Genomic DNA, 60,948 nt, shown 5'->3' on the forward strand with positions numbered 1-60,948 from the left:
TTTTCTTTATTTAGGAATTATTATTTATTTATTTTTTTACACATCTGAATATATATTTTTTTTACACTATAACATTGCCCCAGGGGGGGACATCATGTTATAGGGTCAGATCGCTGATCTGACACTTTGCAGAGCACTGTGTCAGATCAGCGATCTGACAGGCAGGGCTGCAGGCTTACCAGCGCTTGCTCTGAGCAGGCGCTTGTAAGCCACCTCCCTGCAGGACCCGGATGCAGCCCCGTGGCCATTTTGGATCCGGGGCCTGCAGGGAGGAGGTAGGAGACCCTCAGAGCAACGTGAGCACATCGCGTTGCTCAGAGGGTCTCAGGAAAGCACGCAGGGAGCCCCCTCCCCGTGCGATGCTTCCCTATACCACCGGAACACTGCGATCATGTTTGATCGCGGTGTTCCTGGGGTTAATGTGCCAGGGGCGGTCCATGACCGCTCCTGGCACATAGTGCTGGATGTCAGCTGCGATAGTCAGCTGACACCCGGCCGCGCTCCCCCCGTGAGCGCGGCCGATCGCATATGACGTACTATCCCGTCGGTGGTCATAGGGGCCCACCCCACCTCGATGGGATAGTACGTCATATGTCAGAAAGGGGTTAAAGGGAATGTGCCACCAGTTTTCTTGTACTTTGTTTTTTGTGAAATTAAGCTTAAATAATAATTACAATGTAGTAGTGCAATGATTGCACTGTTTGCAAACATTTCTATTTGAAAAATGTTTTTTTTTTTGTTTTTTTTTACTTATATATTTACCACTAGGGGGAGCATTTTCCGTTTTAGACCTCAAGCAGCTATTGTAAGATTTACCAGCTTTAGGCTATGTGCACACGTTCAGGATTTCTACAAGAAATCCGCATGCGTTTCTACCGCATTTTTTTTGCGTATTTTTCCGGAGGTTCCCAATGCAATAATATAGTGGGAAATCCGCAAAATTAATGAAAATGCTGCGTTTTTTACCGCGATCATGTGCACAAAAATTGCAGAATGCATTCTAAATGATGGGATGCATAATGTATGCGTTTTTATAGCGAAAAAACGCGAACAAAATGTGAATACTGTTAGTTGGAAAATTGGGGCAGTAACTGCTAACATCACCATTTCCCTCCCCTTTTGGGTGGTCTAGTATCCCTGGGGAAGAATAAAGAGTAGCATCACAGGGCAGCACCATTTGGTGGGTGACTGCCCTGTGATCTGCTATCACCAGCAGTTACTGTCTCACCCAGATTACATGATTCTCTCACCTCCCTCCACAATGGCCTGGCCCTTCACTACAGACCCTCAGTTCCTTATCTTACTGAGGGATGAATCACAACTCCTGCTCAGATAATGCTAATGGTACACTGTTCTCCATTGATGTCTTTGTAATCTCTGATACTCTGCCAGTGCCCCCACCTTTTCTCCTGCATTTTACTCAATCTAGGATCTGTTCTGCTGGAAGCAGTACTGCTTATGTTAGCAGATCCCAGGGCTCCATGAATATAGCAGCAGAACACTCCCACTACTGTGCATTGTGAAGCCCACAGAGGCGTGCCCAGTTCACAGCAGTGACAGTTCTATTACAATAGATAGGAGATAAGACTGACACCGACCCTATGACCATGGGCTGCCGTATTATGACACTGAAAGTGTCGTGCTGCTACTGTCAAAGCAAGATGTCAGCCTCCAGTGCCTTCTTTAAACTCCTATAACACACAAAATATGTTTTAAATGCATTCAAAACTTGGCTATAACAGCATGTTATGCTACATTACATTAATTTAATAATGATCTACAAACGCGGTACCTTCCCTTTAAAAAAAAACAAAAAAACCATTTTTTTAAATTAGCTCTTAAGAGCTTTTACCTAGAGTAAAAATTGTGCAAACTTTAATTCTAAAAAGGTTGAAAAAAGAATGAGGATTCAGGTCAATTTTTCTTGCACATGGACCCTATGTGCCTGTCTCTGATAGGGGCCACATATGTAGTGCAAAGATTGGGATCGCATTCAGTCAGGACAAAAGGTAGTTTTCCCAACAATAAGGGTATGTGTCCACGGTCAGGATTTTTCATCAGTATTTGTAAGCCAAAACCAGGAGTGGAACAATTAGAGGAAAAGTATAATAAAAACATATGCTCCACTTTTGCATTTATCACCCACTCCTGGTTTTGGCTTACAAATACTGATGAAAAATCCTGACCAAATCCTGATGCAATCCTGAACGTGGACACATACCCTAATAATTTGGAAGTTTTGTTCCTTTGTCCCCATCCCAATTTTGGCAGGCAAGTCACAGGGTGTCAACATGAGATCACATGATTTAACGGAAAAGAAGGAATGTGGAAATATTCACATAGGAACAACTAGATTCGGGAATACCAGCAGAGCTATATACAAGATGTGAGTAACTATAGAAAAGAAAAAAAAAAAAAACATTCTTGTGCTACTTTAAAGAAAAAAAAAATAATACAAAAATCTAAACACCAGGAGACATACTGTACTCAAGAAAACACGCCACACACCTAGAACAGAAGCCATCATGTATTCGGAGTCCATACCATTTGCTGTGAATCTTGACCTTTCAATTTGCTCGTGGCATTAAACCCTAAGGCCCTAAAACAACTAATGCTTCTAAACTCCAGGCAATGGTTCTTGATTTTGGTTTCAGGAGAACATGAGGTGGGCTTCTGCTCCCGCGGTATCAGCTGCAGTTTACAGACCCTTTTCTGTAAACGTCTGCCATACTTATGGCTCAGCTTGGGCAACCAAATAAAAGGATTCCTACCTTAACAGGAACCTGTCAGTAGGATCACCCCTGCTAGGCCGCCTATATGGGCATGTAGGTCATAGGAACAGGAATACAGTGATCTCTTGATATCTGTGATCAAATGTCTTATTCCAGATAAATCCACACTGATGTGATGCGTTACCAGTGTGAAACATGCCCCCTTTCACATAAAATAAGCTCTGGAGGCAGATTGTCATGAAGATGTATGTCCAGCCCATAGATCTTAACAGGTAATTTACACAAGAAAAACGTGGCTTTCTCTGGAGTAAGACATAGATAGGATTACAGATCTCAAGATATCAGTTTATTCAGCTTGCTATGACCTACATGCCCATATAGACGGCTTAGGTGGGTCGAGTCTGACAGGTTCCCTTCAACATTACCATGCACTCAATGGTGCACATTTATTAGTATTGAACTTTAATACTTTAATTATTAAAGCTTGTACAGCTAATTGTAAATTTGTCACAGACAAAAGAAATTGCGCATATGATGCCAAAATAACTGTATGTTGGAGTATGTCCCTGGTGGCAGATGTCAGGGAAATGACGTCTTGGCCATGTTGGATTTCAACTTGCCCGATTCTGTTTGCAGAAGCGTTTTGTGTTTTGTCTAGTAAATCAGTCAGTTACTCCCTTCGCCCTAATGAAAACGCATGTATGCTTGGCATATTCATGGGGCGCTCACAAGGAATTGCTGTTGGCTGTGCGAGCTTTCAATAGACTGCCATCTAAATGTATGGCTAACTCTGGATCCACAACACAAAGTAAAGATCATGTCAAATAAAAGGATTTATTACCACTACTTAGCAGAAAACCAGTAACATTTATTCACATGATGACCTATATTGCAACAATTTACAAACGTTTTATAGAGAATTCGTTCTCTTTCCATACAGGAGAGGAATATGGTTTTATCTCCGCAGGATGACAGTATGTAGCAAGATCCTATATTTCCAAGAGAACCACCAATATCTGCCTGGAAAACCAACATGTAGCTTAGAAATGAGGGCAACCTGACCGATACTGCTGGTGGTCATATTTACGGAATTCATCGGATGCGTTGTATTTGTGTTACACACAAGAAACTGGGAAAAAAAACCTGCGTTCAATGGGAAGAATACAAGAGAATCCCATGAACACAAGCGCCATGACCTGTATACAGATTAAATGACAAAGATTAATTGTAACTTTTCCACACCACACAAAAGAAAAGAGTTTTGTTGGTAACAGATGCACTAATACATGTAACAGGGTGTCCATAATAAGGGTTACATTACAAACTGCCTGGGTGTAATTCTGTATAAGGGAGGGAGAAACTTGTGAGGCCCTGGTACAGCAAAAGGGGTTAAAAATGATAGAAAAAGCAGTTGGAAGTTGCAGGAAGAGCCAGTGTTCTTACGGGGGTTGTGACAATGGGCTACATTCACAGAATACAGACTACTGCAAACAGCATCTGTGTTCCTCAAGGTAGAGAGCTAGAGCTTGCTAAGCTGTAGAAGAAAGTTAAGAGAATAATAATAAACGGAGGGACTCATATCATTACATGAGGAAATTACTTATAATTCTGTTAAAGAAGTCTCAACAATTTTTCTATTCCCCAATTCATCCTATTCAAGGTAGTTTCCATGTAATAACACTTACCCATCGCCATCTTCCCTGATTTCCAGCACAGCTCCAGTTCTCTGCTGGCCTAACTGACCTGAAACCAGACTAGTCAGATCCACAAGGGTTAATGTGTGGACCAGATGCCACCTGCTCCTATTAAAAATTGTATTGCATTCGTACTAATTTAATCCTATACTTATGTTCTCAGTGGTGTTCTTTTTTCCCTGTGCCGATCGCCATTGGACAGGAAAAAAAAAAAAAAGAGCATGCTGCGATTGCATGCCAAACTCAGATCGCATGCACCCATATAAGTCTATAGGTGCTTGGGAAACAGCAGCGGGTGTCATACGCTAGTGTGACTCCGACCTTCCACTGGAAAAGCTCCAACCACTAGACGATGAGGGAGCCGGCAACGCAGCAGAGTAGTCACCAGGAACCAGGGCGGAGCTGGAAATCCAGGAAGACTACATAGGTAGGAAGGCTTAGGGAATACTTTTTTACCAAGACAACTTCTTTCATAAAATTGTCTCTAAACTGGAGGATGACTAAGGACTGGCATGTTTTCTGAGTGGCTGACGAGATGGGTGATGTTTACTTGGAAGCTTAAAGACTATTTCACCACTGAATAAGATTTTGTAGGTTTTTCTTTATAATTTGAGTTCTGTGCTGAATAATTGCTGGTCATACCTTTCTAGTGGTTGGAGCTACAGTATAATATAGAGGCTGCTGCCGGTGATCCAGTCCAATGGCAGAGCCACTGAGTTCAGTGATTGGCTGCAGCTGTGATGTCATGATATCAACGCTGCAGCCAGTGGACAAAGACCAGAGTAACGACAGAGGCAGCGCTGGATCGGAGGAGGGTGAATAAAGCGCGTTTAGTGTTTTAAACATGTGAAAGCCTTTGGGTGAGGAAAAAGTGTATTCTTGGCCAACACCTTCAAGCTGACCATACCCATTATATTAATGCCTCCCAAACATTGTCCAGCCATCTAATGTGCATGTGGTCGCCCAACAACCGATGTCAGGGGAGCAAAAATTCAGTATGCCACTACCAGAAATATCGGACAGCGGCTTACCGCCTGTATATGCTTGCGGTCAGCAGGGATAGATGTCAAGCTCACAAGCCTCTGCAGCACACAAATGGGAGCACATACGTGGTCAATCTTTACAATAAGCAAAACATCACACCATTGGGTGATCAAGTTGTCTTGCCCTGTGTACTGTACAAATAGGGCCAGTACCCAAGGGCCAGCAGTTGCCCACCACTGTATGAGGTGCTTATTAGTTCCTTCACAGGTCATGCGCCAAATCAATATTCTTAGGGAGATAAAACAATCCATGTACTACTAGTTTGGTGTAGGTACCATGTGAAGAGCTAAGTTATAGAATTGTAAGTCATTTGTCTTGGGAGCTTGAATGTGGTCAAGCAATGGATAGAGAGGTTCGCCACCGCTTCAGCTGAGCCACAAAAGACACAGTGCATTACTGGAGAGGAGAACTCTTCAATGGGATCATAATTCTGGATTCCATCTCCTGTATAAGAGGGACTGAAACAAAAAAACGACTAGTGTTACATTTTATTGTGACACAAAACTTTGAAAAAAAAAAAATGAGAATTACAAATATGAGTATAAACTTAATACAAGACCTGCTTCTACACAACCCTAAATAAAAAATTATATATAGGCCAGATGAAGTACAAGATGCAAAAGACCGTTCCTTGCTGCACCTCCTGCCCTATGTCACATTCTTGAAGAATAAAGATATAGGATATGGGCAAGTGCCATGCCTCCTTCTTGATAGAGACAGAACAGATCTGTTTGTGGTCGCTCACCTGTATAATAGACACATTCATCCCAGCCATCTTTCTGCCAGGCTGAATTCCTGATGTCATCTCTGGTCTGGAGATCGGTGTAAGCTGGAATGACATGACAGTGATAATTACCAACACCATAATGTAGTACCCGATTTTGCATTAATTACTGTAACTAACGAGGGTTTACTGCCTGTAATACATGCAACTTCATGGATTCTGAAAGAACATGCATCATTTTCATTCCATCAGATGACAGCTGTCCATGGGAGCCAGCCCCAACTGATTTTGAGAACAATGATGTCACTGTGGTCCAGACAGGACAGCTTTCTATTATGTCCATAAATGAGTGATCAAAAAAAACAGCTTCTAATGACAATTTCTGACCATTGCTAAACAGATTTATTAGCTGTACCACCCGATATGGCCAACTTGTTCTGATGATCATAGTCTCAAGCTCAGAGACCTCCCACAAATGTTGTATTTGATCAGGTCCAAGCAACACGTCAGACAATAATGCAGGCCATACACTATTAAGGAAATACAATACTCAATATTTCCCATATCTCTATACACATACTAATAAATGCATAACTGTAAAGCCAACCACATCTGAGTAAGCATGTGCTCTGAATGGGGAGAGAGAGAAGCAAGTTGCTACCAGACACCTCTGGTGGAAATTTATCACCCAGAGAAACAAAATGATCAGATGTTAAAGTTCTATACTTTCTGCTGACATTATTCATTAGTGTGGGATCGATTATCAGCTACTTTGTACAACATTAAGGGGGTCAGCACATAAAGACTATCCAAACCAAGCATAGGTGCTTGGTGCACCCTTGACGAGGCCAAGCAATTCACTGCACCTTCCCATCTACCGTATTTGTTTTCTATCTCTGTGCTCACACCACTCCTCACGCTCTTTCTTGACTGACAGCACAATCTGTAGCCAGCAGAAAAAGTAGGTGGGAAGGTGGACTAAACTGGTTAGCCACACTAAGGGTGCACTAAGTGCCTGTGCTTCATATGAAAGTCATTTTGAGAGATTTCATTTTAAGGATCACTTTATAAAGTTATCACCCACAGAATAGGTCATAACTTGCTGACCACCATCGACTACAACCCATTCTGAGAACAGCTCTGTAAGTGGCCCTCATCAGATGAGTGGTAGACTAGTCTACTAATAGTCTATGTGACTACTCAAGATAGGGGAATACTGAGCTTGGCTTTCTCTAGGAGTTTACGGCTTAATTCATATGGGGCACCCGAATTGGTGGGGTCTCCGTGATCAGCAAGTTATTACCTAAAGGCGCTTCTCACAAAATGAGATCATCATCAAAAAGTTAACTTCAGTTCTTCAATACAAAAAGTGAAACTCATATTATATAGAGTCATTACAAACAGTGATCTATTTCAAGTGTTTATTTCAGTTAATGTTGAGGATTATGGCTTACAGCCAATGAAAACACAAAAGTCATTATCTCAGTAAATTAGAATACTTTATAATACCAGCTTGAAAAAGGATTGTAAAATCCGAAATGTTGGCCTACTGAAATGTATGTGCAGTAAATGTGCTCAATACTTGGTCAGGGCTCCTTTTGCATCAATTACTGCATCAATACGGCGTGGTGTTATGGAAGCCCAGGTTGTTTGATAGCAGACTTCAGCTCGTCTGCATTGTTGGGTCTGGTGTCTCATCTTCCTCTTGACAATACCCCATATATTCTCTATGGAATTAAGGTCAGGAGAGTTTGCTGGCCAATCAAGCATAGTGATGTTTTTTAGGTATTGGTACTCTTGGTAGTGTTGACAGGTGCCAAGTCCTGCTAGCAGTGGCGTACTGCCAATGGCGGCAGGCCACGCGACTGCTATGGGGCCCCGAGGGGTGAGGGGGGGAGCCTGCTGGAGTCTGACTGCAACAGCTGTGCCAGGGGCGGACATACCGACCAGGCTCAGAGGCTCTGGGGGGGACCCTGCAGGGCAGCTAATAATGAGGGCAATCTGGCCTGTCTATTCGGCCCCGAGGAGCCCCTGGCCAGATTGCCCTCATGTGCGGCAGGCAGGGAGAAATCCCTGCAGCACCGCTGCCTACAAGAGAAAATGGCAGAGGAACTGCAACGATCCATCCTGCTTCCTGCCCGTGCTTCCTGTCTCACACAGCAGTGCCGCTGGATGACATCATTATTCAGCGCCGTGGCCACTGTGCCAGTGAGAGGAAGCTACCGGCGACAGTGATGCTATGGCTGCTGGAGAGTGTGCGGAGAGGTGCTGTCTGTTGTGTGTGTATAGTGATGAGTGGTGGTGTGTGTGTGCATGCGTAGTTCTGTGGGGGAACGTGCAGAGAGGTTAATGGTGCTGTGTGTGTGTAGGTGGAGGAGAGGGCAGTGATGGGGGAGAAGGCAATGATGGGGGGTGATAGAAAGGGCAATAATGGGGGGTGGGGGAGGAGGAAATGATGGAGGTGGTGGAATGGGCAATGATGAAGTGGTGGGGGAAAAGGCAATGATTGTGGTAGTGGAAAGGACAATGTTGGTGGAAAGGGCAATGATGGGGGTGGTGGGGGAGAAGGCAATGATGGGGTGGTGGGGAGAAAGCAATGATGGGGTGGGGGAGAGGACAATAATGGGATGCAGGGGAGGAGGACAATGAGGGGTGTGGGGGATTGGGAAGGGGGATTTATAAAGGATTTAGGCACAGGGGGAGGTGGAGGAAGATGTTATTATCGCTTATTATGTTTAACAAAGTCCCTTAGTATATAGTGTACTCCATTAGAAAAGAAGCTTTCCCATGCTCCATCAGCCATCATTGCATTATATATATATATATATATATATATATATATTTTTTTTTTTTTTTTTTTTTTTTCAGATTATAAGATGCACTTTTTCCCAAAAAATTTTTTGGGAAAAATGGGGGTGTGCGTCTTATAATGCGGGTATACCTTATCGGAGTGCTGCTGCAGGCGTCCCGGTGGCGGTGCTGCGCTGTATCCCTGTGACGATGCTGCGCTGTTTCCACAGTGGCGGGGCGGTGCTGCGCTGTGTCCCCGATGCTGCAGGGGGCTCTGCCGACATTTTGTGAAAGGCCAGAGCCCCCCGGCAGGTTCTTCCATGGTTTCCTGACTCCTATGCGGCGGTGGACTCCAGGAGGAGGCGCATACGCAGATCGAATCTCGACACAGATCTTGGGAGACGAGATCTCAGCTCCCGAGATCTCAGAGCAGAGATCTCGACCTGCGCATGCGCCGCCTACCGGCGGCCAATTTCCTGGAGTCCTCCACCGCACAGGAGTCAGGAAACTATGGAAGAACTTGAGGGGGGCTCTGGCCTTTCACAAAATGTCGGCAGAGCCCCCCGCAACACCGGGGACACAGCACAGCACCGCCACCGTGGACACAGAGCAGCACCGCCACTGGGACACCTGCAGCGGCGTGCCGCACTTTGGAACACCCACTCATCCCAGCCTGCGGCAATGCTCCACTCTTGATTCCTCCACCAGCGACCCTGGGATGCCCGCTTCACCGCAGCCACCACCCCCGGTAAGTAATACGACGCATGGATTATAAGAAGCACCACCATTTTATTTTTTAAAAGTTTTTTTGTCTTTTTCTCCTCAAAAGTTGGGGTGCGTCTTATAATCCGGAGCATCTTATACAGCGAAAAATATGGTATCTATTCCTATATTACATCTAGGAATATGCTCTTGTACCAATAACTATTATTGCCTGTCAGTGCTGTCACAAAGTTTGTGTTATCACAACTGTATTGAAAGCCGTTTACTGTAATTTACAATTATGTCTATGGATACACCTTTTTAATAAAATATATATTTTATATGAATTACAATATTTTTTGCACTATAAGATGCACTTTTTTTCCTCCAAAAATGTGATGGAAAATGGGCGGTGAGTTTTATAGTCCGGAGGTACCTGCGCTAGCTGTGGTGGGGGAGATTCAGCGGCGGAGCACAGGAGCCGGCGGCTGCGCCTAACTCCAGTGTCCTCTGCTAAAAAGAAATGAATATTGACTGCATTCCACGCCCATGGGCGTGGAATGCAGAGAATATTCATTCCCTTTAGTAGCAACACACGTGAAAGCCTGGCAGCTGCAGGAGGATGGCGGCTGCTGCTAACACAGTGTTTGCTATTAAAGAGAAATGAAAATTCACTGCTCTCCACGCACATAATCCCGGGGTAGGGAGCAGTGAGTATTCCGGCATCTGTCCTTGGCTTATATGCAGCGTATGACATCCCTGCCATGCGAGCTTACAAGCATAAATCAGCTGCTGGCATCGGATCAGGACGCTGTGAGGGCAAAAAGGGAAGACAAGTATAATGTTTGGTTTTTTTTCTGATGGGGGCCATGCATGCCAGGATGGGGATGGGGACCAATCATACCAGGATAAGGATGGGGCCATGCATACTAGGACAGATATGGGGTCCCTGCATACCAGGATAGGGATTGGGGCCATGCATATCAGGATGGAGATGGGAGCCCTGCATACCAGGATAGGGATGGGGACCAATCATACCAGGATAAGAATGGCGTCATGCATACCAGGACAGAGATAGGGTTCCGGGCATGCCAGGATGGGGATGAGGGAATCAGGCATGCTAAGACGGGGATGAGAGAATTGGGCATGCAAGGACGGGGATGAGGGGGCCGGGCATCCCAGGATGGGGATGAGGGGGCCGGGCATGCCAGGACGGGGATGAGGGGGCCATGTATACCAGGATGGGGAATATGAAGTGCAGAATTGACCACATTTATTTTTTTTCAAATTTTCCCCTCTAAAACCTAGGTGCGTCTTATTGTCCAGTGCGCGTCTTATAGTCTGAAAAATAAGTCAGTAGCTCTGTCATGTTCATGTAGCATAGAACACAGTCAACTGTACTGGACTAGGTAAAATACTGGATATTTTGGTACCAATGAAAAAAAAAAAATATATACACATCACTGTACCCCATAAATGATGGACCATGTACAGCTGTCCAATCTGCGAGAAAAATCCAGCTACAGCTTCACCACTGTCTTGCCGATACCGAATTGCACGAGCCCTGAGACACAGAAACAAACAGCAAAGGTCATTTTTAGAATATCCACTGATATATATATATATAGTCATATTTAGAGCATGTTGCCAAGAAGTGAAAGCACAGAAACTGCTCTTTTACTCAATGTAATAAAGGTCAAAATAACTTAAAAGCCGGATGTAATGACATTTTTTAAACTTTTTTCTCCTTTTTATTGTTTTTAGGCTGGCACTACCAAATGATATTAAACTAAGCTTTAAAGCGTTATGCCCACCTTTATGATTTGTACAGAAGATATGCCATAAATGTATAGTATATGCAGGTCCCACCATTGAGAACTGAATCTATCTGGAAAACAGGGCCCTGACATGTGCTGCTGTCATTGGAGAGGTAGTCCGAACTACATATTTGTAAGGGCATTCCAACCACCTCTACTGACAGCAGCAAATGTAAGGGCTCCCGTTCTGGAGATAGATGCAGGTCCTACATCAACTATACATTTATGGTACATTCAAAGGACATGCCATAAATATAAGGGATGGAAATACCTCTATCTTCAAAAGTTATTTTGTTTTTATTGTAAATCCTTTTTAAAAGGAATCTGTCAGGTTTTTTTGCCACCTAATCTGAGATTAGAATAATGTAGAGACAGACGCTGAACTGCTTGCTGTGGTTTTGGTAAAAGTGATTTATCAGAAGGAGATAATCATTGGAGGACTAGTAAACCTTCTGCCATATTGTTCTCATTAGTCATACGCTCTGTATAACCCCACATCCACCACTGATTGACACCTTTTTGCCTGTGCACAGTGTACACAGAAAGCTGTCAATCAGTGGTATGGGAGAGGTTGATTCTACAAAGCTCAGCATTCAGAGAAATGGTAAATCTGCAGCAGATAAAACTGATTTTATCAAAACTGCAGCATGCAGCAAGTGACACACCGCTTTAATCAGGGTCTATGTCCTTACATCATGCTGATCTCATTGCAGCAAACAGGTGATAGATCCCCTTTAAGTGAACTATTTTACAAAGTCTTGAATAGGAATTTTTAGTCTAATCTGTTGTGTCCTTACCAGTGGTTCCCCCATTCAATCATGGTTCCGGGCTGGAAAAGAAAAAAAGCATGTCCCATGTAGCAAAATGGAAAGTTTTAGGAGGGAAGCACTAATAATAATATATTCAACAAAAAGTGGAGGTAGTAAACACAAAATGCAGCAGCAGGTATACATGGCATCACATGCTTAATCAGAATAGGATTATAGGGGACATTAATCACAGTATACCATACTCAGCGATGGCCTCACAACACAGAAAGCTCCATTGTGCACTGCTGTAATCTACAGAATCCAGACAAACAGACCATTCACAAGAAAATACACTGCTCAAAAAAATGAAGGGAACACTAAAATACCACATCCTAGATATTCCTGAATGAAATATTGCAGTTGCAATTCTTTATTTATTGCATAGTGGAATGTGTTGAGAACAATAAAACATAAAAACGATCAATGTAAATCAAAATTAATATCCCATGGAGGTCTGGATTTGGAATGATACTTAAAATCAAAGTGGAAAATCAAATTTAGGGCTGATCCAACTTCAGTGGAAATGCCTCAAGACAAGGAAATGATGCTCAGTAGTGTGTGTGGCCTCCACGTGCCTGTACGACCTCTCTACAACGCCTGAGCATGCTCCTAATGAGGCGGCGGATGGTCTCCTGAGGGATCTCCTCCCAGACATGGACTAAAGCTTCCGCCAACTCCTGGGCAGTCTGTAGTGCAACGTGGTGTTGGTGGATGGAACAAGACATGGCCCAGATGTGCTTGATACAGGTCTGGGGAATGAGAAGGCCAGTCCACAGCATAAAGGCCTTCCTCATGCAGGAACTGCTAACACACTAGAGCCACATGAGGCCTAGCATTGTCATTCATCAGAAGGAACACAGGGCCTACTGCACCTGCATATGGCTTCACAATGGGTCTGAATTTCTCATCCCAGTACCTAATGGCAGTCAGGCTACCTAATGGCAGTCAGGTTACCTATAGCTAGCACATGGAGGGCTGTGTGGCCCTCCAAAGAAATGCCCCCACACACCATTACTGACCCACTGCCAAACAGGTCATGCTGGAAGATTTTGCAGGCAGCAGATCGCTCTCCATGGCGTCTCCAGACACTGCCACATGTGCTCAGTGTGAACCTGCTCTCATCCGTGAAGAGAACAGGGTGCCAAGGTCGAATCTGCCAATCTTGATGTTCTTTGGCAAATGCCAGTTGCCCTGCACAGTGTTGGGCCAACTTGTGGAAGTCCGAACCTTTTACAACCCTCATGGAACAGACACATGGATGTTAGTGGCCTGCTGGAGATCATTTTGAAGGGCTCTGGCACTGTTCCTCCTTGCACAATGGAGGAGGTAGCAGTCCCAGTGCTAGGTTGTCGCCCTCCTACAGCCCCCTCCATGTATCTGGACACTGTGCTGACAAACACAGCTACCCTTCTTGTCACAACTCGCATTAATGTACCATCCTGGATGAGCTGCACTACCTGAGCAACTACTGTGGGTTGTACTGTAGACACTGCCTCATGCTAATTTACCTCAAGGGGTGACAGCAATGATAAAATGCAAAAGTGATCAAAACACCAGTCAAAAAGGATGAGAACAGAGAAATGGTCTGTGGTCACCCCCTGCAGAACCACTCCTTTATAGGGGTTGTCTTGCTAATTGCCTGTCATTTCTACCTGCTTGTCTGCTCCATTTGCACAACAGCAGGAGAAATTGATTCACAATCAGGGTTGCTTCTTAACTGGACAGGTTGATTTCACAGAATTGTGATTGACTTGGAGATAAACAACACAATGTAAGTGTTCGCTTTATTTTTTAAGCAGTGTAGTTTTAACATGCACATACAGTATACCTGTTAAGTGCACATATATCACACAAAGCCTTAATAAACTCTGCATGTATAGTGTAAGTGAAGCTAAAGTACATACAGAACACTGGGTATGAGAAGCATATGACATACCAGATGATAAAACATACATCAGGATAAAAAATAGAATGAGCAGGAGCCAAAGTAGGGTGGATAAACAACAACAGGTAAATGAGAGGATGCACTGTGCTTAGATTGAACAGCCATGTTGTGTTGATTGACTCCCTTTGTGTGTTCATGGCTTGTGTCTAGCCTTGGCACCATATGACTATAACTGCAAGGTATTGCAATATGTAAACTGTATTTTCAATACTAGCAGCAATAGATCATAGAAGCTAGAATTTGATCAGAAGTATACATTATAAAAAAGTGTAGATACCCCTACACAGGGACCATTTAGGAGGGCACATGTTGACAGCTTATGTGCAAAGCCAATAAATATACCCAGAATTGTATTAAAAGAAATAGAAGATATTAGTATTCATGGTTTGTAATTCATAAGTAGAAATTCTGTATGTGCTTCAGAAATCTCCAGAATTGGCTTCATGTATTAAAATGTTTCTAACTATTCTTTCTGAGAAAGCAGAAACTCTTTAATATCAAATAGGAATTTATATTGTGCGAGTCTGGCATTATCAGATAGATACAGATAGCAAAAACTAATGCGATGCATGTAATATAAGACGGTTAGTACTGTCCTCCATGCCACCACTATACAATTCAGTAACACACATTGACATATACAGTTGTGCGGAATCAATACTCACCCTAAGTTGGTAAGATCTCAGCTCATAAATATTGGGTCCTTGTCTAGGGACAGGCTCATTCCAGAAGCTGAATTCAAGTAGTAGCTGATTTTTACGAGACAGCAACATATTGCCCCGTTCTTTGCGAAACTCTGTGAATTCCTATCCACAAATAAAGATAAAATATAAAGAGAACTTATATGGAAATCTATTAATTGCTACAAACATTCCGGTCACGATTCATTTAGGCTTCTATGCCCAAAAAGTGACATAACATTTTTGAAACGCTCAGAGTTGCACCAAAATTTGGCAACTTTTGCATTTTCATGTGAGTTTCTCCAAGCTCCACCAAAATGGGCGGTTTAGGGGTGCATCTAATCCATGGCACGCTGTGGTGTTCCCCAAGCCAGAAACCTCACTCCAGTCCCTGACTAGTAAGAGGTCATACAGAGGTGCACACCACGCATCAGAAGCTCCAGATTCATGAAAGAGGAATGCACCTCTGACTCCACCACACGCCCTCATCAAGACTGGTGAAAAAATGGCAGGTCTTCACATATTGGGGCCATAGTGATGCTAGCAATCTGCAACAATTACAGTAATATCTCCTCATCATCTGCTCACATCTGTGCGGTTGCCTCCATCACAGATGGATGGACATAGCTGGTATCCGAAGTGTGACAGATCTACTCCTGCGTTGTGATTTCAATTATAAATGGAGATCATGATGAAAGTGTGAAGATGACAACCACTGTCCAGATGTTGGGACATATGAACCTTATACGGTTATCCACACAATCGCATTACTTTTCACAATGCACAGTAAATGCATACTTATTGTGAATACGCAGACTAAGCCTAACAACATTTCTTCCTTGTATCTTTGTGTCTTTTTCATCTGTCTACTCCTTTGTGCATCCAGCTTCGCAAGGCTACACTGCGAAAACGACATTTCCCAGGAGCACTTTGCTCCTCAGTGCTGCAGACCCCTACCTCTCCTGTGTCAGTGACTAGCTCCAGCTCTCTGAGTTAACAACTCAGCTGCATGCCCCACCGACACTTGCCATATTATCAAGCTAATCCAAGTATAGAATTCACTACATTCTTCTGGGCATTCTGAGTCTGCACACAACTCTGCAAGGCCAAATTTATTTTTTGCCATATGCATCGTTATAGTTGCCTGTGTATTTTTACATCATTCCTATGTTAGCCGGTTTTCAGCAGATGTCAACTGCCCTGCACTCCTCCACAATGAAGCCTTGTATTAATGTTGACAGTGCAGAGCTGAGATAGAAGCAGTGCTGAGCTGTGTTTGATGCCTACAGCAGACCGCTCAGGAATGTGAAAATGCTGTGCTGTTTATGCATATAGCCGAGGATGATTTTCTGCATCAACATATGGCAGGAGCACACAATGTACAGAGGCAGAGCCAGAGGTGTAGGCAGAGCAAAGCTATGCTGCGCATGAGCAACTAGAGGTGCACTACAGCACAACAGATCCATTGGAAACTTGAGGGTAAGTAAAGCCTTTGGGTGTGATGTATGTGCAAAACAGGGAAGACTTAAAAACAAGTTATATCGGTTCAAGAGGATATATATTGGAAATTTGTCCATTACTATAAGAACAAATGGTATTTTAGGAACTTCTAATTAATAGGGGGTGGGGGTTCCTTTTAAAAGCCACAACCTCTCAGAAGCTTTTGAATGGCAGGCCATGTAAATGCTTCTTAGCAAGTAGCTATAACAGCTGATCACTGGGCACGTCTGACGGGAATGAGTTATTACTAGTGATGAGAGGGTGTACTTGTTGCTCGGGTTTTCCTGATCACGCTCGGGTGGTCTCCGAGTATTTGTTAGTGCTCGGAGATTTAGTTTTCGTTGACGCAGCTGCATGATTTACAGCTAGTAGCCAGATTGAATACATGTGGCGGTTGCCTGGTTGCTAGGGAATCCCCACATGTATTCATGCTGTCTATCAGATGTAAATCATGCAGCTGAGGCAAAGAAAACAATCTCAGAGCACTAACAAATACTCAGAGACCACCCGAGCGTGATCAGGAAAACCCGAGCAACAAGTACACTCGCTCATCACTGATGATTACCCCACATCCAGATAAAGTGATTTTGGTGCAGGTGACTAGTCAACAGACCACTAGATGTGCTTGTCTCTGCGCTATGACTGTTTTTTTGATATCTCATTTTAGACATTTTAAGGAAATCACAAGAGGAGCGTAAAAACTCTACCTGATAGGACAACAATTTCGAAAGTGGCACAAAAAAATAAGAAAAGAGAAAGGAGCTCCCCCAGAGATATCACTTGTATCACATAATAAACTATAGGACCGTAGTAGACTTACAACAATTTTCTTCAAGGGTTATTCCCACAATCACATTATTTTTCACAACACACACTAAATGCATACTTATTGTTAGAATATACACTAAGCCCAACATAATGTTTCTTTATTGTACCTTTGTGTCGCTTTCATCTCTGCCTCTCTGTGCATCCAATTTCACATAGCTGAAAAGGGATCCTGTGTTCTTAGGCTGGTTTTACACTTGCCATGCTTTTTTCGGTCCGTTTTTGCGGCCCCGATGCTTTTCTATGGGGCCGCAAAAATTTGTAGGAGCGCCGTACTGTATTTATGGCCATGAAAAGATATCGAGCAAGCTCAATATATTTCACGGCATACAGACACGGGCCCCATTGAAAATCAATGGGGCCGCAAAAACAATGGAAGCTTGTTTTTGCGGTGCACCGTGAATCGACATTTTTTTTTTTGGTCTTTACTTTTTCCCTACTATTCTAATCCAGAAAAACGTCAATCCGCAAGATTTTTGCGGCCCGTTTTTGCGGCAGACCGGGAAAATTACGGTGATACGGGCCGCTAAAATCATGGTAAGTGTAAAAGAAGCCTCTGGTAAAACTTCATTTTTCAGCAGCACCTTGTTTCTCCTAAAGAGAAAAATGCCCTCTCCTGTGTACTCCTGACTAACCCCACCTTTCTGAATTATTATCAACCTAATGTAAGTGTAGAATTCACCTAATGCTTTTGTTCCCTACCTGAGAGAGGTTATCTTCTGCCATCTACATCAGTATACCTGTGTGGTTTTAAATGATTGTTAGCTCAAAAACTCTCCTCCACAAGGGAGATTGTACTAAATAGCAGAGCGGAGCGGTGTTTGATACCTGCTGCTGAGAGATCAGTATGTGAAACTACAAATGCTGCTCTTTTGATGCATATGGAAGAGAATTATCTACTGTCATATGTATCAACAAACCAGCAATGCAATAGCAGTTTCACTGATTTGTCAGGAGAAGGTAACAAACAGCTCAGCTCTGCCTAGTTATTACAGAATTAACCTCTGCTAGAAACCAGGTAACAATGATGAAAAACATGGACGCAGCTATACTTATATAGATGATCAGCCAGGAGCATTATAACTACAAATGGATGATTCCAATTGCAGCTTAAGATTAAATAGACAGACACTGGTGGGACATCTTTTAAGGGGTTGAAATGAGCAAAACGGGGTGGATTTAAAAATTAGTCATATCGGCACAAATAAATACCGGTGTGACAACACAGCATTTCTCCTTAATTATGCCAGACGTAAACTGTTTAGGCCCAGACTCTTAAACTGTTGTCTTAAGTAGTGATTCTTCAGGATCTCAGCTTAGGGGACTATGGCCCCGGCTGGAAGAACACAGGACTGCTTCATTGACCATCACTAAAACCCCAGAGACGTCTTAAAGAATCCAGGTTGGGACAATCGGATCCCATGGCCACATACCTCACTGCTCTCGGTTAGCTTCCTAAGCTTGTTGTTACCTCCTCGCTGTGGGGGCCCGCTAAACGTGGGGAGCCAATGGTGGGTATATGCGACCCTGGAAGCGACTAACCCCGGCGAGTCAGCAGAAGGGTGAGACTCTGTAATTTGGTCCATCTTGGGTATTTACTGGGACTGGTCTGTATGCTATTGTGTGTTGTGGTTCAATAAAGTATTGCCACACAGTTTTACCCTCACTCTGTGTTGTCTGAGTAGTGTTCTGCCCACGGGGAAGAGAGAGCGCGGGCATTCAGTGGTGTGAACTCTGGTCCATGCAGTCTTTCCAAAGACAGCCGAGCCAGCACACGAGCGCACCCACTGACCCCCGTGTCGCCACAACCGGTATGTGTAAATTATTATAAGACCTCATTGTGATTTTTTAACATTATTGTTTTTTACCTATAAACGGTGCTGGTATTTTTTTGTTATGGCTGTTAGAGTATTTGTTCTGTTTAGTTTGTTTTTCTTTCTCCATTTGATTGATTGTTTATATACTATGTTTTGAGAGCTGGAATAACATGCAACTAATTTGCAAACTTTCGCTGACTGTTTGAACCCCAAGCTGCTCATTTTTGCAGATTTGACTGACCTAAATAAATTTATGTTAATCTAAAATGTCTTGCTGTAATATGGGAAAGAACTGAAACTGTTTATCACCCATGGTAATTCTGCTTCATGTCACCTGGCTTATCCATGGTTTTTTTCCCCTCTCCCTTTTTTTTCTATACTATGTTGTGCATAAATATGTGATTCTTCAGAATTTGTTTTAGTCTTTGCCTGATGAAGAGACGTATGTAGTCTCGAAAGCTTGCAATTTGTTACCATCTTTTCAGTTAGCCATTAAAAGGTATCAACCACTGAGGACTCTCAATTCTAAATATTTTGCTGTAATATGTGAATTTATGGAATTTGTTGTGAGGACTTACCTTGTTTTTCCTAAGTTTACTCATCACCTCTGTGAGTGCTGGATATCCTCCTTCATAACGCCACAAGTGAACTGTAAAAAGATCCATATCATTACATGATCTTTAGGAACATGTTACAGTGGCATTTAAAAGTTTTGGGCCCCTGGTCAAAATTACTGTTATTGCAAACAGTTAAGCAAGTTGCAGCTGAAATGATCTCTAAAAGGGCTCAAGTTAAAGATGACACATTTCGTTTGCATGTTAGTAATTTTTTTTTTTTACATTTTTTACATTTTAAAAATTGCAAAAAGGAAAATAGGGCTAATGCAAAAGTTTGCACACTCTGGGGATTTGTGTGCTCCGATAACTTTGACTAAGGTTTCAGACCTTAATTAGCCTGTTAGAATTATGGCTTGTTCACCATCATCGCTAGGAAAGGCCAGGTGATGCAAATTTACTTTAATATAAAAACCTGGCCCCCTCTAGCCTTGTGCCAAAAAACTGCAGCCATGGGTTCTTCTAAGCAGCTGCTGAGCACTCTGAAAATGAAAATGGTGGCGGCCCACAAAGCAAGAGAAGGCTATAAGAAGACAGCATATCGATTTCAAGTTTCCCTTTCCTCAGTTCGAAATGTAATTAAGAAATGGCAGCTAACAGGAACAATGGAGGGCAAGATAAGGTCTGGAATACCAAGCAAAATTTCAATGACAGCTGCCCGTAGGATTGCTTGAGAGGCAAATCAGAACCCCTGCTTGACTGCAAAGGACCTTCAGAAAGATTTAGCGGATTCTGGAGTTGCGGTGCATTGTTGCATTGATCAGAGACACCTGCACAAATACGGCCTTCATGGAAGAGTCAACAGAAAAAAAACCTCTCCTGCGTCCTCCCCATAAAATTCAGCAACAGAAGTATGCAAAAGAACATCTAAACAAGCCTGATGCATTTTGGCAATAAGTCCTCTGGACCAATGAGGCCAAAATAGAATTATTTGGCCACAATGATCAAAGGTAAACGTGGAGAAAGAACCAACCATTAAGCATGGGGGAGGATCAACCATCCTTTGGGGTTGAGTTGCAGCCAATGGCATGGGGAACATTTCACAGGAGGAGGGAAGAGAATCTGTGGCTAGACCTCAAAATAACAGTGCATCCAAGATGACCCAGGAATCTCATAGAACGGGAAGAATTTTCCAAGGAAGAATGATTGAAAATCCTTCAAACAAGTATTGAAAGACTCTTGGCTGGCTACAAAAAGCGTTTACAAGCTGTGATACTTTCAAAATGGGGTGCTACTAGGTACTAACCATGCAGGGTGCCCAAACTTTTGCATCAGCCCATTTTCTGTTTTGGAATTTTCAAGATGTTAAAAAATGACTTTTTTGCCTAAAATATACAGGAAATGTGTCATCTCTAACTTTAAGCCTCTCAGAGATCAATTCATCTTCAACTTGCTGAACTGTTCACAATAACAGTAATTTTGACCAGGGTGCCTAAACTTTTACATGCCACAGTACTTGCAGATTTTCTGAGATGAAAATGCACACACCTGCCTGATCCTGTTCTCCATACCATGTATTCCAAGTTCCCACCAACGTACATGGGTATTCTTCTCCCGCATGAACCTTTGGCAGTACCTCCTCACTTTAAAACAGGAATGTAATAGAGCATTTAGGAAACTTTTCACAAAATGTAATATCGAGCCTAACTCTTATTCCAATCATAGGATTAGACAAACTACAATATTTATGCATTTAATGTATTAAATCTAGGAGTTTTTACAAAAATGAATGAAAGCGCTGTTTTGATACAGGAAAGATATATCTTTGTACTGTGTTAGCCAGTAGATAGAAAAATGTTAAAGATTTGAGAGTTCTCGGTGGTTGGGAACATCTTTTCAGTTAGCCATTAAAAGGTAAATTGCAAGCTTTCAAGACTAGTCAGGTCTCAATATCAGGCAAAGAATAACACAAAATATGAAGCGTCACATATTTATACACAACAGGACACAAGAATAATACAATAGGTAACACAAGTGATGTGAAGCAGAACTATCATTATGGGGGAGAGAGAGACAGTTTTGGCCATAAATATTGGAGCAGTTCAAAGATAAGGAGTGTGAAAGTTTTATTGTCCTGTGATTTAGAAAGACATAAATCCATGTGACACATTCATTCCTGAGTGTGTCAAAGGCTATCATAAGTTTATATTCCCAGACTCTTCTGTATCTCTGAGATTTTAAGTTACCTTTTAATACTAGTAATTTAATGTCCATGGTGATGTGATCTGGGATACAAAAATGTTTGGCTACAGATAGATCTATTCTTTTTTCTTTTATTGTGTGGCAATGAGAATTCATCCTTCTTCTAAGTTCTGTAAAATTCCATGTACTTTCAGCTGCATCACATCTAATGATGTGTACTTAAAGGGAACCGGTCACCCCCAAAATCGAAGATGAGCTAAGCCCACCAGCATCAGGGGCTTATCTACAGCATTCTGGAATGCCGTAGATAAGCCCCCGATGTAACCTGAAAGATGAGAAAAAGAGGTTAGATTATACTCACCCAGGGGCGGTTCCGGTACGATGGGCATCGCGGTGCGTTCGAGCTCCTCCCATCTTCTTACGATGACGTCCTCTTCTTGTCTTCACGCTGCGGCTCTGGCGAAGGCGTACTTTGTCTGCCCTATTGAGGGCAGAGCAAAGTACTACAGTGCGCAGGCGCCGGGAAAGGTCAGAGAGGCCCAGCACCTGCGCACTGCAGTACTTTGCTCTGCTCTCAACAGGACAGACAAAGTACACCTGTAACAGAGCATGAAGACAAGAAGAGGACGGCATCGTATGAAGATAGGAGGCCCCGGACCGGACCATAACGCCCATCGTATCGGACCGCACACCCAGGTGAGTGTAATCTAACTTGTTTTTGTCATCTTTCAGGATACATCGGGGGCTTATCTACAGCATTACAGAATGCTGTAGATAAGCCCCTGATGCTGGTGGGCTTAGCCATCCTTCGATTTTGGGGGTGACAGGTTCCCTTTAATGTACTAAATGTCCAACTGGCGGTTTGTATGTAGGGGAGATAGGGCTAAAGCTTAGAATAAAGATGAATTCTCATCACCACACAATAAAAGAATAGATCTACCTGTGGCCAAACATTTTTGTATTCCTGATCACAGCATTATGGACATGAAACTACTTGTATTAAAAGGTAACTTCAAATCTCAAAGACACACAAGAGTCTGGGAATATAAATTTAAGACAACCTTTGACACACTCAGGAATGAATGTATCACATGAATTGATGACTTTCTACAACTAAGGAATGTGCTCCTCAGACCATTTAGGGGCATCAGGTCCATGGACCAGACCTCAATCACAGGACAATAAAACTTTCACACTTCTTATCTATGAATTGTTCCAGTATTTACTGCCACGACTGCTTCTCCCTCTTCTATAATGATAGTGCTGCTTCATGTCACTTGTCTTATCTATTGCATTATTTCTGTGCTGTGTTGTGTATAAATATGTGATTCTTCAGATTTTGTATTAAGGCCCCGTCACACATAGCGAGATCGCTGCTGAGTCACAAGTTTTGTGACGCAACAGCGACCTCAGTAGCGATCTCGCTATGTGTGACACGTACCAGCGACCCGGCCCCTGCTGTGAGATCGCTGGTCGTGTCGGAATGGCCTGGGCCGTTTTTTGGTCGTTGAGGTCCCGCTGACATCGCTGAATTGGTGTGTGTGACACCGATCCAGCGATGTCTTCACTGGTAACCAGGGTAAACATCAAGTTACTAAGCGCAGGGCCGCGCTTAGTAACCCGATGTTTACCCTGGTTACCAGCGTAAATGTAAAAAAAAACAAACAGTACATACTCACCATCTGATGTCCGTCAGGTCCCTTGCCGTCTGCTTCCCACACTGACTGAGCGCCGCAAAGTGAAAGTGAAAGTACAGCACAGCGGTGACGTCACCGCTGCGCTCTGCTCTCACTGTACGGCGGCACTCAGTCAGAGCAGGAAGCAGACGGCAAGGGACCTGACGGACATCAGATGGTGAGTATGTACGGTTTGGTTTTTTTGGTAACCAGGGTAAACATCGGGTTACTAAGCGCGGCCCTGCGCTTAGTAACCCGATGTTTACCCTGGTTACCCGGGTGCTGCAGGGGGACTTCGGCATCGTTGAAGACAGTTTCAACGATGCCGAAGTCGTTCCCCTGATCGTTGGTCGCTGGAGAGAGCTGTCTGTGTGACAGCTCCCCAGCGACCACACAGCGACTTACCAACGATCACGGCCAGGTCGTATCGCTGGTCGTGATCGTTGGTAAATCGCTATGTGTGACGGGGCCTTTAGTCTTTGCCTGATGAAGAGACCTGAGTAGTCTTGAAAGCTTGCAATTTCTTACCATCTTTTCAGTTAGCCATTAAAAGGTATCAACCATTGAGGATTCTCAAATCTTTCATTTTTCTAAAAGTGCTGTGAAGTGAGTAAAATAAATTAACAGCATTCTATGCCTCTTAACTTCCATTCATGAGAGTCGGTGCTTATACCGTATATAGTCTGCTATTTTCTTATAGGACACTCTGGGTGCCTGGAACAGAACCATTATGATTATTTTTGTACACAAGTCATGAAACACACAGAAAACTAGGCAGAACCAATTTTCTGCCTCTCAGTGGAAAAATATCCAGGTAAAGCAGTCAGAATAAATCTTTGGATCAACACTCCATAGCCAAAAATCTAGTAACTGGAATTTAGGTTGCCTTTTTTCTGTGCAACTTAAAAAAAAAAATCATGAACATCTATAATTTTTTTTAGGGAAAAATTGGAAAATCATAATGACAAAAATTGTAATACATGCCCATGGCTTAACATTAGTGATGGGGCAAGTACTCAATACTCGAGTCTGCCTAGGGTGCTCGGGTATGCACAAAGTATCGCGGGTGGCCGTGTGACATGTTCGAGTCCCCGCGGCCACATGGTTCACGGCTGTTAGCCACAAAACTTGTGGGGATTTCCTGTGTTTATCAGGCAACCCCCCCCATGGTTTGGCTAATAGCTGTGAAATACGTGGCCGCGGGGACTCAAACATGTCACACGAGCACCCGCGATACTCTGTGCATACCCGAGCACCCTAAGCAGACTCGAGTAACGGGCACTTGTGATCCTCAATACTTAACATGTATACGTGCTCACTACTGGCATTTACTGTGAGCTTTAGAACAATAATTATAATCACAACAAGGCAGATTTACTATTGCAGCAGAATTCCAGGGTTAGTCGTGTCAAAGGTCAGAGGCAAATCATTTAGGACTCCTTGCTAGAAATTTTGTAAAGGTACCGTCACATTAAGCGACGCTGCAGCGATAGCGACAACGATGTCGATCGCTGCAGCGTCGCTGTTTGATCGCTGGAGAGCTGTCACACAGACCGCTCTCCAGCGACCAACGATGCCGAGGTCCCCGGGTAACCAGGGTAAACATCGGGTTGCTAAGCGCAGGGCCGCGCTTAGTAACCCGATGTTTACCCTGGTTACCAGCTTAAAAGTAAAAAAAACAAACAGTACATGCTCACCTGCGCGTCTCCCAGCGTCTGCTTCCTGACACTGACTGAGCTCCGGCCCTAACAGCACAGCGGTGACGTCACCGCTGTGCTTTCACTTTCTCTTTAGGGCCGGATCTCAGTCAGAGCAGGAAGCAGACGCTGGGAGACGCGCAGGTGAGCATGTACTGTTTGTTTTTTTTACTTTTACGCTGGTAACCAGGGTAAACATCGGGTTACTAAGCGCGGCCCTGCGCTTAGTAACCCGATGTTTACCCTGGTTACCAGTGTAAAACATCGCTGGTATCGTTGCTTTTGGTGTCAAACACAACGATACACGGCGATCGGACGACCAAATAAAGTTCTGGACTTTATTCAGCGACCAGCGACATCACAGCAGGATCCTGATCGCTGCTGCGTGTCAAACTAAACGATATCGCTAGCGAGGACGCTGCAACGTCACGGATCGCTAGCGATATCGTTTAGTGTGACGGTACCTTAAGAGTCTAGGAAAAAGCCCACAACTTTGTTAAAGCGTTTGCCACAAAAGATTGTTATTGTTTATTATGGTGCCAACACCGAAAGAACATGTGGAAAAAAAGCAGCAGAAACAAATGCATTTACACTGTGAACATGGTCTTAAGAGGGACTGTTATCTTTCATCATTTCTTTTTTAATTAAAAGCATTTACTTGTGGCTTCAAAATTTTCCAATTGGGTTTCATAAAAAAAAAAAAAAAGGCAGTTTGTCTTCTCTAGTCCCAATTGCTGGCTGTACAGTTATCTGAGTACCCATCAATGAGCTTGTTCTGACAAGCTGACGAGAGTTTGTTCCCCTTACATTTCTCTTTCTTACTGATGAGCGACAGGTCTCAGATACCAGAGACTGGTCTAAAGTATACCACCCGATCTTTTTGCCACGTGCATGTCCTGGGTATCAATAGACAGATCTCTGCCTTGACCTTTGCTATATACAGGCGCTTCTCACAAAATTAGAATATCATCGAAAAGTTAATTTCAGTTCTTCAATACAAAAAGTGATACTCATTATATAGAGTAATTACAAACAGAGTGATCTATTTCAAGTGTTTTATTTCTGTTAATGTTGAGGATTATGGCTTACAGCCAATGAAAACCCAAAAGTCATATCAGTAAATTAGAATAATTAACAAAAAACACCTGCAAAGGCTTCCCAAGTGTTCAGAAAGGTCCCTTATTCTGTTTCAGTAGTCTCCACAATCATGGGGAAGACTGCTGACTTGGCAGATGTCCAGAAGGCAGACATTGGTATACTCCACAAGGAGGATAAGCCACACAAGGTCATTGCTAAAGAAGCTGGCTGTTCACAGAGTGCTGTATCCAAGCATATTAATGGAAAGTTGAGTGGAAGGAAAAAGTGTAGAAAAAGGTGCACAATCACCTGGGATAACCGCAGCCTTGAAAGAATTGTTAAGAAAAGGCCATTCAAAAATTTGTGGGAGATTCACAAGGAGTGGACTGCTGCTGGACTCATTGCTTCCAGAGCCACCACACACACATGTATCCAGGACATAGGTTACAAGTGTTGCATTCCTTGTGTCTAGCCACTCATGACCAACAGACAGCGCCAGAAGTGTCTTACCTGGGTCAAGGAGAAAAAGAACTGGACTGTTGTCAGTAGTCCAAGGTGTTGTTTTCAGATGAAAGTAAATTTTGCATTTCATTTGGAAATCAAGGTCCCAGAGTCTGGAGGAAGAGTGGAGAGGCTCACAACCCAAGCTGCTTGATGTCTAGTGTGAATTTTCCACAATCAGTGATGGTTTTGGGGGGTCATGTGTAGGTCCACTGTGTTTTATCAAGACCAAAGTCAGCGCAGCCGTCTACAAGGAAATTTTAGAGCACTTCATGCTTCCCTCTGCTAACAAGCTTTTTGGAGATAGAAATTTAATTCTCCAGCAGGACTTGGCACCTGTCCTCACTGCCAAAAGTACCAATACCCGGTTTAAAAACAACAGTATCACAGTGCTTGATTGGCCAGAAAACTCACCTGACCTTTGGGGTAAGTTCAAGAGAAAGATGAGAGACACCAGACCCAACAATGCAGACGAGCTGAAGGCTGCTATCATAACACCTCAGCAGTGCCACACGCTGATCGCCTCCATGCCACACCGCAAAAAAAGCAGTAATTGGTACAAAAGGAGCCCCGACCAAGTATTGAGTGCATTTACTGAATATACATTTCAGTAGGCCAACATTTCGGATTTTAAAATCATTTTTCAAGCTGGTGTTATAAAGTATTCTAAATTACTGAGATAATGACTTTTGGGTTTTTATTGGCTGTAAGCCATAATCATCAACATTAAGAGAAATAAACAGTTGAAATAGATCACTATATTTGTAATGACTAATATACGAGTTTCACTTTTTGTGTTGAAGAACTGAAATAAATTACCTTTTTGATTATATTCTAATTTTGTGGAAAGCACCTGTATATAGCAATTAGGCCACCACTAAGCTGCCTTTTCCCAAGCAGTATTATCTACAATACAGTGATTTACACTAAACATGGAGGGAACTTACCAGAGCTTGTTGTACGCATCAAGACATTCTGGCTTTACATTGTGAACTGGAGTAATAAAAGAAAACCGTATTAGAAGAAAAAACAAACCGTGCAAAGAAGTCACATTGGATCTATTATGTCAAAAAGTAATCAGGCACTCAAGTCACTCCATTTCAGAACTGATCTAGTTAACAAAAAGACAGACATTTTTCCTGACATAAGAATCGGTCACCAGGTTTTTGTCACCTGATCTAAAGGCAGCATAATGTAGGAGCAGAGACCCTGATTCCTGCGATGTATCATTTACTGGGGTGCTTAGAGTAGTATTGATAATCTCCTGCTGATAACAGTGAATCACTGGAATCAGGGTATCAGCCCCTGCATTATGCTACTCTCAGATGGGGGAGCAATAGCCCGATGACAGATTCCCTTTAAGTATACACTCTACAAGCACTAAAATTGTACATGTATATTGTATATGAACTGTTGAATTGTAAAGTGCTGCTGAATATGTTGGCGCTATATAAAAAGATTATTATTACATGTAGAGGAGAAAAAAAAAAGTCATGAGAACCCAAAAAATGTTAGCAATGATATTAACAATGGGATCCTTACAACATTGACTGAAATATTCAGTTCTGTAATGTAATAAAACTAGTTCTGGTCTGTAATATGACACAGGATTAGACACTTGACCCTAGTAATGTAACAATGGGAAGATAATGTTACCATGATTGTAAGGGTACTGTCACACAGTGAAATTTTCATCGCTACGACGGCACGATTTGTGATGTTCTAGCGATATCGTTACGATATCGCTGTGTCTGACACGCAGCAGCGATCAGGGATCCTGCTGAGAATCGTACGTCGTAGCAGATCGTTTGGAACTTTCTTTCGTCGCTTGATCACCCGCTGACATCGCTGGATCGTTGTGTGTGACAGCGATCCAGCGATGTGTTCGCTTGTAACCAGGGTAAACATCGGGTAACTAAGCGCAGGGCCGCGCTTAGTAACCCGATGTTTACCCTGGTTACAAGCGTAAACGTAAAAAAACAAACCGTACATACTCACCCGTCGGTGTCCTTCAGGTCCCTTGCCGTCTGCTTCCTGCTCTGAGTGCCGGCCGGAAAGTGAGAGCAGATCACAGCGGTGCTGCGCTCTGCTCTCACGGTACGGCTGCACTCAGAGCAGGAAGCAGACGGCAAGGGACCTGAAGGACACCGACGGGTGAGTATGTACGGTTTGTTTTTTTACGTTTACGCTGGTAACCAGGGTAAACATCGGGTTACTAAGCGCGGCCCTGCGCTTAGTTACCCGATGTTTACCCTGGTTACCCGGGGACTTCGGCATCGCTCCAGCGCCGTGATTGCAACGTGTGACCGCAGTCTACGACGCTGGAGCGATGATCATACGATCGCTGCGACGTCACGGATCGTCCCGTCGCAGCGATGAAAATTTCAATGTGTGACGGTACCCTAAGTAACTACTGATGCACTACTGTCATCTGTATCATATTGATTACACACAGTGCCATTGACTTCCATAGGGGAGTTTGGCCCAAAACACAGATCAAAGTACGGAATGTGAAAAGGCACAGTGATTGTAATGGGTCCACTAGGAATATACATTTTTTTTTTACACCTAGCAAAATCGCACCTTGTGGTAACATTGTATAAAAGGAGCCTCTGTGTATAAAGTGCTGAGTAGCATTTTTACAATATGCCTGGTGTCCACTATCAGAAACGTAGGAACATGGGGGGGTTAGACATTATTTCACAAGTGGAATAATGACAATGACATCAGACAGCACTAATGCAGTAAGCCAGGACACGCGGTAGGGGCAATTATCTAGTGACAATGCTTCCTTTTTTACCTGTACTAAAGGTCATTTTTAAATTGACCAAAATATTGGCTTTTTTTATTCAGATGTAAGACAACCAGATTTATTCGGCTCGGTGTATGATTTTATTTACTGCAGTTATAACCTCCCTTTCCTATCTCCAATACTTCGCTCATGCTGCACCTATACTCAATGCTGTAGCTGTCACTACTTTCTGTCGAGGTCAGTATATTACAGCACCTGTGTTTTCTGCTTAGTGTTCTTTATATCGATGTATATTTTACAATAAGGTTGCTATCCTATCGTTACACAAAGACCACTGTACATAATGCGGGGAGAGTTACACAAAGACCACTGTACATAATGCGGGAAGCGTTACACAAAGACCACTGTACATAATGCGGGAAGCGTTACACAAAGACCACTGTACATAATGCGGGAAGCGTTACACAAAGACCACTGTACATAATGCGGGAAGCGTTACACAAAGACCACTGTACATAATGCGGGAAGCGTTACACAAAGACCACTGTACATAATGCGGGGAGAGTTACACAAAGACCACTGTACATAATGCCGGAAGAGTTACACAAAGACCACTGTACATAATGCGGGAAGCGTTACACAAAGACCACTGTACATAATGCGGGAAGCGTTACACAAAGACCACTGTACATAATGCGGGAAGCGTTACACAAAGACCACTGTACATAATGCGGGAAGCGTTACACAAAGACCACTGTACATAATGCGGGAAGCGTTACACAAAGACCACTGTACATAATGCGGGGAGAGTTACACAAAGACCACTGTACATAATGCCGGAAGAGTTACACAAAGACCACTGTACATAATGCGGGAAGCGTTACACAAAGACCACTGTACATAATGCGGGAAGCGTTACACAAAGACCACTGTACATAATGCGGGAAGCGTTACACAAAGACCACTGTACATAATGCGGGAAGCGTTACACAAAGACCACTGTACATAATGCGGGAAGCGTTACACAAAGACCACTGTACATAATGCGGGGAGAGTTACACAAAGACCACTGTACATAATGCCGGAAGAGTTACACAAAGACCACTGTACATAATGCGGGAAGCGTTACACAAAGACCACTGTACATAATGCGGGAAGCGTTACACAAAGACCACTGTACATAATGCGGGAAGCGTTACACAAAGACCACTGTACATAATGCGGGAAGAGTTACACAAAGACCACTGTACATAATGCCGGAAGAGTTACACAAAGACCACTGTACATAATGCGGGAAGAGTTACACAAAGACCACTGTACATAATGCCGGAAGAGTTACACAAAGACCACTGTACATAATGCGGGAAGCGTTACACAAAGACCACTGTACATAATGCGGGAAGCGTTACACAAAGACCACTGTACATAATGCGGGAAGCGTTACACAAAGACCACTGTACATAATGCGGGAAGCGTTACACAAAGACCACTGTACATAATGCGGGAAGCGTTACACAAAGACCACTGTACATAATGCGGGAAGCGTTACACAAAGACCACTGTACATAATGCGGGGAGAGTTACACAAAGACCACTGTACATAATGCCGGAAGAGTTACACAAAGACCACTGTACATAATGCGGGAAGCGTTACACAAAGACCACTGTACATAATGCGGGAAGCGTTACACAAAGACCACTGTACATAATGCGGGAAGCGTTACACAAAGACCACTGTACATAATGCGGGAAGCGTTACACAAAGACCACTGTACATAATGCGGGAAGCGTTACACAAAGACCACTGTACATAATGCGGGGAGAGTTACACAAAGACCACTGTACATAATGCCGGAAGAGTTACACAAAGACCACTGTACATAATGCGGGAAGCGTTACACAAAGACCACTGTACATAATGCGGGAAGCGTTACACAAAGACCACTGTACATAATGCGGGAAGCGTTACACAAAGACCACTGTACATAATGCGGGAAGCGTTACACAAAGACCACTGTACATAATGCGGGAAGCGTTACACAAAGACCACTGTACATAATGCGGGGAGAGTTACACAAAGACCACTGTACATAATGCCGGAAGAGTTACACAAAGACCACTGTACATAATGCGGGAAGCGTTACACAAAGACCACTGTACATAATGCGGGAAGCGTTACACAAAGACCACTGTACATAATGCGGGAAGCGTTACACAAAGACCACTGTACATAATGCGGGAAGAGTTACACAAAGACCACTGTACATAATGCCGGAAGAGTTACACAAAGACCACTGTACATAATGCGGGAAGCGTTACACAAAGACCACTGTACATAATGCGGGAAGAGTTACACAAAGACCACTGTACATAATGCCGGAAGAGTTACACAAAGACCACTGTACATAATGCGGGAAGCGTTACACAAAGACCACTGTACATAATGCGGGAAGCGTTACACAAAGACCACTGTACATAATGCGGGAAGCGTTACACAAAGACCACTGTACATAATGCGGGAAGCGTTACACAAAGACCACTGTACATAATGCGGGAAGCGTTACACAAAGACCACTGTACATAATGCCGGAAGAGTTACACAAAGACCACTGTACATAATGTGGGAAGAGTTACACAAAGACCACTGTACACAATGCGGGGAGAGTTACACAAAGACTACTGTACATAATGCGGGAAGCGTTACACAAAGACTACTGTACATAATGTGGGAAGAGTTACACAAAGACCACTGTACATAATGCGGGAAGAGTTACACAAAGACCACTGTACATAATGCCGGAAGAGTTACACAAAGACTACTGTACAGGTCCTTCTCAAAAAATTAGCATATAGTGTTAAATTTCATTATTTACCATAATGTAATGATTACAATTAAACTTTCATATATTATAGATTCATTATCCACCAACTGAAATGTGTCAGGTCTTTTATTGTTTTAATACTGATGATTTTGGCATACAACTCCTGATAACCCAAAAAACCTGTCTCAATAAATTAGCATATTTCACCCGTCCAATCAAATAAAAGTGTTTTTTAATAACAAACAAAAAAAACATCAAATAATAATGTTCAGTTATGCACTCAATACTTGGTCGGGAATCCTTTGGCAGAAATGACTGCTTCAATGCGGCGTGGCATGGAGGCAATCAGCCTGTGACACTGCTGAGATGTTATGGAGGCCCAGGATGCTTCAATAGCGGCCTTAAGCTCATCCAGAGTGTTGGGTCTTGCGTCTCTCAACTTTCTCTTCACAATATCCCACAGATTCTCTATGGGGTTCAGGTCAGGAGAGTTGGCTGGCCAATTGAGCACAGTAATACCATGGTCAGTAAACCATTTACCAGTGGTTTTGGCACTGTGAGCAGGTGCCAGGTCGTGCTGAAAAATGAAATCTTCATCTCCATAAAGCATTTCAGCCGATGGAAGCATGAAGTGCTCCAAAATCTCCTGATAGCTAGCTGCATTGACCCTGCCCTTGATGAAACACAGTGGACCAACACCAGCAGCTGACATGGCACCCCACACCATCACTGACTGTGGGTACTTGACACTGGACTTCAGGCATTTTGGCATTTCCTTCTCCCCAGTCTTCCTCCAGACTCTGGCACCTTGATTTCCGAATGACATGCAAAATTTGCTTTCATCAGAAAAAAGTACCAGGTCAGGCGCTTCTGCCGCTGTTTATGGTTCAAAAGTGGCTTTACCTGGGGAATGCGGCACCTGTAGCCCATTTCCTGCACACGCCTGTGCACGGTGGCTCTGGATGTTTCCACACCAGACTCAGTCGACTGCTTCCTCAGGTTCCCCAAGGTCTGGAATCGGTCCTTCTCCACAATCTTCCTCAGAGTCCGGTCACCTCTTCTCGTTGTACAGCGTTTTCTGCCACATTGTTTCCTTCCAACAGACTTACCATTGAGGTGCCTTGATACGGCACTCTGGGAACAGCCTATTTGTTGAGAAATTTCTTTCTGGGTCTTACCCTCTTGCTTGAGGGTGTCAATGATGGCCTTCTTGACATCTGTCAGGTCGCTAGTCTTACCCATGATGGGGGTTTTGAGTAATGAACCAGGCAGGGAGTTTTTAAAAGCCTCAGGTATCTTTTGCATGTGTTTAGAGTTAATTAGTTGATTCAGAAGATTAGGGTAATAGGTCGTTTAGAGAACCTTTTCTTGATATGCTAATTTATTGAGACAGGTTTTTTGGGTTATCAGGAGTTGTATGCCAAAATCATCAGTATTAAAACAATAAAAGACCTGACAAATTTCAGTTGGTGGATAATGAATCTATAATATATGAAAGTTTAATTGTAATCATTACATTATGGTAAATAATGAAATTTAACACTATGCTAATTTTTTGAGAAGGACCTGTACATAATGAGGGAAGAGTTACACAAAGACCACTGTACATAATGCGGGAAGCGTTACACAAAGACCACTGTACATAATGCGGGAAGCGTTACACAAAGACCACTGTACATAATGCGGGGAGAGTTACACAAAGACCACTGTACATAATGCGGGGAGAGTTACACAAAGACCACTGTACATAATGCGGGGAGAGTTACACAAAGACCACTGTACATAATGCGGGAAGCGTTACACAAAGACCACTGTACATAATGCGGTGAGAGTTACACAAAGACCACTGTACATAATGCGGGGAGAGTTACACAAAGACCACTGTACATAATGCGGGGAGAGTTACATTGTATTTTGTAGAGGTTGCTGGTCTCCCTCTTGGCCAGTAGATTAGAATGAGCATCTTTACGGGGATCGACTTTCCGAACAAACAGCGATCGCAACCAACTGTCTTCTCTGGCTTTAGAGCTGGAGGCAGAGAGGCCCCTGTGATGAGACAAGCAGAACATTAATAAAAAGCAACACGTTTCACAGCAGTCATTTTTGTGTCTGTGCAGTACAATGGGATTAGTAGGCACATACAGGCTTTCTTAGGCCCCTTTCACACATCAGTTTTTTGCCTTCAGTCGCAATCTGTCTAATTTTTTCTCATAGACTTGTATTACCGACGGATTCAGAAAAACTATTGGGTAGAGGGCACCATCACTTATATATCTATGGGCTCAACCTGCTGCATGTCAGAATATATCCAATGCACACCAAAGAAAAAGAAACATGCAACAAATGCAGGGATCCACAAAATTAACAATTTTATTGATAACAAAACATAGCACAAAACACTTGCAAATTAAAAACATTTAAAATCGAACAGTAGAAAAATTACCCAAGTAAAAACTTCACACGGGGCCTGACCTCCCACATAGTATGCCTCTATAGTCCTGAGCTACTCCCTATTATAGAAAGTCTATCACCAAATGTGAACCGCAAACTGCAATACCATTACTGTGATTCTAATATAGGGCTATGCACCAGCTCTTAAACACAGGGGCCAATCGAACATTCCTAATAGCCAAATAAATCACAAGGCAAATAACTCAAGAGACAAATATTTACCAACCCCCAAGGGTCCTGGTGGACATGCTCACAGTCGATCGATACACCAAAATTGCATGAGGCAGTAAGGACGTCAGTTCCCCTGTGACCCACCCAACGCGTGTCGTCACATACGTGACTTCATCAGGGGTAATGGTAGTGTAATATGTGCTGAATACTAAAATATATACAACTTACTAATTGCAGGATCTGGAACAGCTGTAAGGAGGCTCTAGCACAGAGTGGCAGGCACTGGGTTATCGGCGTCCCGGAAGTAACATGTGCGCATGTCCATCCGTAACCCGGACAACGCAACGATAGCCGAAATACCCATTCCCTTATCCTCATGAAAGAACCAAACATCAATATACGATTTTGGGGGGGGGGGGGGGAAAAACTGTATCACCACATAGGCACCTCCTAGAGTGGAACAACTTCCACTGTTCTATTAAACAGCCGGTCCGCAAGATCTGCCAGCCATAGCCTGCCAAAGGCGCTACTGCGCATGTCACGGAAGCCAGGTCTGTTGTCATGCGTCCCTGGCAACCAGAAGATCTCCCATCTTTTCTGCGCAAGCGCCTACTAGCCTGTTGGCGTCCTGAGAGCCGATGCAACACCCAGGTGATGCGCTGTCGTGAGGAGCTCACTCACGCAGACGCACCAACCTGTGTGCAGCATATCCCAGGAGGGCAGCCATATAAATGCTACTGTCTGCATAGAAAGAGTAGCAAATAGCGTCAGGAGGATAGCAGCGATACAGCACAATGCATCCTCCACATAAGAACTCTACCTCAAAGACACATCTAGCATAAGATCTCCACATATAACCATTATACCAGGAAACAATGCATTGGTTTTTCCAAAAACATTGGTCCTGCGACCTAGAGGAAAAAGAAAAAGAAAACAAATAGAAGGGGGCACAGCGAAACAAACCCAGACGTTATAATTGTTTGTAAAACCCCGTAAAGAGGAGCTCCTCGTTTAATCCTCTTGGGGCAAGGCTTTGAAGTTTGTATATCCACTTGGATTCACATTTTAGTAATTGATGAGTGTAGTTGCCTCCTCTGATAGTCACTTTAACCGCCTCCAACCCCATCACTCTCAAGCCTCTTGTGCTGCCACCATGGATATTCAAAAAATGCGTGGCCACAGAGGTTAGTTTTTTTCTTTTTACAAGATCCTGTCTGGCCATGTTGATATTCGAGATGTGTTGTTGGCACCTCTTCCTTAGTTGTTGAGTCGTTTGGCCCACATATAACTTAGGGCAATCGCAAAGTAGCAAGTAAACCAAATTACTAGACCTGCAATTAAAGTAACAATTAGATTTAATAGGGAACGATAGAGTATCTATCCAGACTTCTCGCCGTGCAACCATGTATTGGCAGACGGTACAATCACCACAAGGGAATGTGCCCAAAATCCTATTGCCAGTGCCAAGTCTAGTTGTAGGACGTTGATAATGGCTATGGCACAAATGGTCCTTTAGGTTGCTGGCTCGCCTGGCCACCATCCTGGGGGTCGACGTAATGTGCGGGATAAGTCTTGATTCAGATAATAAAATGTTCCAATTTTTGTTCAGTATCTTATAAACATCTGACCACTGGTTATTGTACGTGGTAATTAAGGAAAGAGGTTGTTCCGAGCTACGCACCTGTTGGTTAAAGAGGCTGAGTCTGTCTCTTTTTCTTGCTTCTTTATAAGCCCCCCGACACTATTTTCCGTGGATATTGCCTATTTGAAAAGCGGGTGGTTAAATCCCCTGCCAGTTTCTGAAAGTCTTCTGTTGAACTACAATTTCTGCGTAATCTCAAAAACTGACCTTTTGGTATCCCGTTTTTCAAATGAGCAGGATGAAAACTGGAGTAGTGTAGGAGATTGTTTGTTGCCGTGGGTTTACGGTACAGACATGAGGAGACACGATTATCCTTTACAATCAATTTGATGTCCAGAAAGTCTATAGAACATGGGGAGATAGTGGAAGTGAGTCTAATATTGAACATATTATGATTCAAATTCGCAATGAAGTTCTCACAATCAGTTAGCGATCCTGTCCATAGAAATATCACATCGTCTATATATCGCCGCCACTTACCATGATGTACCCACTTAAAGGCCTGATCCCTGGTGAAATCCATCTTATCCCTATAGAATTTGGTCCTTTTCTTATTAATAATTTCTTTTTCAAATTTATCCACAGTTTCCTTCAGTTTGAGGAGGAAGGGGTTCACCAAGGTCTCCTTATCAAAACCTCCAAGCTTATTCTCACTGACTCTTATATCCTCTTTTATTTTAATCAGGAGACCCCGATCATGTTCTATGAGCATATCCATCAGGACACCAGAACACTGCAAAAGCCCTGTCTCCCATGTTTTCTTAAAAGCCCCCGTCACTTCCCATGCTGGAAAAATCTGCACCCGTAGGCCCCTTGGTACAAATCCTGTTTTTTTATACTCCTCTAAACTCCTCACATTCCACCAAACACGGGTCAAAGTTTTATGTAAATTGGTAATTTCCATGGAAACAGTCTGAAAGTCAGGGTTAGCTGCAGATACCACTGTATTGTCTCCAAGCGCAGAGAACACACCATGTGCCTGCTGACTATTTTACATTCGACAGGAAATATTACAGGCAAATCTCTGGCACCGCTATGGGGGCGCGTTGTGCGCCCTCATATGCGAATCTGTTTTTGGGATGGTGGGAGGAGACTGTGGTTTTTCAACAAGTTGGGTTCTCGCAAAATGTAGCCACCTGGCGGCGATATATAGACGATGTGATATTTCTATGGACAGGATCGCTAACTGATTGTGAGAACTTCATTGCGAATTTGAATCATAATATGTTCAATATTAGACTCACTTCCACTATCTCCCCATGTTCTATAGACTTTCTGGACATCAAATTGATTGTAAAGGATAATCGTGTCTCCTCATGTCTGTACCGTAAACCCACGGCAACAAACAATCTCCTACACTACTCCAGTTTTCATCCTGCTCATTTGAAAAACGGGATACCAAAAGGTCAGTTTTTGAGATTACGCAGAAATTGTAGTTCAACAGAAGACTTTCAGAAACTGGCAGGGGATTTAACCACCCGCTTTTCAAATAGGCAATATCCACGGAAAATAGTGTCGGGGGCTTATAAAGAAGCAAGAAAAAGAGACAGACTCAGCCTCTTTAACCAACAGGTGCGTAGCTCGGAACAACCTCTTTCCTTAATTACCACGTACAATAACCAGTGGTCAGATGTTTATAAGATACTGAACAAAAATTGGAACATTTTATTATCTGAATCAAGACTTATCCCGCACATTACGTCGACCCCCAGGATGGTGGCCAGGCGAGCCAGCAACCTAAAGGACCATTTGTGCCATAGCCATTATCAACGTCCTACAACTAGACTTGGCACTGGCAATAGGATTTTGGGCACATTCCCTTGTGGTGATTGTACCGTCTGCCAATACATGGTTGCACGGCGAGAAGTCTGGATAGATACTCTATCGTTCCCTATTAAATCTAATTGTTACTTTAATTGCAGGTCTAGTAATTTGGTTTACTTGCTACTTTGCGATTGCCCTAAGTTATATGTGGGCCAAACGACTCAACAACTAAGGAAGAGGTGCCAACAACACATCTCGAATATCAACATGGCCAGACAGGATCTTGTAAAAAGAAAAAAACTAACCTCTGTGGCCACGCATTTTTTGAATATCCATGGTGGCAGCACAAGAGGCTTGAGAGTGATGGGGTTGGAGGCGGTTAAAGTGACTATCAGAGGAGGCAACTACACTCATCAATTACTAAAATGTGAATCCAAGTGGATATACAAACTTCAAAGCCTTGCCCCAAGAGGATTAAACGAGGAGCTCCTCTTTACGGGGTTTTACAAACAATTATAACGTCTGGGTTTGTTTCGCTGTGCCCCCTTCTATTTGTTTTCTTTTTCTTTTTCCTCTAGGTCGCAGGACCAATGTTTTTGGAAAAACCAATGCATTGTTTCCTGGTATAATGGTTATATGTGGAGATCTTATGCTAGATGTGTCTTTGAGGTAGAGTTCTTATGTGGAGGATGCATTGTGCTGTATCGCTGCTATCCTCCTGACGCTATTTGCTACTCTTTCTATGCAGACAGTAGCATTTATATGGCTGCCCTCCTGGGATATGCTGCACACAGGTTGGTGCGTCTGCGTGAGTGAGCTCCTCACGACAGCGCATCACCTGGGTGTTGCATCGGCTCTCAGGACGCCAACAGGCTAGTAGGCGCTTGCGCAGAAAAGATGGGAGATCTTCTGGTTGCCAGGGACGCATGACAACAGACCTGGCTTCCGTGACATGCGCAGTAGCGCCTTTGGCAGGCTATGGCTGGCAGATCTTGCGGACCGGCTGTTTAATAGAACAGTGGAAGTTGTTCCACTCTAGGAGGTGCCTATGTGGTGATACAGTTTTTCCCCCCCCCCCCCCAAAATCGTATATTGATGTTTGGTTCTTTCATGAGGATAAGGGAATGGGTATTTCGGCTATCGTTGCGTTGTCCGGGTTACGGATGGACATGCGCACATGTTACTTCCGGGACGCCGATAACCCAGTGCCTGCCACTCTGTGCTAGAGCCTCCTTACAGCTGTTCCAGATCCTGCAATTAGTAAGTTGTATATATTTTAGTATTCAGCACATATTACACTACCATTACCCCTGATGAAGTCACGTATGTGACGACACGCGTTGGGTGGGTCACAGGGGAACTGACGTCCTTACTGCCTCATGCAATTTTGGTGTATCGATCGACTGTGAGCATGTCCACCAGGACCCTTGGGGGTTGGTAAATATTTGTCTCTTGAGTTATTTGCCTTGTGATTTATTTGGCTATTAGGAATGTTCGATTGGCCCCTGTGTTTAAGAGCTGGTGCATAGCCCTATATTAGAATCACAGTAATGGTATTGCAGTTTGCGGTTCACATTTGGTGATAGACTTTCTATAATAGGGAGTAGCTCAGGACTATAGAGGCATACTATGTGGGAGGTCAGGCCCCGTGTGAAGTTTTTACTTGGGTAATTTTTCTACTGTTCGATTTTAAATGTTTTTAATTTGCAAGTGTTTTGTGCTATGTTTTGTTATCAATAAAATTGTTAATTTTGTGGATCCCTGCATTTGTTGCATGTTTCTTTTTCTTTGGTGTGCATTGTATTACCGACGGATGGCATCACATTTCATCCGTTGTTCGCTGGATCAGTGGAAAATTGTTTGTCTGGCGCCCGGGACTCAGACAAAGTAACGTTTTTTGTGTACGTCGAAAAAACGGACAGCGACAGATCCGTCACCGTTCATCGTTTGCTAGAATGGAAGCCTATGGTGCCGGATCCGTCAAATGACAGAATCTGGCGACGTATTCTGGTTTTTTTTTTTTAACTGAGCATGCTCCGATCCAATTAGCCAGATCCGCTAGTCGGATCCATCCAAAAAACGGATCAGTTTTTCACAATCTGCGATTCAAAGGATTGTGACTGACGGCAAAATACTGATGTGTGAAAGGGGCCTTAACAGCCCAGTTTGAGGTGTTATTTTGCAGAATATGAAGCTTAATGCCCGATTGTGCTTTATGGTAATTAGCTGTATTCAGTCAAGAAGGTGGACAGTGGGCACACTGAAAGCAAAGTCCGACTCTCCACTTCTCATCGCTGCCCTGTATGGCTTGACTGACATCCATAAGGATAGGCAACGTCATCAAAAGCCTTGGAATAATGTGTGGACAGCCTGGCTATACTTGGTTGTGTCTCCACCTCCGTGACTGGATACTACTAATTCGCATACAGGATCAGCAACCTTTCATTTTTTATAGAAAATGACACACAGTTGGACTACGAAGGACAATTTTTTTAGACTTCAACGTGACAGGTTCTCTTTAAAAAGGTTGTCTGCTGACTGGCTGTAGCATTATAATCTGTAGTCTGGGGTCACGCTTAGTAGAAGCTCTGTTCTTCAATCCTATGTTTCATCTAGGTTTCAAACAGATTTGATGGATCTAAAAAGAGGCCAAACGTTATTTTCATTACAAGCATGTCACATTTTAAAATACAGTGGGGAAAATAAGTATTTGATACATTTTCGATTTTGCATATTTTCCAAAACCTCCAGGCTTCTGCAAAAAAGCTTAAGATTTTTTTTTCAGCATGATGACACCCCCAAGCAAACCTCCAAAATATCAGCAGCAGGTTGGCTTAGCCAGAAGAAGATCAAAGTTTTGGAATGGCCTAGCCTATGTCCAGACTTGAATCCAATAGAAAATCTGGTAGTTGCACACACTAGATCTGACAGACGTGGAGCACTACTGCAAGGAAGAGTGGGCAAAGGTTGCCAATTCTAGATCTGCTAGAATCTTAATCAAAAAGATTGAATTCTGTCAGAAATTTTAAGGGTACTTCAATAAAGTGTTAGTTTTAGGGTATGTGCACACGTCCGGAAAGTATGCAGAAATTTCCTGAGAAAATCCTGGAGGTTTTCTGCAGGAATTCTGCACGCGTTTTTGTCGTGTTTTTATTGCGTATTTTGCACGTTTTTTGTGCGGATTTTTTGCGTTTTTTTCCAGAGGTTCCCAATGCAATAATATAGTGGGAAATCCGCTTAAAATCCGCAAAATTAATGAACATGCTGCGTATTTTTCCGCATGCGTTTTTTTCTCGGAAAAATACCCAACATGTGCATAAAAATTGCGGAAACCATTATAAATGATGGGATGAATATGTATGCGTTTAAGCGTTTTGGTTGCGAAAAAAACGTGCAAAATCCACGAATAATACGGAACATGTGCACACAGCCTAAAAGGTTTGCATAATTATGTAACTACATTATTTTAGTTAATTTTCTTATTCCACCTGAAAAGACCTCAGTTTGTTTTTCAACTGAACTGTACAGATTATAGGTGATATTACAGGGGTATGTAGACTTCCTATTCTCTGTATCAACAGGTTTGTTTTGTTTAATTTACTTATTTATTTACAACAAATGGAGCATAGAATAGTTTTCTGAACTGGGAAAACACATTTAGAGAGAAATTGTTATTTACATTTTTATTTCATAGATCAATAACACAAGATGTATTAGGGTATGTGCACACGCTGCGGCTTCCATTGCAGAATTTTCCGCAGCGGATTTGATTAAATCCGCAGTGCAAAAAGTACTGCGGATTTATCGCGTTTTTTTTGTGCGGTTTCCACTGCGGTTTTAGACACCTGCGTTTTTTTAATATGGAGCAGGTGCCAAACCGCTGCGGATTCCGCACAAAGAATTGACATGCTGCGGAAAAAAAACTGCAGCGTTTTCGCGCGTTTTTTTCCGCAGCATGTGCACAGCGGTGTTTGTTTTCCATAGGTTAACATTGTACTGTACACCGCATGGAAAACTGCTGCGGATCCGCAGCGTCGAAAACGCTGCGGATCCGCAGCAAAAACCGCAACGTGTGCACATAGCCTTAGGGTATGTGCACACGCTGCGGATTTCGCTGCAGAACCGCAGCGTTTCCGCAGCTGCGGGTCCGCAGCGGTTTCCCATATGTTTACAGTACAATGTAAACCAATGGGAAACGAAATCCGCAGTGCACATGCTGCGGAAAAAACGTGCTGAAACGCTGCGGTTTATATTCCGCAGCATGTCAATTCTTTGTGCGGAATCCGCTGCGGGTTTACACCTGCTCCAATAGAAATCTGCAGGTGTAAACCTGCAGCGGAAACCACACTAGAAACCGCGATAAATCCGCAGTAAAAACAGCAGCGGTTTTGCACTGTGGATTTATCAATTCCGCTGCGGAAAATTCCGCAATGGAATCCGCAGCGTGTGCACAAGCCCTTACACAAGTTTCTTATTATCATAGAGTAATCTGCTTCTTTCTCCTCCAGGACTGATCATTCATTCTCAGTTCACAGGTAAAATCTGTATTTGGAGAAAGCAATTTTTTACAATACTGAATTAAGAGGACATTGGTTTCTACATAGGTAGGAGGGAGATTTGCCCTTCTCTCAGCTCCATAGAAATTATATTTATGGGCACCAACTGTCATTAGAAGCGCACTAAAACTGCATATGTGCTTTTTACCTGCATATTTTCCATATCTAATGCAAGTCTATGGGGAAAATCCACATATAAAACCCAGTATACCCACAAGAGAAATTGATAAGTTGCAGATTTCAAGCACGAACTGCAAGAAAGTTTACACAGCGAAAAAAGCAGCACAGCGGGCATGACATTTCTGTACATCCTATCTACTATGCTGTAACTGTAAGACGCTACATTTTTTTTTTTTGCGCAAAGAAAATATGCAGCATCCAAAACCCACCAAAAACTCATCATGGGAACGTAACCTTAGGATAAGCGATTTTATTCCGTAAGAGATAATGAGTATTCAAACCAGTAGGGCAGAACAGAGTTGTGTGGATTTTTCAAAAGTCGGTTCGAATTATGATTGGCGGCGAATATTGTATTTGTAATATTCGCCAAACATCATTGGGAGTAGAAATTACTGATTATGTTCAGAACCGATCATCAAACATAAATTCGGCACGAATAGTGTAACAATATGGCATGAATATGACACATTCAGAATCGGCGACCGATTCCAAACATTCACTCAACTGTAATGCAGAAGTAACTAAACATTTATAGAAACAAAAAACCCGAAAAAAATGGTTCGTTTGGGAATCCAGATGTGAAACCATTATGTTTGGTGTGGTGTCAGTTGTTTCTGTGTAGTCAATCATTACCGTAAGAGAGGACTTTGAATGTTCTCATGATCGTTACAGTAAACGGATACTGGACGCTCCACCTTTACTGACCCCAATTTAACAAAGCAAACTATTGAGAAATGTGGAAAAAATACAGATCAATGCTACTGTGGCAGCCTTAGGCACGCAGAAGTTTTTTTTCAAGGCGGTTAAAAGTGAGGTTTCTAGTAGAAACCACTTTAGGAAATGTTCGCTCTATGGAGTGATGAGCGAGTATACTTGTTGCTCGGGTGATCTCCAAGCATTTTGTAGTGCTCGGAGATTTCGTTTTCTTCGCCGCAGCTGCATGATTTGCGGCTGCTAGACAGGCTTAATACATGTGGGGATTCCCTAGCAACCAGGCAACCCCCACATGTACTCAGGCTGTCTAGCAGCCGTAAATCATGCAGCTGTGTCAACAAAAATCTCCAAGCACGCCAAAATACTTGGAGACCACCCGAGCAACAAGTATACTCGCTCATCACTAGTTTTTACCAATTAATATGAGCATACAGGTAATAGAATGGTTAAAATAGTCCTACCTGTATGCCCATATCTGCCACCTTGATGTACACAAATTTTCTTGTATTCGTCTATGGTTAAACTTGGCCTTAAGGCTTAATCTGCATACCACCCCCTTTCACATCAGCGTCACAGTACCCTGTGTCTAGGAATACCGCGCCTATGCCCAGCAATCACGTGCTTATACTCACCTTTCTCGCCCTGCTATGGGCATTAGCTTCATTGTTATTCTGCGCAGGAAAGATTGTTTTTCTGCACAGGCATCGGTGAGTCAATCAAGATGAAGAGGAAGGTCGGGGGGATGCCGTAGGTGCCGAGGGGGGCTTGGGGACATCATTTCTCACTTGTCTGACATGTTATATCATGTCAGAAAAGAGAAATTATTTTAATAGCGGATCACACTTTTTTTAACGCGATTGCCTTTATTCATTGAATAACAGCGGTCATGTGATTGGAAAAAAACGGCCCTGTACGTATTCTCCAGGGTCTCTGCTACCCTAGCGGAGACCCTGGGTTTTTTTTTTTTTTTTTTTTTTTACTTTGGGGGGTGCTAGTCACTTATTCCAAATCATCAAAAATGGCAATGAGTGAATAATGTCCCTTAGCAGCCGCCATTTTATTATGTATTTGCAGTAATTAAGGAGTTAAAGGAAACCTGTCACCAGGTTTGGTGGATACAAGTTACGGCCACCCTCTTTCAGGGCTGATGGCATTCTACATATAATGCTGTATATAAGCCCCAGATCCGACCTGCAAGAGAAGGAAAAGAGCTTTTATTATACTCACCCATTTGGTCCGATGGGTGTCGCAGGTCCAGGTCCGGCGCCTCCCATTTTCTTGCTTCATGGCTCCCGGCATCGTGTTCCTGCGCAGGCATACTTATCTCCCCTGTTGAGAGCAGAGCAGATTCCTGCAGTGCGCAGGCCTCTCTGACCTTTCCCGGCGCCTGCACACTACTTTGCTCTGCCCTCCACAGGGCAGATAAGTACGCCTGGAGCACAATTTCGGGGAGCCATGACGCAAGCAGGAGAGCGTCATCGCAAGATGATGGGAGGTGCCGGACCCAGACCTGCGACACCCAACGGACCGCCCCCCAGGGGAGTATAATATGTTATTTTTCTTATCTTACATGTCGGATCGAGGACTTATCTACAGCATTATAGAATGCTGTATGTCAGCCCTGAAAGGCAGTGGCTGCATCTTATATCGGCCAAACCTGGTGACAGGTTCCCTTTAAGGGGACAAACACTAAAGAAGGAGGAAGTACCTTAAAGGGTTTTTTCCCATTAACAAATGTTCATTTTAATCAATAGATCTTGGAATAATAACTTCCACAATTGGATGTGTTTAAATAAGAAGTTCCTGTGCTGAGTTACACAGTACACAGCAGGGGCACATTTATAAGATTATCTCAGCACACGAACATTTTATTTAAACACATCCAATTGTGGAAATTATTATTATTCCAAGATCTATATAATGCATGTATGTTATGGTTAATATTATATACCTTGTTCTGATTAATATATATATTATATAAATAATTTATGAAAATCAAAAGCGAAAAGTTATAACAATGTATTTCCATGGCAGAGACAAAAGAATGTAGATTTGCACTTCTCAAACATCTGTTTCTGGCATAGAGACTGAATGAGACTGCAACCTTGAATTTCTACAGGACTTGGGTTATCAACACCTGTGGGTTAGACAAGCAGGCGGACTTGGGGGAGACTGTTCAAGACAGCGTTGTTGCTGCAAGTATCTTTTGCATAATAACTAGCTTCTGAGAAGTTAAATTACGTAAATAGATATGAAAAAATAAGAATTAGACAATATTAGGTATTGTGCATTATACAGATTTCCGTCAAACCCAGAAAGAAGAACACAATGGCTGAACCTCGTGAACCGAGAAAACTTCTCCCCAAGCCTGCACACCTTCTTATGTTCAAAACATTTTGAAGAATCGTGTTTTGACAGAACGGGGCAAACAGTGCGACTAAGAACAAATGCCGTACCAACAATATTTATCTATCCAGACCATATGGTGGAAAAGGTAAGCAACGGGCTTGTTTCTCCGGGTAACAATCTACTCAAGTAGGATATGCTCACATCAGATTCCGAGTCTATGTTGTAAGCATGTCAGACAGATCAAAGATTACACACCTTAGATGGATAGAGATATATATACCGTATATACTTGAGTATAAGCCGACCCGAGTATAAGCCGAACCCCCTAATTTTGCCACCAAAAAACTGGGAAAATGTATTGACTCGAGTATAAGCCTAGGGGGGAAAATGCAGCAGCTACCGGTAAATGTCAAAAGTAATAATAGATACCAATAAAAGTAAAATTAATTGAGACATCAGTAGGTTAAGTGTCTTTGAATATCCATATTGAATCAGGAGCCCCATATAATGCTCCATACTGTTCATTATGGCCCCATAAGATGTTCCATATTAAAATATGCCCCATATAATCCTGCATAAAGGTTAATAAAGGCCCCATAAGATGCTCCATAGACACATTTGCCCAATATAATGCTGCACAAATGCTGATTATGGCCCCATAAGATGCTCTATAAAGATATTTGCCCCTTATAGTGCTGCACAAATGTTATGGCCCTATAAGATGCTCCATACAGACACTTGCCCCATATGCCGTAGTGCCCTACAAACGTTAATTATGGCCCCATACAGACACTTGCCCCATATAGTGCTGCACAAACATTATGCCCCTATATAATGCTGCAGAAACGTTATGGCCCCATATAGTGCTGCAGAAACGTTATGGTCCCATATAGTGCTGCACAAACGTTATGGCCCCATATAGTGCTGCACAAACGTTATGGCCCCATATAGTGCTGCACAAACATTATGGCCCCATATAGTGCTGCACAAACGTTATGGCCCCATATAGTGCTGCACAAACGTTATGGCCCCATATAGTGCTGCACAAACGTTATGGCCCCATATAGTGCTGCACAAACGTTATGGCCCCATATAGTGCTGCAGGAACGTTATGGCCCCATATAGTGCTGCAGGAACGTTATGGCCCCATATAGTGCTGCAGGAACGTTATGGCCCCATATAGTGCTGCAGGAACGTTATGGCCCCATATAGTGCTGCAGGAACGTTATGGCCCCATATAGTGCTGCAGGAACGTTATGGCCCCATATAGTGCTGCAGGAACGTTATGGCCCCATATAGTGCTGCAGGAACGTTATGGCCCCCATATAGTGCTGCAGGAATGTTATGGCCCCATATAGTGCTGCAGGAATGTTATGGCCCCATATAGTGCTGCAGGAATGTTATGGCCCCATATAGTGCTGCAGGAATGTTATGGCCCCATATAGTGCTGCAGGAATGTTATGGCCCCATATAGTGCTGCAGGAATGTTATGGCCCCATATAGTGCCGCAGGAATGTTATGGCCCCATATAGTGCCGCAGGAATGTTATGGCCCCCATATAGTGCCGCAGGAATGTTATGGCCCCATATAGTGCCGCAGGAATGTTATGGCCCCATATAGTGCCGCAGGAATGTTATGGCCCCCATATAGTGCCGCAGGTATGTTATGGCCCCATATAGTGCTGCAGGCATGTTATGGCCCCATATAGTGCTGCAGGAACGTTATGGCCCCCATATAGTGCTGCAGGAACGTTATGGCCCCCATATAGTGCTGCAGGAACGTTATGGCCCCATAGATGCTCCATACAGACACTTGCCCCATTTGCTGCGATAAAGAAAAAAAATCACATACTCACCTCACCGTTCCGGGCGCCGATCTGTCCCCAGCACCGACGTTCAGCAGAGGGCGTGCACTGACCACGTCACCGCGCCCTCTGACCTCAGCGTCACTGCTGGAGACAGATCGGCGCCCGGAACGAGGAGCAGGTGACTATCGCGCAGCGCTGCGCTCCCCTCCCCGTATACTCACCTGGTCCTGCCGCTGTGTAGATCCTGCTTCCCCGACGCCGCAGCGCTTCATCCTGTACTCAGCGGTCAGATGGTACCGCTGATTACAGTAATGAATATGCGGCTCCACCCCTATGGGAGGTGGAGCCGAATATTCATTTACTGTAATGAGCGGGACCATGTGACCGCTGAGTACAGGAAGAAGCTGAAGCTGCTGCTGCCGGCGCCAGGGAAGCAGGGACCGCGCCTGGACTAGGTGAGTATTTTTAGACAGCCCCCGCTCCCCCTCCCCTGCCGACCCCGGTATGACTCGAGTATAAGCCGAGAGGGGCAATTTCAGCCCAAAAAAGTGGGCTGAAAATCTCGGCTTATACTCGAGTATATACGGTAGATAGATATATATATATATATATATATATATATATATATATATATATATATATATATATTATACACACACATACATGAAAATGAGCATTTGATACAATGCTGATTTTGCACCTACAAAGAAAGGAGAGGTCTGTCATTTTTATCATAGGTACAATGATGTGAGAGACATTATCTAAAAGTAAAAAAGAGACACTCACATTGTATGATTTTCAAATAATTAAATTGCATTTTATGGCATGAATTAAGTATTTGATCACCTACCAACCAGCAAGGATTCTGGCTCTCACAGACCTGTTAGTTATTCTTTAAGAAGTCCCCCTACACTGCCCTCATTACCTGCATTAATTGTGCCTGTTTGAATTTGTTACCTATATAAAAGACACCTGTCCACACACTCAATCACACTCCAGCCTCTCCACCATGGCCAAGACCAAAGAGCTGTCTAAAGACACCATGGACAAAGCTATAGACCAGCGCAAGTCTGGGATGGGCTACAGAACAAGAGGCAAGCTGCTTGGTGAGAAGGCAACAACTGTTGCCACAATTATTAGAAAATGGAAGAAACGCAAGATGACTGTCAATTTTCCTCAGTCTGGGGCTCAATGCAAGATCTCGACTCGTGGGGTAAGAATGATGAGAAAGATCAGGAATCGGTCCAGAACTACACAGGAGAACCTGGTTAATGACCTGAAGAGAGCTGAGACCATAGTCTCAAACATTACGGTTAGCAAAACACTACGCCGTCATGGATTAAAAACCTGCAAGGCACGCAAGGTCCCCCTGCTCACGCAAGCACATGTCCATGCCCGTTTAAAGTTCAGCAATGACCATCAGGATGATCCAGAATAGGCATGCGAGAAGGTCAAATAAAACCAAAAAATAACTTTTTTCTTTATATAAACTCCACTTGCCATATTTGGAGGAAAAGATAGGCGAGTACAACCCCAAGAACACCATCCCAACCGTGAAGCATGGTGGGAGAAACATTGCACTTTGGGGGTGCTTTTCTGCAAAGGGAACAGGATGTCTGCACTATATTGAAGGGAGGATGGATGGGGTCATGTATAGGGTTGAGCGAAACGGATCGTTCATTTTCATAAGTCGCCGACTTTTGGCAAAGTCGGGTTTCGTGAAACCCGACCCGACTCCAGCGTGGGATCGGCCACGTGGTCGGCGATCTTGGCGCCAAAGTCGCATTTTGTATGATGCCTTCCCCGCCATTTTTCAGCCAATTAAGGAGTGTGGGCAGTGTGATGACATAGGTTCCGGCCTGGCTTCTGCGGCGTCATAGAGCCATATTACCGTTTGGGCTGCAGTGATTTCCGCAAACACAACATATGCTTTGCACGGAGAGAGAGAAGAGGGGGAGAGAGAGAGAGAGAAGAGGGAGAGAGAGGGAGAGGGAGAGGGAGAATATCCACATTGATTTGCATTGGGTTTCATGTTCCGGTCCGGAACCCGACTTTACAGTAGAATCGGCCGATTTCACGTGATCCGACTTTCGAGAAGGTCGGGTTTCACAAAACCCAACTCGATCCTAAAAAAGCAAAAGTCGCTCAACCCTAGTCATGTATTAAAGAGAATTTGGCCAACAACCTCCTTCCCTCAGTAAGAGCATTGAAGATGGGTCGTGGCTGGGCCTTACGGCATGACAATGACCTGAAACACACAGTCAGGGCAACTAAGCAGTGGCTCCATACGAAGCATTTCAAGGTCCTGGAGTGGCCTAGCCAGTTTCCAGACCTGAACCCAATAGAAAATCTTTGGAGGGAGCTGAAACTCAATGATGCCCAGTGACGGCCTCGAAACCTGAAAGATCTGAAGAAAATCTGTATTGGGCAGAGGGCCAAAATCCCTGCTACAGTGTGTGCAAACTTGGTCAAGAACTACAGGAAACGTCTGACCTCTGTAATTGCAAACAAAGGTTTCTTTACCAAATTTTAAGTCCTGGTTTTCTATTGAATCAAATACTTATTTCATGCAATAAAATTAATTCTGTAAAAATAATGCAATGTGATTTTGTAGATTTTTCTTTCCAAGATTCTGTCTCTCACAGTTGAAGTGTACCTATGATAAAAATTAGACCTCTCCATTCTTTGTAGGTGTAAAAACTTGCAAAATCGGCAGTGTATCAAATACTTATTTTCCCCACTGTATATTGACTATTGTATTCTAAGAGTATAAGGCTACGTTCACATTTGCGTTGTTGTGTGCTGCGTCGGCGACGCAACGCAAAACGCATGCAAAACGCAGCGTTTTGTGACGCATGCGTTCATATTTTTTTAGCGCAAAAAAAATGCAACATGCAGCGTCCTCTGCGCCCCGACGCTTGCGCCAAAAAAACGCATGCGTCACAAAACGCAACACAACGCATGTCCATGCGCCCCCCATGTTAAATATAGGGGTGCATGCGTCGCCGCGGCTGTGCCCGACGCAACGCAAATGTGAACGTAGCCTAAGTTGGACAACGCTTATAACCAATGTTTTGTCCACTTGCTGTAAGATAGGAATAAAGAACCGGGTCAGATGATGCCGTGCCTCAGGAGATCATTTTTCTAACAGGGCCAAAGCTTTTGATATATGGTTCTATTATGGCATAACAGACTACGAGTGATCGCATGGGCTAGAACTAAACCGCTTTACCAATTTATTCTATAAACCTTTATTATTTGCATCTCAACACTTTCTTCTTGTGATTACGTGAAAGGTAAAAAGGGTCCGGGTCTTTAAATAGATAGAAAGGTCACATATACATAGTAACAGGGCCACACAAGATAAATGTGACACACTGTGACCTTTCTCTTCGGGAACATAGGATTCCCATGTACAAAAGGACAGGAGAATGGCGAAGGGGTAATAGAAGCGATCTTGGATTTAGTTGATGTGTTCAGTATTAGCAATGGAAGATAAAAAAACACTGAGTGTTTATAGGCAAAATACCTACCAGCACTCTTGCTTTCCTTCTTACTCTATGATTGTTCATCTTGACTATATCTATGTATACTTCTATTGTAAAGAAAAGGTTTGCCTGCAGGCTGGGACCACTTATGAATCTCATTAGCTTTCTATATTTACCATGTTTTCTTTCTGGGTTACATGTATTATAGTCCACCTTGCTGACTGTTTCTAGAGTCGCCAATCAGACCTGAGGGTTCACAGTTCCTCCTGGAAACTTTAGAAACAGTCAGTAAGCTTACTGTCAGACACAAGCTAGTTCATCTACTACTGCTAAATGCCTCATAATGAAAACCAGCACAGTATAACTGAGCAGGCACTGAACCAGCAGGGAAGGGGGCACAAATGTGAATACAGCTCTAAATATAAAAAAACAAAATAACAGACTACTGCAAGAAAAACAATGTCTGGCTGTTACTGCCACCTGTCTGTTATCGAAGGGGCACTGTAAAGACATGGTCATCATGCTATACACCGCCTATAATTATAGCGAAGGGGCACTGTAAAGACATGGTCATCATGCTATACACCGCCTATAATTACAGCGAAGGGGCACTGTAAAGACATGGTCATCATGCTATACACCGCCTATAATTACAGCGAAGGGGCACTGTAAAGACATGGTCATCATGCTATACACCGCCTATAATTATAGCGAAGGGGCACTGTAAAGACATGGTCATCATGCTATACACCGCCTATAATTACAGCGAAGGGGCACTGTAAAGACATGGTCATCATGCTATACACCGCCTATAATTATAGCGAAGGGGCACTGTAAAGACATGGTCATCATGCTATACACCGCCTATAATTATAGCGAAGGGGCACTGTAAAGACATGGTCATCATGCTATACACCGCCTATAATTATAGCGAAGGGGCACTGTAAGGCCAGGGTCATCATGCTATACACCGCCTATAATTATAGCGAAGGGGCACTGTAAAGACATGGTCATCATGCTATACACCGCCTATAATTACAGCGAAGGGGCACTGTAAAGACATGGTCATCATGCTATACACCGCCTATAATTATAGCGAAGGGGCACTGTAAAGACATGGTCATCATGCTATACACCGCCTATAATTATAGCGAAGGGGCACTGTAAAGACATGGTCATCATGCTATACACCGCCTATAATTACAGCGAAGGGGCACTGTAAAGACATGGTCATCATGCTATACACCGCCTATAATTATAGCGAAGGGGCACTGTAAAGACATGGTCATCATGCTATACACCGCCTATAATTATAGCGAAGGGGCACTGTAAAGACATGGTCATCATGCTATACACCGCCTATAATTATAGCGAAGGGGCACTGTAAGGCCAGGGTCATCATGCTATACACCGCCTATAATTATAGCGAAGGGGCACTGTAAAGACATGGTCATCATGCTATACACCGCCTATAATTACAGCGAAGGGGCACTGTAAAGACATGGTCATCATGCTATACACCGCCTATAATTATAGCGAAGGGGCACTGTAAAGACATGGTCATCATGCTATACACCGCCTATAATTATAGCGAAGGGGCACTGTAAAGACATGGTCATCATGCTATACACCGCCTATAATTACAGCGAAGGGGCACTGTAAAGACATGGTCATCATGCTATACACCGCCTATAATTATAGCGAAGGGGCACTGTAAAGACATGGTCATCATGCTATACACCGCCTATAATTATAGCGAAGGGGCACTGTAAGGCCAGGGTCATCATGCTATACACCGCCTATAATTATAGCGAAGGGGCACTGTAAAGACATGGTCATCATGCTATACACCCCCTATAATTATAGCGAAGGGGCACTGTAAGGCCAGGGTCATCATGCTATACACCGCCTATAGTTATAGCGAAGGGGCACTGTACAGACATGGTCATCATGCTATACACCGCCTATAATTATAGCGAAGGGGCACTGTAAAGACATGGTCATCATGCTATACACCGCCTATAATTATAGCGAAGGGGCACTGTAAAGACATGGTCATCATGCTATACACTGCCTATAGTTATAGTGAAGGGGCACTGTAAAGTCATGGTCATCATGCTATACACCGCCTATAGTTATAGGGAAGGGGCACTGTAAAGACATGGTCATCATGCTATACACCGCCTATAGTTATAGTGAAGGGGCACTGTAAGGACATGTTCATCATGCTATACACCGCCTATAGTTATAGGGATACCCAGGTATGCACCCTGACTGTGGCCACTTAGCCATATACCTGCTGAGGGTATATGCCCCCCATCATCCCCAACGTACAGCACATCAGTCTAATTTCACAGTGGATGTTTTTATGCCAGTTTACATCTGTGTTTTACAATACCAGCAAAGCCTATGAGATCTCAGAAATCCCATGCACATACATTGGTTTTGTGTCATCAGGATTTTGTACTTTGCATGGTTTTTTGGACATAGAGCACGTCACTTCACTTCTTTCGGCGTTTTTCACCCATTGATTTGAATGGGTGGTGACAAAAGCACCAAAAATGCAGGTATCGTGTTTGTTTGTGTTTTGATTCTATGGAATAGGACTTTTTCAACACTAAACTTTATCAGCATGCACAAAAAAACAAGGAACACATGCTTTATTTCTGCAGCTTCTTTCCTACCGAGTGATCAGGATGTGGATATAGTCCAAAGTGCAATACCTGGTGGAAGGGGGGTACGCCGGTGTGGGGGCTAAAAGTGACATGTGTGATATAAAGTGGCCGTGAGTCAGTATCAGAAAGCAAACACCTCGCTATCTGATGGATCTAGAGTCCGGTACAAGGGCACCATCACTGACCGCACCGCTGCACACTGTAGAAGCTTAGATTGTTCGTGTCCAGGCAATAAGGACAAGAGTAGGACGTTATTAAAGGGGTGGTCTTGTCAGAACGCTGTTGAACTCGACCCCTCTGGGAAACAGACGATTTAGGTGGAGGAAGAAGTGGTCAGAGTCACCTTACCGGCACCAGATTACTGAGGAGGAGACCTACCTCTGATATCCACGTGCCCTAGTCGCTAGATTTAGTAGTTATGTGTTAAAGGGGTTGTACCGGATTACAAAACCGAGGCTGTTTAATTCTAAAAATAGGGCGACACCAGTCCGGAAAGTGTATGTGGTATTGCGGATCAGTCCCATTTACTGTAATAGAGCCGAGCTATAATGCCGCACTTAGTATTAGGCACCATGCCGTTTCACAAATCAGACTTTTTCCAATGGTGAAAAACTCCTATAACAGAAGGGGGCATTTTTGGGGTTAAAAGTAGTTTTTGCTGTTGGCTTTCACAAAAGCTATTTAACAGCCCCTGCTTTACACTTCTACAGATGGCTGCAAAATGGTAACTGCGGTAAGTAGCCAACAGTGAGCTCATCCTGAGAGATCTATTCTAACTAGCTGCTTCTGTGCTCCTCTCACTCACTAATCATCACAGACCACATTAAGGTTGAATATGGAGTGAAATTTAAAAAAAAAAACGTTAAAGCAATTTTTTGTTAAAGGGGTTGTCCGCTCCAAATTGATTAAGTATGCAGTCACACCGGGGTCACACTTGTGACCAGCATTGCCGCCGGCACTCAGGACCGGAGCGTGCGGCTGTATGTATTTCTACGCAGCCGCCGCTCCAGTGCCGGGTATTGATGAGAGTTTCTCACATTGCACTCGCAAGTGTGACCCCGGCCTTACATATACTCCCGGTCAGAACCTGTCCAGTGGGCGTGGCCTCACCCTACACTTGTATGGCGCAAGGCCACGCCCTCTCATTGGCCACACCCACTGGACAGCAGCGACACTAGGCGGGAGCGGCCTTGCTCTATATATGAATATGGTTTATGACAATTAGGCGATGTGCACACGTTGCGGATTCATTGCACCGTTTTTGCAAAATCTGGCAGTTTTACCTGCGGTTTTGTGCGGATTCCACCTGCGGATTCCTATTGAGGAGCAGGTGTAAACCGCTGCGGAATCCGCAAAAAGAATTGACATGCTGCAGAATGTAACCCGCAGCGTTTCCGCGCAGTATTTTCCGCACCATGGACACTGCGGATTTGGTTTTCCATAGGTTTACATGGTACTGTACAATGCATGGAAAACTGCGGCCAATCCGCAGCGGCCATCAAGAGAAGCCACTCTATGATCCGCATACCACCAGTCAAATATATGAAAAAAGGAACAAACTTTATTGGTAACAAATGTTAAAAACAATTACAACCAGTACAAAAAGAGAGACTCCCCCATATACGGCCTGTTCATAATACAATCTGCATGTATAATCAAAATAACCCCCATGGCACTAGGCAAGAATACATGTACAATAAGATATACTGCTGGGTGAAGTATGGACTCCGCAGCGGCCAATCTACTGCAGATCCGCAGCCAAAACCGCATCATGTGCACATAGCCTAACAATGTGTCTGAGGAAAAAAACTACATGTCCTGAAAGTTGGGAAACCTCTCTATGGAATCAGAGCTATGGGGGGCTCTAGTTTACATGTAATATCCTCTCACGATCAGGGTGACCAAACATTAACAGATCTCCACCGTGGGACTTGTATAAAATCAATGATTATTAAACCAAATTTAAAATGCAATTTACAGATTACAAGAAGGGTACATGATCCAAAAAAGAGAGGGACTGAACTTCCATAGGATTTGTCTCAAACAGTGGCTAAATAAGTGATGACTTACCGTATAATTATTGACTACCGATAGATTCCCCACATTGCTAGCAGGTTTGTGTATGAGCTGTAACTATCAGTACACAAAGCCGAAGTGTCTCTAATCACTACTAGAAGGGGAAGAAAAATGACATTCCTATAGACAGTAAAGGATAGGACAAACTATGCTTGTGAAAGTCATTAGGTAAGTCAATGAATGAGCTACCTCACAGATGGCGTCCCTCTGCCCCTAATGTAATGGAATGGGCAGTCTATGTACATTTAGGGCATTATGGGGACTCTTCAGGAGTGCGAGCGCGATACACTATGTGTTTCTACTGTAAAACCACTGACTGATTGTTCATGCGTTAGACGCTTCTGAACGTTTCCCCCTGAAGCTTCTTTTTTAACATTTTTTGTGCTGTTTCCTAATTGCTTTTATGACACTTTTTTTTTTTGAGGCTGAGAAAAGGCTCAGAGGGGCCCTGGGCATCTTCTAGGCCTCCACACTAACTTGTATTATAGAGTAAACGGTCAGGTCACTACGGCGTCTTTGCAGACCTGAAGCGGGGTGCACAGACATAGAAAGGGGTTCGTTCTTCAAGCGTCTGCCTGTAAAAGGTCTGGGGTGCACACAGCCTCACGGCTCAGATACGTGGTTTTTCTTTTTACACTTTCAATTTTGATAAAACTCTTGGTAAGGAACAAAACACTTGTCATTTGTTTGAGGTATCTCCTGATGGGAAGCCCCACAAACTAGGCACTGTCCAATAAAAAGGGCTGCAAACCCCGCTTCAGGATAGGAAACATTGCACAAACAAGGAGCCTTCCCTGAAGCAGTTAATACTGGAAAAGTCATTTTTGAGCCCAAGATGTTTCCACAACAGGATGGAAACTCGCTGCAAACGAGCGACTGTGGGGATGTGATGGTCTGCAGGGGTCACTGACAAATGGCCAGCGTCACACGAGTGTCAGTTAGTTGCGTGCAGCTTGTTCTTCTACACAAGTGGTCAGCACAGCGGGGGGACAGTGGACTTCTATGGGTGGTGGTGGTGCCAGAGCAGGGGGACAGTGGACTTCTATGGGTGGTGGTGGTGCCAGAGCAGGGGGACAGTGGACTTCTATGGGTGGTGGTGGTGCCAGAGCAGGGGGACAGTGGACTTCTATGGGTGGTGGTGCCGCAGCAGTGGGGGGACAGTGGACTTCTATGGGTGGTGGTGCCAGAGCAGGGGGACAGTGGACTTCTATGGGTGGTGGTGCAGCAGCAGTGGGGGGACAGTGGACTTCTATGGGTGGTGGTGCAGCAGCAGTGGGGGGACAGTGGACTTCTATGGGTGGTGGTGCCGCAGCAGTGGGGGGACAGTGGACTTCTGTGGGTGGTGGTGCCGCAGCAGTGGGGGGACAGTGGACTTCTGTGGGTGGTGGTGCCGCAGCAGTGGGGGGACAGTGGACTTCTGTGGGTGGTGGTGCCGCAGCAGTGGGGGGACAGTGGACTTCTATGGGTGGTGGTGCAGCAGCAGTGGGGGGACAGTGGACTTCTGTGGGTGGTGGTGCAGCAGCAGTGGGGGGACAGTGGACTTCCATGGGTGGTGGTGCAGCAGCAGTGGGGGGACAGTGGACTTCTGTGGGTGGTGGTGCCGCAGCAGTGGGGGGACAGTGGACTTCTATGGGTGGTGGTGCCAGAGCAGGGGGACAGTGGACTTCTATGGGTGGTGGTGCAGCAGCAGTGGGGGGACAGTGGACTTCTATGGGTGGTGGTGCAGCAGCAGTGGGGGGACAGTGGACTTCTATGGGTGGTGGTGCCAGAGCAGGGGGACAGTGGACTTCTATGGGTGGTGGTGCAGCAGCAGTGGGGGGACAGTGGACTTCTATGGGTGGTGGTGCAGCAGCAGTGGGGGGACAGTGGACTTCTATGGGTGGTGGTGCAGCAGCAGTGGGGGGACAGTGGACTTCTATGGGTGGTGGTGCAGCAGCAGTGGGGGGACAGTGGACTTCTGTGGGTGGTGGTGCAGCAGCAGTGGGGGGACAGTGGACTTCCATGGGTGGTGGTGCAGCAGCAGTGGGGGGACAGTGGACTTCTGTGGGTGGTGGTGCCGCAGCAGTGGGGGGACAGTGGACTTCTATGGGTGGTGGTGCCAGAGCAGGGGGACAGTGGACTTCTATGGGTGGTGGTGCAGCAGCAGTGGGGGGACAGTGGACTTCTATGGGTGGTGGTGCAGCAGCAGTGGGGGGACAGTGGACTTCTATGGGTGGTGGTGCCAGAGCAGGGGGACAGTGGACTTCTATGGGTGGTGGTGCAGCAGCAGTGGGGGGACAGTGGACTTCTATGGGTGGTGGTGCAGCAGCAGTGGGGGGACAGTGGACTTCTATGGGTGGTGGTGCCGCAGCAGTGGGGGGACAGTGGACTTCTGTGGGTGGTGGTGCCGCAGCAGTGGGGGGACAGTGGACTTCTGTGGGTGGTGGTGCCGCAGCAGTGGGGGGACAGTGGACTTCTGTGGGTGGTGGTGCCGCAGCAGTGGGGGGACAGTGGACTTCTATGGGTGGTGGTGCAGCAGCAGTGGGGGGACAGTGGACTTCTATGGGTGGTGGTGCAGCAGCAGTGGGGGGACAGTGGACTTCTGTGGGTGGTGGTGCAGCAGCAGTGGGGGGACAGTGGACTTCCATGGGTGGTGGTGCCGCAGCAGTGGGGGGACAGTGGACTTCTATGGGTGGTGGTGCAGCAGCAGTGGGGGGACAGTGGACTTCTATGGGTGGTGGTGCAGCAGCAGTGGGGGGACAGTGGACTTCTGTGGGTGGTGGTGCAGCAGCAGTGGGGGGACAGTGGACTTCCATGGGTGGTGGTGCCGCAGCAGTGGGGGGACAGTGGACTTCTATGGGTGGTGGTGCCGCAGCAGTGGGGGGACAGTGGACTTCTATGGGTGGTGGTGCCGCAGCAGTGGGGGGACAGTGGACTTCTATGGGTGGTGGTGCAGCAGCAGTGGGGGGGGGGGGACAGTGGACTTCTATGGGTGGTGGTGCCGCAGCAGTGGGGGGACAGTGGACTTCTATGGGTGGTGGTGCCGCAGCAGTGGGGGGGGGGGGACAGTGGACTTCTATGGGTGGTGGTGCCGCAGCAGTGGGGGGACAGTGGACTTCTATGGGTGGTGGTGCCGCAGCAGTGGGGGGACAGTGGACTTCTGTGGGTGGTGGTGCCGCAGCAGTGGGGGGACAGTGGACTTCTATGGGTGGTGGTGCAGCAGCAGTGGGGGGACAGTGGACTTCTATGGGTGGTGGTGCAGCAGCAGTGGGGGGACAGTGGACTTCTGTGGGTGGTGGTGCAGCAGCAGTGGGGGGACAGTGGACTTCCATGGGTGGTGGTGCCGCAGCAGTGGGGGGACAGTGGACTTCTATGGGTGGTGGTGCAGCAGCAGTGGGGGGACAGTGGACTTCTATGGGTGGTGGTGCAGCAGCAGTGGGGGGACAGTGGACTTCTGTGGGTGGTGGTGCAGCAGCAGTGGGGGGACAGTGGACTTCCATGGGTGGTGGTGCCGCAGCAGTGGGGGGACAGTGGACTTCTATGGGTGGTGGTGCCGCAGCAGTGGGGGGACAGTGGACTTCTATGGGTGGTGGTGCCGCAGCAGTGGGGGGACAGTGGACTTCTATGGGTGGTGGTGCAGCAGCAGTGGGGGGGGGGGGACAGTGGACTTCTATGGGTGGTGGTGCCGCAGCAGTGGGGGGACAGTGGACTTCTATGGGTGGTGGTGCCGCAGCAGTGGGGGGGGGGGGACAGTGGACTTCTATGGGTGGTGGTGCCGCAGCAGTGGGGGGACAGTGGACTTCTATGGGTGGTGGTGCCGCAGCAGTGGGGGGACAGTGGACTTCTGTGGGTGTTGTGTGATGGGTCAGATGAGGAGCGTCTCCCCTCATGTAGGGAAGGACCACCTCCATATGTCACTGTGCAGTAATACTGGAGAAAGTTACCAAACATCGCTTTGTAGTGAAAACCCAGAACACTTCCCACCTGAGGAGAGAACACTGGCGGACACGGGCTGGGAACACTAGTGACAGAGGGCCTGGCTGCGGCTCTGCCAGGCACGGGGCAGTGACCTTGAGCTGCCCGCACTGCCTGGCACACAATGCAGGGGCGCACTACATGGGGGAAGGGGGCAAGCACTAGTACCGCAGCCACAGGGCGAGCCGCAGCCACCGCCATAAAGTGCCCGAGGTCTCCCAGCATTACACGCTGCGCTCTGCTCCTTCTACACAGACCACACGCACAGGACCGGAGGACGGCTGGGACGCTGCAGGAACACAAGCCGAGCACAGCGCCTGACCTCACCTGACCAGCAGGACGCTGGGCCCGCAGGCCTGGATCTTCAGTGCCCTACTCAATGCCACGGACATGGCTCTGCTCGCCATCTTGCACAACCTACCGCGCTGCCAGTGAACGTCAGGGAGTGGAGGAGGAGCTGTGCTGTAATATCGCCAGCCACCACCAGGTGGAGAACTGATCGCTGGCTACTTTCACATAGGCTACTTTCACACTAGTGTCGTGCACTGCACGTCGCTATGCGTCGTTTTGTAGAAAAAACGCATCCTGCAAAAGTGCTTGCAGGATGCGTTTTTTCTCCATAGACTTGCAGTGCGACGGTTGCGTCGGTCCGTCGCCACCAAAAAACGTTGCATGTAAGGCTACTTTCACACTAGCGTCAGGAATAACCCGTCGCTGTGCGTCGGGCCGACGTTCCCGACGCTAGCGTGGTCTCCGCCGCA

The 60,948-nt window shown here is 44.7% G+C and overlaps 1 protein-coding gene across 1 annotated transcript; it reads right to left on the bottom strand.

Annotated features, from left to right (window-relative positions):
• Positions 1 to 3,552: 3,552 nt before the first annotated feature.
• Positions 3,553 to 60,668, bottom strand: NIPSNAP2 (nipsnap homolog 2). Its single transcript, XM_077296420.1, has 10 exons — positions 60,515 to 60,668; positions 34,267 to 34,406; positions 27,734 to 27,779; positions 21,182 to 21,276; positions 19,658 to 19,728; positions 14,923 to 15,063; positions 12,301 to 12,332; positions 11,156 to 11,250; positions 6,216 to 6,299; positions 3,553 to 5,928 (listed from the first exon to the last, which is right to left on the bottom strand). Exons 1-10 carry the CDS (start codon positions 60,592 to 60,594, stop codon positions 5,864 to 5,866), a joined length of 849 nt encoding a protein of 282 aa, XP_077152535.1. The 5' UTR covers positions 60,595 to 60,668; the 3' UTR covers positions 3,553 to 5,863.
• Between the last annotated feature and the right edge of the window lie 280 nt (positions 60,669 to 60,948).

The sequence above is a fragment of the Ranitomeya variabilis genome, chromosome 3 (assembly GCF_051348905.1).
Source record: "Ranitomeya variabilis isolate aRanVar5 chromosome 3, aRanVar5.hap1, whole genome shotgun sequence".
NCBI lineage: Eukaryota > Metazoa > Chordata > Amphibia > Anura > Dendrobatidae > Ranitomeya > Ranitomeya variabilis.

Coding starts and splice junctions, on each gene's coding strand:
- NIPSNAP2 (XM_077296420.1), bottom strand. CDS start 60,594: ATGGCGAGCAGAGCCATGTCCGTGGCATTGAGTAGGGCACTGAAGATC. Junction 21,277..27,733: donor GATGCGTACAACAAGCTCTG/GTAAGTTCCCTC, acceptor CCTGTTTTAAAG/TGAGGAGGTACTGCCAAAGG. Junction 12,333..14,922: donor TGAGATCTTACCAACTTAGG/GTGAGTATTGAT, acceptor TTTCTTTTCCAG/CCCGGAACCATGATTGAATG.